The 72,089-nt window shown below is 38.5% G+C and overlaps 3 protein-coding genes across 3 annotated transcripts; 1 reads left to right on the top strand and 2 right to left on the bottom strand.

Annotated features, from left to right (window-relative positions):
• Positions 1-17,441: 17,441 nt before the first annotated feature.
• LOC122666916 (cytokinin dehydrogenase 7) lies at positions 17,442-21,216 on the bottom strand. The gene is made up of 4 exons (XM_043863029.1): positions 20,512-21,216; positions 20,167-20,445; positions 19,080-19,342; positions 17,442-17,838 (listed from the first exon to the last, which is right to left on the bottom strand). Exons 1-4 carry the CDS (start codon positions 21,214-21,216, stop codon positions 17,508-17,510), a joined length of 1,578 nt encoding a protein of 525 aa, XP_043718964.1. The 3' UTR covers positions 17,442-17,507.
• Positions 21,217-38,120: 16,904 nt separating this feature from the next.
• Positions 38,121-38,971, top strand: LOC122669446 (transcription factor MYB3-like; the record flags this gene model as incomplete). The annotated part of the gene is made up of 3 exons (XM_043866213.1): positions 38,121-38,274; positions 38,368-38,497; positions 38,602-38,971. Coding segments are annotated over 3 exons (612 nt in total), but the record flags the coding sequence as incomplete, so codon positions are not given.
• An 11,597-nt stretch (positions 38,972-50,568) lies between these two features.
• Positions 50,569-71,663, bottom strand: LOC122668778 (transcription factor MYB1-like). Its single transcript, XM_043865312.1, has 6 exons — positions 71,638-71,663; positions 62,125-62,135; positions 54,925-55,093; positions 54,691-54,820; positions 54,146-54,603; positions 50,569-50,618 (listed from the first exon to the last, which is right to left on the bottom strand). Exons 3-6 carry the CDS (start codon positions 55,055-55,057, stop codon positions 50,569-50,571), a joined length of 771 nt encoding a protein of 256 aa, XP_043721247.1. The 5' UTR covers positions 55,058-55,093; positions 62,125-62,135; positions 71,638-71,663.
• Between the last annotated feature and the right edge of the window lie 426 nt (positions 71,664-72,089).

Genomic DNA, 72,089 nt, shown 5'->3' with positions numbered 1-72,089 from the left:
TTGATATAAACCTCCTTTGACCCGAATTCTGATTTATATTCTGATCTGGAACTTTGCTTTAAGGGTTTTTCTTCTCTTTCGATATTGGGCAAATGGATACGCCAACGGTGAAGCTGGAGCATCAATTGCTGAGGCCTGAGGGGTGCCCTTCGAGCAATTCAAGAAATCTCAGTCCCTTCTCCCTATGCATAGTCTCCTCCTCCCGCACCCTTGTGCATCACCTCCTCCTCCCTGCCATTGCCCCTGCTTTTTTAATCCAATAACTTTCCTTGGGACACTTTTGCCCCTGCAAAGTTTTTGGGGTTTTGCAAGAGTGGTGCCCACAAAATGAGATTGGGGATTAGCCATTGACATGGGTGTGAAGAGCATGTTTAGCTTAGTATGTCTCTCTCTGCTCTAGTTTGGTCTGATTTTGATTTGTGATATTTATTTTGTGTATTCTTCGTTTTAATCATTCTTTTTACATTCTAGGAAGCATTAAAAATTAAAGATATGCAAGAAAATTTTAAAAAAGTGGGTACTCTTTAGGGCTGTAAACGGATCGGATTCGGCTCGAATAGTGCTATATCCGCATCCGCATCCGATTAGCTATCGGACGGATTCGGATAGTGCTAAACGGATACGGACACGGATACGGATTGGATATTTTATCCTTTTACATGTAAATATAGCTTTTCGGATAGCTATAGCCTATTTGTATCCGCATCCGTTTAGCTTTCGGACGGATTCGGATAGTGCTAAACGGATACGGACACGGATACAGAAACGGATTTCGACTATTCATTTACAACCCTACTACTCTTATCTAAGACTATAGACTTAAGAAGACCGAATCCATACAAAAGACTATAGTAAATGAAGCATGCCACACCTTTCCCATCGGCCTTAGCCATTGGTTTACTCAGTTTTTCTCCCACACTTCGAAAAGGAGAGAAGAAATGTACAAAGCAACTGACTGGCCAATGTATTCAATCGAATGTATTCCCGTACTCTCAAATGAAGGGATAGTAGTGTACTTTATACTATGCTTAAATTTTTAGAGTCAGTAGTCACTATCTTTCATTCTTAAATGATTTTGTATGTGTTTCCTATGTCTGCCTTTTCACTTTGGGCATAATGGTAATGTTGTAGGTGAAAACCGAAAAAAATAAAAAATAAAAAGTTTTTGTGCATTACATACTGTTTTAAGTTGTTTTAGAAAGTTTTGATGCGCATACATGCCTACCATGTGTCATGGCCATGCTTAAAAGTTACTTTCGCCCTTTGGGGGCACTTTGATAATTTATCAAGTGCAAAACCAAAATGACCTTTCAGCACTGAAATTTGGGTATGTTTAACCATTTTATGACACTTGTCTTTATCCCTAATGCCATATCTTGCACTTTTACCATTTTGCCTTTTGGGGGCATTTTGGTCATTTTGTGACTGAATCATGTTTAGGTCCCCGGAAAGGTTGTTGTCACTCTCCTTGCATTTTTTTAATTCTTCATTAGCATGTTTTAAGCATATGTCAATATTTTCTTGAATTTTCATGCATTTTTGCCCTTAGAGGCATTTTCGTAATTTTTTTACCACCTTTGCATCTCCAAAGAATTTTATGTACTTTTGATGGTCTAAATGTATGCTTTTTAATGTTGTTTAATCATATTTGATTATATTTTTCTTATTTACAACATTTAAATATGATTTCATATTTTTGTACACATTTTGGCCATACAGTGGCATTTTTGTAATTTTGGCTATCTTGGCCTATAAGCTGTTTTGCTTATCAATAATTGTCCTTCTCCATGATATAAGTAGACTTGGTTTTCATTTTATAGTCAACCATGTTTTTGACCATAGAGGTAAGCTTTTTGAATTAGCTTAATTAGGAGCATAATGTATATAATCATCTAACTTAGTAATAGTAATTAGGATTAAAATGTTTCTACCAAAAAAAAAAGTAATTAGTATTAAAATGTCAATCTTAATTAGTCTAATTAAGTGTATAAATTTCAACCAAGATAATTAAAAATCTTTAAAAAATTAGCTTAACTAGGTGCATGACATATATAACACAAATAATATACAATAGAGTTTGGTCTAGGGAGATTAGTCGTTGGCCGGGTGGTTGCTAAGTGCCTAACACCTTCCTAGCCCATAACTTGACACTTACTTAGAGATCTGGGGCAGACCATCCAATGAGGGGCATCATTCATGGGTCCTAAACCCCAAATCTAGATGGCGACTCCCATTTTCCATTTTTCTCCCTCGAGTGTTGAACCACAGAGCGACTTTTCATCCACTGCACCTACAGTGCAATTTCTTAGAAATTGGTAAAACAATCCTGTGGGATAGGATCCACCATGGAAGTTGAATTTATGACTTTGAAAAAGGTTGGTTTTGAAGTTGAACAGCTTAGGAATCTAGTAACGGATATACCATGATGGCCAAAGCCAGTGTCATCAATCTATCTACATTATGATAGTCAAGCGGCTATTGCTAAGACTAAAAGCCGAGTGTATAATGGAAAATGGTACCATTGTGGTAGACTTTGTTAAGTCGGAGGCAAATGTAGCAGATATGGTAACAAAGCCGCAAACCACCAAGATTATTTGTGAAACATCTAAAGAAATAAGTTTAAGGCCCGTGATTCACGAGTCAAAGTGATAGAAGCCCAAACTATGTGATAGGAGATCCCTAGAATTAGGTTCAAAGGGTAAAAACGAAGTCACTGTATGACTTGACTAGTATGATCATAATTTGCCTATTTTGGTTAGATGGTAAGGTTATACTCAACACGATGAATGGAAGAGCCCATGAAATGTCGGGGTATGTTAACCGTGGTGCATGCTAATGGACTGACCTTAGTGAATGTAGGGGGTGTGGTCACCTCCAATGAACGTTTAATGGGAGAACTTTCTAAACATTCATGAGTCAAGATGGGGACAAGGCCAAAATGTTCACTCAAAGAAAGGGTTTACTAAAGAGTCGAATGGTAGGACATGGCTGGTCGGTCAGTCGGCTACAACAATGATGAAAGGTTCAAGAAGTCTAACTTCACCCGTACTCTGTAGCGTGACTTATTAGAATTAGTGCAGATTGAAGTCCAAAAGACATTTGTAACGAAGTGTCTTACCATTCTAATGAGTATCAGACTATCATGAGTTTTACCATTATTTTGAAATTTGTGGGAGAATTGTTGTATTTTAAATGTTTTAAAATATAATTTTAAAAATAAACCTTATTTTGTTTTGGTTTTGTTGGGTATGTGGTTTAAGTGACTTGAACCCAAGACCTATTGGACTAGTAGTGCAACGATAGCTTTGTGCTTTAGTCCCACATGAAAAGTACGTGAGAGGAAACTTTTGCTCGCTTATATGTAGTTGCGGGAAATAGAGGGGATGAGCTTCTTGAAAGAAACTCTCCATTCTCCCATATATCTGGGTTGGGTCTAGGGTGCTTTTCACACACACACGTGTGCTAAGTCAAGTAGGTCGGCTGGTCGTGGCGTGGTGAAGTGAGGTGAGGTAGTGAAGACCAAAGATTCTTTTTGAGTCTGGACAGTGCTATTTATTTTTGGGCTTTATTTATGGTGGGCTTGGACTTGAGCCCATGTGCTATGTGTCTATAAGTAAATGGACACGTCTCCTTTAAGAGACATATCTATTTAAACAAGTGTGTTCCAATTGCTTAGATAGGAATCTTTCAATCTTGACCATTGGTCGAAGTGACACATCCCTACCACCTTTGATCGTGGGGGCACCTTGTAGGGGAGCATTCTCCTCTATAAATAGAGGTGATATGGACAGCCCAAGGAGGCCATTCGTGGTTTCTCTCTCCCTCTCTCCCCTATTTTCAAAATGATTTGTTTTTTACCAAAAGATTCTTTTTGGTTTTGGGCTAAGTAATTTATTTTTGGGCTTTATTTATGGTGGGCTTGGACTTGAGCCCATGTGCTATGTGTCTATAAGTAAATGGACACGTCTCCTTTAAGAGACATATCTATTTAAACAAGTGTGTTCCAATTGCTTAGATAGGAATCTTTCAATCTTGACCATTGGTCGAAGTGACACATCCCTACCACCTTTGACCGTGGGGGCACCTTGTAGGGGAGCATTCTCCTCTATAAATAGAGGTGATATGGACAGCCCAAGGAGGCCATTCGTGGTTTCTCTCTCCCTCTCTCCCCTATTTTCAAAATGATTTTTTTTGACCAAAAGATTCTTTTTGGTTTTGGGCTAAGTAATTTATTTTTGGGCTTTATTTATGGTGGGCTTGGACTTGAGCCCATGTGCTATGTGTCTGTAAGTAAATGGACATGTCTCCTTTAAGAGACATCCATTTAAACAAGTGTGTTCCAATTGCTTAGATAAGAATCTTTCAATCCTGACAATTGGTCGAAGTGACACATCCCTACCATCTTTAGACCGTGGGGCACCTTGTAGGGGTGCATTCCCCTCTATAAATAGAGGTGATATGGACAGCCCAAGGAGGCCATTCGTGGTTTCTCTCTCTCTCTCTCCCCTATTTTCAAAAAGATTATTTTGACCAAAAGATTCATTTTGGTTCTGGGACGGGCTATTTGTTTTTGGGCTTTATTTATGGTGGGCTTGGACTTGAGCCCATGTGCTATGGGTCTGTAAGTAAATGGACATGTCTCCTTTTAAGAGACATCCATTTAAACAAGTGTGTTCCAATTGCTTAGATAGGAATCTTTCAATCCTGACCGTTGGTCGAAGTGACACATCCCTACAACCTTAGACCATGGGGCACCTTGTAGGGGTGCATTCTCCTCTATAAATAGAGGTGATATGGACAGCCCAAGGAGGCCAATTGTGGTTTCTCTCTCTCTCTCTCTCTCCCCCCTATTTTCAAAAAGATTAGTTCTGCTTGCATTGCATAGTGTTGGTCTGAAACGCAACCTTGAAGTACTCGAAAGGATGCATCAGACTTGTGTGAGTTGGATGCCGGAAGCCATCGACTGTTATATATATCTTGAAACCATTATTTGTATTACTACCCGGTCGCACTAAAGGGGACAAATACTGTTTTCAGGACAATGTCTATAGACTGTTATCATCTTAGACGAGTTGTCCCTTCTTTATTTTCTACACGAATCAAATACTCAGCTTAAATGATAGACTTCCATTGTTTGTGGTGCACTCATGACATTATATTTGGAAGTTGCAAGGCATGTTTGCACCATAAAATCCAGCTAATCAGGGTAGGAACACAGGATTAAGGACACGAGAAAGCCCTATAATAAGAATGGCTTAACTCAACTCAACTTTATAAGGAAGGCTAGATTGATTGATGCTTGTCGAGTGTGAGATTGGAAATGGGTTCAATGCACCAGTTAGTGTCTCCATGAGTCGTACCAATTGGGTTTAGACCACCAGTTAGTGATCCTATTGTGAAGTCTTTGAACGTGTTCTCTCCTTTATCAATTTTATGGAGTAGGACTCTGGTTATCACCTTATATATATACTGCTAGCTTGATCATGAGTTCGTTTGATTTGGATCCGAATCAGATCTGTATTGGACAGGATTGGTGAGGAATCGCCCTGAATCAGCAAAAATATTCCCCCAACCCTATTAGATTTTGGAAGGGAATCGGCTGAGCTGGATTGACTAGAATCGGGATTGGTGTTGTCAGATTTCAATCGGAATTATCTAATTCGGTCGATCTGATTCCAATTCTTTAATCCATGTCTCCATCGCTTTTGGGAAAATTTTTTAGGGTGTGGGGTTTGGCCAATCGAGGATTTGGAACCCCTCCCGTCATGCTCTTAACCAAGGTTCTAAAACTCGGGTTTCGATCAGCCAGAAACCGAATCTATCTCGGTTTCGACCATATCTCGATCAAAACCTGGAATTTTCTCCAGGCTAACTCGAACCTTGATTTCGAGGTCCAAAAGTTATTTTTTTGCCTTGAGTCTTGTTGTGCTTCTTATTTTTGACATTTTAAATCCAATATCCATGCATTAGTTTCACATAGAGAAAACTAAAAATAATACTTGTGGTTTTGATCCAAATTTGATATTGTATATTGTTCTTGGACATTGAATCGAATAAGGTTTGACCGGAACATAACATCTTCAATATAAATTAAATTTAAGCAATCTTGGATTTGTTACAAAGCTTTGTTTTGTCAGTATGCTTTTAACAATTGCGACATGACAAGTTCTGTGCCTAGATTTGGTGGACATATTATCAATATCATCTATCCATTGTTAAATGTAAATTGAAAAGTTTAGAAGCTGATTTCAATCCGCGGAGCATGTACATACATTGAGCAGGCATATGGATATCAATCCTGTTGATACATCCAATATTCACAGGGCCAATCAACGACCGCCACGTGTCATAGACGACGCCAAGGGGAACGAACCGGAGTCCCAGCACCATTCGGGGGCGGCCACTACTTGGGGCGCGGCCACACATCCGGGGGCGGCCTCACCCAGGCGCGGCCTCCTCACCAGGGCGCGGCCTCCTCACAGCCTCACCCAGGCGCGGCCTCACCAGGCGCGGCCTCCTCACGGCCTATGAGGCGCGGCCTCACCCAGGCGCGGCCTCCTCACCAGGGCGCGGCCTCACCCAGGCGCAGCATCATGGGCACCGGAGGTGGGGGCCACCCATCTACGACCCCGATCGTATCGCTAAGACTCATGTCACTACCAGGACTCTAGACCCTTAGAGGTCACGTCATCCAGACGGATTCAAGCACCAAGGACGTTATCACCACACGCAGATATCTATCCACCAAGGATCCTGATACCACCAGGACACTCCCTCCCGCGGGAGATGGCCAATCGGGATAGAGCCCGTTACCAGGGCCTCTATCCACTCAACGGCACAATCGTCAATCAAACGGGGACTCTCCACACCGCCATATGCTACTATAAAAGGCAAAGGTACACAACCCCATAAGGGACATCAAAACTCATACTGAATAATCACTATTCATCTGTTTGCGCCAGGAGATCTAACTTTGGCATCGGAGAGCCCTAGGCCGGAACCACACCGGTTCTCTCTGTTGACCCCTTTGGTCCACTTCCAGGTGACGGCACTCGCAGGACCGCTCGACGATTTCTTGACGCAACACCTGTATTTCCTGCTCAACAATACCAAAACTCTTAAAAAACACTTATAGTCTTTACTTAAATCATCTACTCTAAGTGAAGAATTTTTGTTGATATATGATAATTACGAAGTGTATCTAAAAGATTATTACCGATCACTTATACTTATAGATCCAACTTTTGACGCAGGTTATGGTCACAGATGAAGGGCTTTTAAGCTAGAGTTTCATTGGGGCTGTAGCAATTTGGTCCATCTTTTATTGAGATCTAAGTTCATTGGCAAGCAAAAAAAGAATTTACTATTATCCGAACTCAGATCCTTGTTATTGGTGAAGTCTGATCTCAGTCTCGAAAGTTTTATGGTGATTTTTTGGCGGACCGTTTTGCCTTTGAAACACACCAGAATGGCCTAAAAGTGCATACATCAGTGCCGTAGGTCTGAACCATTTAGAGCTCGTTGAGATCTTCGATTTGATATGTATTTCAACATATGTTGGGTTCAAATCCAAACCAGACCGGGTAGGTCTCTTGGATCTGTAGGGGCAGTTCTGTACTTTTTGGATTAGGGTTTTCCTATAAAGTGTTCTTATCTCTTTGAGAGGGTGAGAGATTGAGGGTTTGTAATTTTTGCTTCAGAGAAGTAGTGAAACTGTTCTATCGCTCGGCAGTGGATGTAGTCTTCCTACTTGGGTATGAACCACGTAAAATCTTGTCTCGTGTGATTGTCTTCTCTTTCTCTTCGTTTTTCTTTTGCAAAATCGCCATTTTGGGCGTTGTTTTGCTAACAATCCTCTCCAGCGCTCATCAGGCGACTAGGTGGACCAACACGCATGATGCACCCCAAGGACAACTCCCAGCCATTCGATGCACGCTGGATGCACTAACACACTGGAAAGGATTTTCCCCTGATCAATGATGGTGCATTTAGTTTCAGACTGTAATAACCAATGGATTTGGAATGTTATATTTAGGGTAAGAGAATGCTACTTAGTTGCATGCGATGTGTGGCTCTTCGCCTGGACACAAGGCTGGGCGAAGTGATCACTGTGCTCTCAGGGAATTTTGCCTTTCCATAGGGGTACGACGGTCATATCGCATGGCCCTGTGTCCAGGCATAGGAGTCACACGTCATACACGACCAGATTGCGTTCTATTCCTCTTGTATTGAGTATAATTGGTAGTTTAGGGTGCAGCTTCAAATTAGGGGATGAACTAACTTAGCAGCTAGCTAGGATCATGGAGAGTACTTGAATGTTTTCTTGCTCCCTCCATATAGATTTAAGTTTTGAGATAGAGAAAGGAGTACTAAGCCTGGACCACACATAAAAAGGAGTTGGGAAGAAAAAGAATCAGAAAAAAAAAAATGAAGAAGAAGAAGAAGAAGAAAAAAGAATTAAAAGAAGCGGATTCTCTTTTTAAAACTTTGGCTTGATTCATTTGGATTTAAGTAGTACTTGATGAAGCAAACCTTTTAAGCTTTTGATGAAGAATTGGTTTTCTTTAAATATTTGTTTTTAGGTGAAAGCAAGTCTTTCTTAAGTGTTAGAGAGTTTAAGCTTTTAATACCTTGCTCGAAACAAACTTTAGCAGTACTTCTAAAGATTTTTTGATAGTATGCTTCTGAAGTTGAATCTTCTTGCTTTTCTATATCCATAAGAAACTGTTGGTTAGTGACCCATTAAAAAAGAAGAGAGCTTTTCTATATCCATAAGAAACTGTGGGTTAGTGACCCATTAAATAGGAAAAGAGAGAGAGAAGCAAGCGGCCCACTAGCTCATTCATTAATAAAATGGTGGGTAAAGCTTCCTAATTCTTCGGTTCTTCTAGGGGCTATGACATATGGTTCATATATTAGGTGGGTCACGGGTCACCAGGACATTATATAGTTTTTTCAAATTTTATAATGTTATATACTGTCTAGAATATAAACCATGCCATAGGAAATTATATTGCTTTCACATGATGGGTAGAGTCCAATCACATTTGGGTCTGTGGTCACCAAAAAATTTAAAAAGGGCGTACTAGTATACGAGGTTCTCACCACTGTGGGGGTTTTGGGGAGGGTCATAATGTATGCAGTCTTACCCTTGCTTTCGCAGAGAGGCTATTTCTAGACTCGAGCTTGTCACCAAGTAACGAAAAATTTAACACTACTTAAATTGAAAAAAAAAGGGGAGTAATCAAAGAAGGGAACTTGATTGACCCCTACATCCATTTTAAGTGCCAATAACTGCCAAAGTCCAGTTCCATTTCACGTAAGTGCACGTTACACGTACACTCAGCTAGTGTTAGACACATGTTCCATCCACTACTATCAAGAGTAGAAAAAGGGTATTCCTGAAAGTAGAAAGGACATGTGTCCAATGCTAAATGTACATCTAACGTGCACGTATATGCAGTGGAGCTAGCTTATCTGACAAATTAGACGAGGCACAAATTTTGTGAATAAGTGAACCCCTAGATCCCTTGCTCACTTTTTTGCTAATGGTCAGCAAGGTTTGTATTAATAAAAAGAAAATATGATACAATTAAGAACCCTCTAGCTGGGCTCGCCTTTCATTACATTCACAAAAGACTAGTTCCACAGCTAGCCAACCGTTGAAGGTGATAAACCTCTAGGTGAATCTGTAGTAAGGACGACTCATCGCTTCCCACGCTATTCTACTTGCAATGAAAGAGGGGGTGTCGCTCCACTTGTCTGTTCTCTTTTTCTTCGCTGCGTGGTTGGCTAATGCATCCGCAACCGAGTTTCCTTCCCGATAGCAGTGTGTGATCCGCCAGTGAATGGTGTCGAGGTATTTCAATGTTGCCCACCATTGTTGTCGAAAAATCCACGGCGTATTTCCTGTGAGTACTGCGTTTACTACAGCTGTAGAGTCCGACTCAATCCATAATTCCTGTATTTGCAGCTCTTGAGCTTCCTGAAGGCTTGTGAATAACGCAGATAATTCTGCAAAGTAATTTGTTCCTACACCCTCATATGATGCGTAACACCTTACCGCAGCTCCGAGATGGTTTCGGATGACTCCACCTGCGCCAGAATGTCCAGGATTTCCCAACGATGAGCCATTGATGTTGAGCTTCCACCATTCTGGTGGTGGTTTTCTCCATTAAACTTCCAATATTCTTTGTACTGGGGGTGGTCTGGTGTTAATCTGGAATCTTCTCGCCAACATGAGATCATTGATCCTCTTCACCTGGGCACCCTTTGAGTTGGAGCAGCTCCTGACTTCTTTGATGCAAAGCATTAGTATTTGCGCCGTCGTTTTGCTCGAGTTATCAAATCGCCGTCAGTTACGTTCCAGCCATAGCTACTGGCGGGCAATTACCAACAGGTCTTTCTATATATTCGACAAATTTACCACCTTGATTTTCCTTCTCCACCATGAGAATAGAAGCTCCATCGTTGGGAAACCGCACCACCTTGTGTTGAAATGGAAAACTATCTCTCGCCAAACCTATGCTGAGAAATTGCATTCAAAATACATATGAGCTCTGGATTCACACGCTGCCCGGCAAAGCTCACATCTGGATACCAATAGTACTGCCCTACGTTTCACCTTCTCGTCTGTGGGTAGCGCATCGTGAGCTAGTCGCCACCCAAAAACTGAAGTTCTTGGGTGCAGTGTTGGAGACCAAACTGACCAGAACCACTCGGTTGTATTGGCTTTAGCTCTTATGGCGTTCCTGATAGAATAAAACTCATGCGGAACATTCATGGAGATCAATGAGCATACAAAATAAATCCAGAGGTGTTCTTGGCGTACCTAGATCCATGGTTGTGGAAGCCGAACTCTTGACGATCCCTATCGCACACGGATTGTGTTGGTCTGGTCTGCCCTCTTTCACTCAACTTTAGGTTTTCTCATTAGTTAGTCACTTAATGGGTCAGTGACAACTATTTATAGTGGTGAGGGCAGGGACCAACCCTGCATAGAAACTAGGGTTTTCTTCCCATTAAGGAAACAACACTTTAGGTCCACACATAGTAACTGGACTCATACCATTAAGGCAGCTCCCATCAACACAACTAAATCGGTTTTATTAAAAACAAAAGTGGGACTATGCCAGCCCACCTTATGGAAATCTTACAGTTCCAAGCAGATTCTACTGTGAAAGTTCCTGACGTTGTGTGTGACCATATGTAGTAGTCCGGTCTGCTTGATGTGGTTATCTCCATACTCTGTATCTTGGCAAAAACTCCCTGTAAAGCTGGTTCGTCTACCTCAGGCAGCACCCAACCTTCCTCAGTTAGAAACTCAGCCACTGTCGCTGATAGCATGCGAGGGATTCGGTTCGACAGAAGCATTTCATCAATACTATCACCACCTACCCATTTATCATACCAGAACTTAATAGATTCCCCATTCCCAATCACCCACCGTTCTGCAGAGCTCACTAAATTCCATACCCTTCTTAGTCCCTGTAGAATAGTCGAACCCCCTACACCACTTTTTAATGTTCCATCCCTCTTTACAAATTTTCCATGCAGAAATACTGCCAGAGATGATTTTCCTGTTTTAATAGACCATGCCAATTTTGCAATTAGAGCCAAATTTAGCTCCCCTAATCTCCTGATTCCAAGTCCCCCTTCCTCCTTGGGCTTGCAGAGCTTATTCCAGGCTACTGTGATCCCCTTTGCTTTATCAGCCTTGTTAGCCCATATAAAGTTACGAATGCATCTCTCCATAACATCTGTAGCTGATTTCGGCCAGAGGTATGTCAAAAAATTGTGCACTGGCATGCTCCCCATCACCGATCTAACAAGCTCAATCTGACTCGCCATAGAAAGCATGCGTCCCTTCCAGGCTACCAGTCTCTTTTTAAATTGATCGACCAACAACAGAGTCAATTCTCTCTTCACCCTTCCCTTTATCAGTTCCACCCCTAGATATCTAGTAGGGAAGGAGCAAACCGGAATTTGCAAAGTGGCTTCTAACCTGCTTCTTCGTGCTGTTGTAATTTGCCCCAAGAAAACTTTACTCTTAGTGAGGTTTATCACCTGGCCTGAGTAATCACCATATGCCTCCAGAAACTGCTTTATCCTCCTCACACTTCGTAGATCTGCTTTCATAAATATGAAGAGGTCATCAGCATAGAGCAGGTGTGTAGGAGTAGATACCTGGCGAGGCCCAGGGAGAGGATGATTCCAGCCCAAATTATATCAAGTCTTAGACATGCTAGATTTTTTCACATGACAAAACAAAGCTTTGAAAATCTAAGGCTATGAGAGAGTGCACAATACCGATTGGAGTGCATGAAAATACTATGGGATGTATGCCAAAACATAAGAGGGTATTTTATTGAATTAGGTTGTAACATTTGACAAATGGCTAATCTAGACTATGACCTCTCTATCGAACGGTTAGAAATAATCATATCATGTGTGCATGTAGATAAAGTTCAAACTATGAGCATGTAGGAATCACTTTTCTAGCCTACATGTACAAGTACGTTTCACTTAAGGTTAGGTGATGACATGTGTATTTTTGCTTTCATAAATACCCCCTACAGACACTCTTAATGGCAATATGCATGAAAATGGCATTTATGCAAACAAAAAGACACATGCTACCACCTAATTGTACGGTGTACTCGCATCCTAAAGGTGATCCGAATTCAAGAATTAAGAACAAATATAATTAGATGTACATATATAGGTAGGGGTGCAAGCTTGGCCTTGTCGACCCCAACCCGCCCTGAGTCTGAACAGGGCCTGGGTTGAGATACTTGGCCCTGAGGGCGGGTCAGGGCTAGAAATTTTCGACTTTGAGTCAAGGTTGGGTCAGGCCAGGGTTGACGCCTCAGGCTCAGCCTAGCCCGACCTTGTTTTAAGCTATACTATAAAATATATATTGATATACTACATATATTATAATCTTTAAATGTCACACATATTTTGTTATATAATATATTATATATGAAGATAATAAGTGATAATATATGTTGTTATAATGTTATTTTATGTAAAATTGATAATTTTCTTCTCGATCTAGCCTAACTTAGTTCAGTCCATGCATCTTTCTCTTCCCCCACTCCATGATCAGGGCCCATCAGGGTCAACCCGGCCCAACCCTGAGGGCGGGTCAGGATTGGATTTTCCAGGCCCTGAGTCAGGGTCAACCCGACCCGACCCAACCCTGAGGGCAGGTCAATATTGAAATTTTTAGACCTTGAGTCAGGATCGATCTAGGCCAGAGCCGAGATAAGGAGACTCAGGGTTGGGCTGGGGTTTTAAAAAGTCTGGCGCAACCCAACCCTGTTGCAGCCCTATATATAGGATTATAGGATGCAAGGGTAGGTTGAAGTTTAAGCTTTTCTTTTCACTTTTCCCAATAGATTAGCTTATGTTCTTCAAGGCTAAACATGTATGATGTACGATTTATACATAAACTGAATATTGAATTGGGTATAAACCCATGTGGTGGAACTTTTGTAGAAGAAGAATCTCAAACACGAACCCCAACTCTTCTCTCCCATAAACTAATATATAGAAGAATGGAAAAGAAGAACATGCAATAGCCTATAATAAGTTGATCATGAAAATCTAAAGATGAATAATAATATCTCGTAAAAGTAGTTCCAAATGTGTTTTTGATTGTGGAAGCAAATAAAAAAGATCTGATTCCAAATGCTTTTTATTATATTCTTCTTCTTCATCATCTTCCTCACACAAAAAGATCATCTCTCTTTTGCCCTTTATTCACATAGTGCTGCGTGTGCACAGACAGACAGACACACAGAGAGAGAGAGAGAGAGAGAACGTCGTTGCATGGGAACTTCAGTTCCACCTCGAACCTCTACCATTGAGAATTATTTGAACTTAGCTTTCACTTTTGGTGATGCTTACAAGAAATCATGATCTTATAATTGACTCTTTGAGATTATTGAGAGATTGCCTTCCAGCCAATCTATCTTTGTTTTTTTTTAATCTTACCTAAATGGATCTCCAACAAGTCTCTACTTTTGAGAGAAGAGGAGATTTTAAGGATATAACCCATAATCAAATAAAAGAGAAAAAGCAGATTTTTTTTTTCCCAAAAAGAAGGATGTTGGGGAAGGTAAAGAAGATTTGATTTAGTAATTCATGAGAGAGAATCTGATTCTTCCACCTCTGTGTTCCCCATAATTTCAACTTGAGCCGGAAAGGATAAAAACAAAAAAGTAGATTATTGAGGAAGGAAAGCTTTTGATCCAAAAATATTTGACCAATAGAATGAAAGGTCAACTTGGAACAAAAACCAAAAGCTTTCACTTCTCTTAGATCCGACAGTTGGGATTAGATTCGATTTGGTAAGATTATATTGATTACTAAACAGTAGACTGGTTTGTTACTATTTAAACAACCTCCCCAAACAAAAAGCTGAAAAGAAATAATAGAGTAGACTGGTGTACTTTAGCAACACTAAAAGGGGGAAAAAAATTTAAAGGGCTTAGCTCAATTTCCATAAATCATTTTTAGGATTACGGTTCCCTAGCATGGTTTTAAGTATCGGTATCGTATCGTCCATATCGAGTGATACATATCGATTTTGCTAGTCGCCGATATCGATATCGTATCGATACCGTATCGGTAGCATGGTACGGACAAAGGGTAAAATGGTTAAAAAATTCAAGGGTATTTTTATCTGATACAATCGATTCAGGCTAATACCATATCAGTTTTGCGGGTTGTCGATACCCGTTCCGATACCGTGCACTAAAACCATATTCCATAGAATCTCACTGATTCCGGCTGATCAAGAGTGGTTGATCCATAATCCATTTCTAGGGTTTGGCCGGGTAGAATCTAGCCAATTCCAGCAAATTCCTGATCAATTTTAGCCGATCTGAATCAGAATCAGTTTGGTTTGGTTAGAATTGATCCAGACCCCGATTCCGGTCAATTCTTTACCAATTTTGACCGACCCTACCAGATCAGATTGGAATTGGCTACAGCTGATCTAGATCCCAATCCCGAGTTTTGAATCCTTGATATTATTCTCAAGTGGCATTAATAAAACTCGGCCTTGAATCATCATGTGTGAAGTTTCAGCCTAATTGCATAGAGCCATGTGCAAACATATATAGTAATATAGAAAATTTTCAAAATGTTGACCTGTTGTACAACCTATCTTTCTAATCAATTAACCTTCCAAGTGATTAAAATCCATAGCCTCTTGGATTCTATCCAAGACTTGAGAAGTGAAGATACATTTTATTGTCAAGAAGACGAGCTTCACCTGTAATTTTAAGAGAATATCAAGGCTGGGTTTGGTATGTATTCTAGGTAAATTATTTTTAGGAAAAATTACAAAAAACCCCCTATAATTTGAAAAAATTACATCAATCCCTCTTAAAATTACATTCACCTCCCTTTTGGAGGAGGAAGGCATAATTTTGAGGGGAATTGGTGTAATTTTTTTAAACTATAGGAATGGTAAATGTAATTTTCTATTATTTTTATCATTAGGAATGTGAAATTGGCCTAAAATACATTCTAAGAATACATACCAAACACAGCCTAAATGTTCATGGAATGATGCAGTATATTGAGGGTTAACCACTTGTGTTCATTGTGAAGCTTCAGCCTTTAGTGGCATCCACAATGGGTTAGTTTTTGAATCAATCTCACAAACTTCTTTATCCGAAAAAAAAAAACTTTTGGAGACATTGATTTTGCTTTTTAAGTGGCTCCTCAGTCTTATGACTCTTATCTTGCTATTTTGATATTTGATCAGGGACTGACTTTTTCTTTTTCTTCCTGCATGATGAAGAGATTCTATTCTCACTCGAGGTGAAGGAAAACTTTCAGTTTTTATTAGATATGATACTTTTTGGATATTGGACCACACTTCAGGTTTGTAATTTATATCAACTGTAAATTTTGATTTATCATAGTCTCTTCCACTATTCCTCTTACTATCCCTTTAGTTAGCTAGTAATAGGGGTGTCAATCGGTTGGTTCGGGCCAGTTTCGATATGGGAATTGAATGGTGAATCCAAAACCAACCCAATAAAGAAAGTTCGGTTTTGGTTTGGTTTGATTTCGGATTATATCGATTTCTTGTATTGGTTTGTTATAGGGATTGGTTTTGGTTTCATCCCAAATTGGGTTCGGTTTAACATACATATTTATACAAACCTATAGAAAAATTGGATTTTCTTTAATGATTTTAGGATTGTTATTGGTTTCTTATCAGAGTAGATCAGTCTGGTTTCGATTTTGGTTTGGGTTTTGAGCCGATTTTAGTGTCAGGTTATTTCGTTTTTCGATGTGGTTCGATTTAGGGTCGTAATACCCTAATCCAAAACACGTCCAATAAGACATCGATGCGATTTAGACCTATTTACCTGATTCGTTCTCAATTTTGACACTCCTAACTAGCCAGTAAGTACAATGAGTGAGAGTGAAAAAGCATAATTTTTACTACGGGGTAGTCTTCATATTGGTGTGCAATGGGTAAAAGAAAGCATCTTTTAACCTTCAATGGGAGAGCTCGTGTTGTCATACATGGAATATGGATTATTATTGCTGCACAAGAACCCAATGGGGGGCAAGAATGGTTTGAAATTCCTCACTACTACAAAGTAAGGAGAAATGTTCTTTGAATAGGGCCCACATTTCCTCCATGATATACCTTCCCCCCTCTCTCTTGTCTGGAAGGGTGTTTGGGAGGTAGGATAAGGTAATGATTTGGATTTTCCCATGCGTTATAATTTAAAAGGGAAAAGTTTCCCCCAGCTGATAGAGTATTATCGCCGTTTTCCATAGTTTCCTATTGTTTCTCTTTCCAATTCTGATCATGTGGGTCCTATGTAAATGATATCAATTTTGATGTTATTATCTCCCATGGCCAATGTGAAGGATTTTCTTTCTAATTTAAAAACCAATTAAATTTAATATTATATCAATAGTATATTAGCTGTATCGACTGATACGTTAGTATCAATCATCAACATATGATAAAAAAAAAAAATCGATTTGATACGAGCCAATACCACCAATACATATCAGTATTGATGGTGATCGATACATGTTCCAATACCATGAAGTCATGAACCAAAACCATGCTCTCTCTCTCTATCTCTATATTGTGTGGAGGTGTGTTTGGGAGGTAGGATTGGGTAATGACATGGATTTTCCCACTTGTTATACTTTAAAAAAATCTCTCTTTTTCTACAAATTATAAGTAGAAGTAGTAGAGTGAGAAAGGGAAATACACAAAATTTTGATGATTGTTTTTTTGGTAAAAAACTTTGATAATTGCTTTACAGCGTGAATTTAGGGACCGATGCATTGAGAAAGGCAATAATTGTAACTTGCAATTTCCTATTCCCAATTCCCTCTTTTCTCTTTTTCACACTTCTTTTCTATATCTAGGGGTATTTTTGTAAATACATATTTTAAAGAAGGAGAAATAATTAAAATTACTAAAACACCCCTAGACACTTTTTCTGCTACTACCCTAGTGATCGAGTGGTCCTGGAGAAAATGGACTGGCCAGGAGATAGGAGGGCCAGAGGATCGAAACGGGCCTTCCTCTCAACGAACCGGGTCCACTTCTTTCCAAAGTGTCGCTTCCATTGCTCTTGGGTTCGGTAATGAGGCAGGTATTGCTTGTAATCCAAGCCTTTGTCTCTGCACCACTTCACTATCACCTCGTTCTGTCCTACCTGTTCTTCCACCGTCAATGCTCCTCCACATCTAGGGTTGAACCTTAGCAGTGCTATCAGATAGAATATTTCTTCTCCCCGTCCTTCCGGCAATACTTCTGATGTCCTACTATCCCACCTGGTAAAAAATAGAAAATAAATAAATAAAAATTATTGATCGCAACAAATAAATAAATAAATAACTAAATAAAAATATTTCTTACCCAACATTCATTTTTAGGGTAATTTGGGTATTTTACTCACATAGGTTTGCCACTGTGGCTAGTCCCTCTGTGCTGGATTGGGGAATATTGGAATAATTTTCCCGTGTCCCCATTATGGGTGCGATGTGACGTGGCAAACTGCTCCCCCAACAATCCCGTCAGCCCAATAATATCATTTTCTTATATTTTTCACCCAAACTGACGAAAACATCCTTCACAGTCCCATCTCTCAAGTCTCATCTGTCTGAACTCTGACGTAAACGGTAAATTCCGTTACGTGCAGAAAACGACGTTGCTTTTACTATCCAATCAGTTCGGTCCCCACTTATAATACAAACTCAAAAGCTTTGAGAGGTCTCGGGGGTGGGGCCCACCCCATCTTTGCCCCACACAATCTTTCCATGTTTGCTTCTGCCACTGAGACAGCTAACATTTGACAGAACGTAACCCATACTTAAAAACAAAAGGGCATTTGATTGAGAAGGTGACAGTGATATGCCAGTCTGTACTCCAGACGCCTTGTCGATCGTCCGATTCGAATACAAGTACTCCACAAGTCAGAGATGCTCTGATAGGTGTAGGATCATACATGCAAGAGGATAATTTTCCCATACATGCATCCCCTATTTTTGGATGCCTTGGTGGGTCGAAGAATGGGGTCCATAATGACCACATTATGTGGGTCCCACGTAAAAGACCATTCTTTGTTTGTTGAAATAAAGTCAAAATATTTACTATCTGATCATCTGACCAATGACATATGTGTATGTCATTGAGTATAATAATAATATCGTTCGCCCCCATTCTCTTATGCCAAGAATCAAGAATGGCCGTTGGATCTCCTATCAGTTATGGAGTATAGATACGCTCCATTGACCAGGACACTGGTCCCCTGGTCGCTTCCGACCAGGACTGGCCTGCCTTTGCAATGCATTCAATGTCAAATCAAACTCAAAATCAAAATCAGAGAATCTTTTAGGGCACGCAGGGTTTAAAAACATTGACTTGGGACCTCTATCGATCCGGATTGAACAAGTCGGATCAGGATTGACCTCTTTGGATATCCATCCGGATCGGCAAATTCGATCCGATTCCTGAAACCTGGGGCACCTAGGACATGTGGTTGGGCAAGCTTCTGGGATTGGGGGTTACTTACTTGCTTCTACGCAGAGGGTAGACGAGCATGGGCCCACCAATGCCATGCCTGAGGATGTTCTTGAAGACCGCACGATCAAAGTCGACGATGTCTCGTTTGGAGACGAAGAGGTTTAACCAAGGGTGTGGAGCATCCCAGATGCCGCTAGCCTTGGCAGCTTGCTCCGCCTGCTTCACACGCAGTAGAAACTCCATGAAACCAACGCTCACCTCGAACCTCAGATTCCCACAGTAACGCAACTGTCGTATCATCTGTCCAACCACCTGTCAACAGATCCTCCACTGATGATGAGTGATGAAATACCCAAAATCCTCATCTTTTTTAAATGTGATAAAGGAGTAACAGGGGCTTTATGGTCAAATAAAGAATGATGGGTAATTTGACATTTTGAAGAAACAGTCTTTGTGGTGGGGGTCCACAAATCCACCAAATCTGAATCTGATCATCATCGGGGACAGCAAAGAAGGATCTCCTCGATTACTGTTTTACCCCTAGTTTAAAGGTAAATGGCAACTCTGCTTCGGTAAGTCCGAGGCAATATTGAGAGGGCGGAGAAGATTTTGTTCCCCTCCCCTCGTGTCTGGAATCTGGATTCCCTTTCCTTTTTTTTTTTGTTTTTTGTTTTTTGGTTAAAAACCTGGATTCCCTTCTCGTGCTACGTATTTGAGGAGCATCTGTAAATCGAGAATTTTGAACACTTCACATAACATTAGTAGAGGGAACCAAAACAAGTGAAGATATGATTCTATATTCCTATCTCTCTCCCTACTGGTGCTGTACAGATAATTAAACTCCAGACAAAATGGATATTATTGAGGTCCCACTTATGCATAGAATAAGAATATCCCACTTGAGGTGGCCCATGGGTCAAAACTGACGGTCATAACTCATACTAACCCATCAATCTACTCCAAAGTCCAATTCCATTGTTGACCCACTACAAGAAATTTTTATTTTATTATTATTATATTTCCACATGTCGCTCAGCCATTGGAGGATCACCAAATGGAAGGGTATCTAAATTATTATTAGTAAATTAAATAATCTAGACTAAGAGATGAAGTGTTTTTCTTTGGAGTTAAGTCACCTTATCAAGAGTAGTGGACTGGTCATGGCTACTGTGGTGCAAGGCTAATTCAAGGCAGTAGAGTACGGGCCCAGCGGTTGTCGGTATCCGGGTCGGGTCAAATGGTTGGCCAGGATGTAATGGAACCAACGGCCATCCGTTGACTGGGTCATCACTGTTGACGAAAGCGAACCCTTCCACGTAATCGAACGATTCCCCTCTCCCTTCCTGACTCACCAACCACTCAGCATCTCTCGTGAACTCCTCAAACTCGGCGTACACTACTCTTATCCACCTAACCTGAAACAATAACCATTATTAGCGACTGAAGAACTAAAAAAGAAGATTAAAAAAAAAAAAACTCACCATATCTGGAGCTTTCTGCAACAAAACCCTAGCCCTGGTGATAATCCCGAACTGACCCAAACCACCAAGAACCCCAAAGAACAGTTCTGAGTTCTGGGTATGTGAGCAAACCATCGTTTCTCCCTTACCGGTCACCACCTCTAACTCAGTCACGTTCGACGTTTGTGGACCATAACGGAAAGCTTGACCACTTATGCCGGCGTTAGACAAGGTTCCACCGACGGTTAAGCCGAGATAATCGGTCCAGGAACGAGGAGCAAGACCGAAACTAAGCACACAGTATCTGAGTACATCTTCCCATAATACCCCTCCACCGACGTCCACGTAAGCAGAGCCATCAACAGTGAAGCTCACCACATGAATTAGATCATCCATAGCTCTCATGTCTATCACGAGACCTCTGTCAGACATGGCTTGGCCATTAATGGAGTGACCATTACCCCTAGCAGCTACCGTCAGATTGGAAGAAAGAGAAGCAACCTTAACCACTCGAACCACATCTTCTGGTCCAGCCGGCCTTATGACTGCAAGTGGTGTGGTCGAGTAAAGACCACCGAAATCCTTGCCGGCGGTGGCGGTACAAGTGAAATCAAGATTGCCTTGAAGCTCAAGGCTCAGACATAAGCTTAAATTAGTTGATTCTTCATCTTCTGGGTTTGTATCGGTTTCATTCTCAGAGACGAATCGCTCAAGGAAGGCTATCATTCTTTGATCTCTCTCTTTGTTTGTGGTTCTGTGTGTGTGTGTGTGTGAGAGAAAGAAAGAGAGAGAGAGAGAGAGAGAGGGAGAGTTAAAATGTTAAATAGGGGTTTGGATTGGGGGAATACTACGTAGTAGAAGAAGAAGAGAAGAAACTGGATTTTGGTTTTATTAATGACGTCAAAGCTACTTTAAAATGCCTAGTTGACGCTTTGATCCGATCGACAGCCTCTGTCTCCCAGTTTTACATTTCTAATTTCACTTCTTTCATTTTCAGAATTTTATTTGACTGACGCAGTGACGTATCGCCTTGTAATAAAAGCAAATAAAGGAACAAATCAAAACCATACGTAAGTATTTAACTTTCTTTCCCGTTTTTCTTTTACTCTTTTAGACTTTTACCTTTTTCCTCCTCTTAAACTCCATTTGGTTGCAAAAAAAAAATACAAATATTTTGGAAAAATGAAGCCCACACCATGCTTTTAATGTGTAGATTCTGTATGGCTTATCATATTCCACCAATGAACCTCACACTCTCCTTCCTCATTAAAAAGCTCTCATTGGACAATTCAATTACCCACTTCTTCATTGATGAAAAATTGCACTCTCATAGACGCAGATCCTGTTCTTGTACAAGTACTGTCCAAGGTCCTTCAGGGCCACTCACATGGATTCCATGTGACTGGCCTTGAAGGACCTTGGATGGTATTGGTACAAAGACATGATCCACGCTCACGATATCAGAGATCAGATCGGATATTATAGTGATCACTCTTCCACATAATTTTTTCTTTCTATAAAATAAAAAAAGAGTGTTTGTTTATAAGGAAAATATAAAATATACTTTATAGAAAAACAAATATTTGGCTTCATGTCCCTTTTTCTATTTTCCTTGCAATTATTCGAAACTCTAATTTGTAATGAACTGTATATCAAAAGGAGGACGATTCTGATTCGTCTAAGAATGACAAAATCAATTATTCTCTTCAGACAAAGAATCCCTCATCGGTCCGCGGTCCAAAAAAAGAAGAAGGATAAAAAGAGAGACTTGCATGGATGTAAAATATAACATAAGGTAGAGAAAAATAAAATAAAAATCAAGCTATGTTTAGCTAAAGTTTGGATTATCTATCCATACGTGTTTTGCATGCTTTACGTATGATTAAGTGATGACATGTGGCCATCAACTATCATTAAAAGTGCATGAAGAGGTCTTTATAGGAAAACATCTCCACTGCATGCACATAAGTTCAACATTGGATACACATCCTTTTTACTTCTAAAAATAACCTTTTGTGTCCAAGGGGTTTGGACATGTGTTCAATGCTGAACAAACATGCAGCGTGCACGTACGTGCATCAGACTTCAAGTATAAAAGTAAAAAAGGTAAATTACACGTCATCCCTAATTTTCAAACGAAACTCAGATCACCCATTGGTTTTTGAAAAAACTCAAATCACCCCCTGGTTTAGACCCTAATATGATAAAATTAGTTACTATCGTTAGTTTTATGCTGTTAAGTGATGATGTCAACCAGTTAAATAAATTTAAATCCTTAAACTACCCTTGACCAAAATTGAAGATGAAGGAAGGGTCGCATTGTAAATTTAATTCTAATGTTTTAGTACAAGGGTAAATAGCCCTTTCACACCAATAACTAACAGTAGACTAACACTGTTACTGTAGAGAAGGTGATTTGAGTTTTTTCAAAAATCAGGGGGTGATCTAAGTTTCGCTTGAAAATTAGGGGATGACGTGTAATTTACCCAAGTAAAAAACACCAAATGTCATCACTATGTCATCACCGCCTTAATATGAATAGGTCTATTCCTGACTCGCTTGGCTCCCAAAATCCAAGTCCAAGTCCAAGTCCAAGTCAAAGCTCATAACACATCATAAGACTCACTTAGTCACTAAAAAGTCAGGACTCATAACTCACGATGAGTTCAAAGTCTTCTTTCTTTAATTCTTTTTGTTAAATGCCAAACTGAGATTCCAATCTACAGGTAATAATACGAAGCAGATGCATGGCTAGTCATATTTCCTTATAGAGGCTTCCAAATGGTCATCGATCATTACCTTACTGATAATTTACAATGAAGCGAAAGTTCTTACACCACATATGAAGCTATTAGTATAAGCCATGAAAATGGAATCTTCAGATATATTCAGTTGAATTGTTTTTAGGATAAATTACAGATCAACCCCTAGTTTTCAATCGAAACTCAGATCACCCCCTAGTTTTTAAAAAAACTCAAATGTCCCCCTCTATAGTAACGGTGTTAGTTTGCTGTTAGTTATTGGGGTGAAAAGACTATTTTACCCTTATACTAAAACATTAGAATTAAATTTACAATACTACCCTTCCTTCATCTTCAACATTGATCAAGGGTAGTTTAGGGATTTAAATTTATTTAACTGGCTGACATCATCACTTAACAGCATAAAACTAACGTTAGGGACTAATTTGTTATTTTGGGGTCTAAACTAGGGGTGATTTGAATTTTTTCATAAATCAGGGGGTGATCTGTAATTTACTCTTGTTTTCATTATACAAACAAAACAAAAAAAATTTCTTCTTTCTTTTTATTTTTCAAGCGCAGATGCCAGCTCAAAAGGATTAACCAACCTTTCAAGCCGCAGAGTGTAAATGATTTCCACCTTCCCCTTCAACCGCCAAGATTCCTTCATCAATTTTCGCAGTGTAGACATGGAGACCATTTGGAGCTGTAATAACTATAGAAGCATAAAACTAATGAGTCATACTATAAAACTGTGGGAGCGAGAAGGTTATTGAAACTTGTCTGAGAAGAAGAACCAATTTGGTTTTATGATAGGTAGATCCACAACATAAGCTATCTACTTGCTGAGGAGGCTCATGTAAAGATGTAGAGCTAGCAAGAAGGATCTCCATATGATTTTTATTGACTCGGAGAAAGCCCATGACAGAGTCCCTAGAGATTTAATCCGACATGTTGTTGTGAAGAGAGGGATGCCGAGTAAATATATAGATGTAATTAAAGTTATGTATGAGGGCGTGGTGACTAGTGTGAGATTTATGGGAGGTCAGACAAGGAATTCCCAATTATGATTGGGTTACATCAGGGATCAACCCTATGACCTTATTTGTTTGCGCTTATCAAGGATGAATTAACCAAGAGCATTTAAGACGAGGTCCATGGTGTATGCTCTTTGCCAATGATATCATTTTGGTGGATGAGACAAAAGCATGGATTAACGCTGAGTTAGAGATGTGGAGATCAACTCTGGAAACAAGCGGCTTTAAGATCAGTAGATCAAAGATGAAGTATATGATGTTTAACTTTAGTCACATTATGATGGATAATGACACGATGAAGATTGAGGAGAGAGAGAGATTGCCAAGTGACTATTTTAGATATCTGAGGTGAACCATAAATAAAGAAGGTGACATAGATGATGATGTTTCACAGAGAATTAAAGTGGGATGGATGAAGTGGAGAGGTGCGACCAAAGTACTGTGTGACCGACATATTCCTTTAAAGCTTAAAGAAAAGTTTTATAAAACTGTTGTTCGACTGGCTATGATGTATAGGGCGGAATGTTGGGCATTTAAGAAGTGTCATATATATAGTGAAGTTATGTGTGGCAGAGATGAGGATGTTAAGATGGATGTATGACAAAACTAGGAAAGATAAAATAAGGAATGAATGTATTAGAGCTGAGTTGGGACTTGCCCTGATTAGTGACAAGCTCCAAAAATGTCGTTTGAGGTGGTATGTCCATTTTCAACGGAGGCCTGAGGATGCCCCAATAAGGAGGAATGATCTGATTCCGATTGAAGGAGCTAAAAGAGCTAGGGGCACGGGCACGCCTAAAATGACTATATGAGAAATTGTGAGGAATGGCATGCATAGTCTGGGCCTTGTGTCAAGTATGACCTCAAGCAGAGCCTATTGGAGGGCAAGGATCCATATTGTTAACCCCATTTAACTGATATTATGATTTCCTAGGTTATACCTCTTTCCTTTTACTTTCATTATTTCCCATTTCTTCATTTTTATTCTTCATCCCTCTTACTTTCTTTTCCCTTTGTGTGGACCTCAATTTTCCCTACTTTGTTTTGCAAGGATCCATGTAGTCAACCCCATTTAGTTGAGATAAGGGTGAGTACTTCTTGTTGTATATATCGAGACAATATGCAAATTCAGCCTCCAATAAGAACAAATCAGAATTTAGAGATCTGATCCTCATATGATATTTGAGGAATAAACACTCATCAGGTTTCCTAATTTCTTGGATCAGATCAGGTAACCCATCAAAGTTAGGCCACCCCCCCTTAACATCGTTGAATAACTTTTGTTAGAGGAGGGTTTACCCACCACCTTGGCAATAGGCATCTTTGGAGCAGAATTGCCATTAAACATCCTTCTGGAATTGAATCAGACTCATGCATTCGAGTTAGAAAACTTAGTTTTCCAATATTGACACAAATTTAAACTAGACTAGGGTTAAAAACAGAAAAACAAAACAAAGAATACTTTGTAGGGAAGTACTTTTCTGTCTTTCCTCCTTAAAACAAGGGGGCATAGGTGTCTTTTCATATGAGGAGGAGAGAGATAGGCTTATGGGAGTGTTGGCATAGGCCACACTCCCAGACAGAGTTTGTATTCCCTAATTTGTGTTAGGGAAGAGATTTACTACTAGGCATCCAATAAGTTGCGCCACAGGCATTATTAACCCATGTGAGAGGGTGCGCCTGCGCCACCGTGAGGCCAATAAGTTGCGTCACAGGCATCCAAAGGAAGGGGCGGGGTGGTCATTTCACTGCCCTATGTGAGAGGGTGCAGGAGGAAGCTGCCGAGCAGTTATTTTCCCCTTGGTATTATTAACCCATAGATTCACCCTTTAGGAGTAAGATTTACTGAAATATCCCCAACAGAATTGTTGAAGGCTGGGATTGTTTCTTATATTACAAAAGTACCTTTAATGTGATGCTTCATTAAATTACAATGCTTAGAATCAAGTGGCATTTGTATTAATTTTTGTCACTTTGGTCTCGTTTGAAGTTTAGTTTTATTTTTTAGTTTGGGATTGAAATTTGAGCAAATGAGATAAAGAGATAGAAGTGTTGTAATGGATTATTATCCTCTCCAATTTCTGAAGTGTAGCAGTGCGGCAGTGCTAGGTGGAGATGTTGATACCTGGCAGCAGCCGCATCCAACGGTCCGAGCTCATTGGTATGGACGGTTGGATGTGATAGCTGCCAGGTGTCGACATCGTCCACCAACTCTTGTTTGCCATGTGGCAAAAATTTTTGAGTCGGTGATGGTCTTAAGTGTCACCAACAAGGGTGGCAATAGAAATTGTGACATGGTGTGAACGACCTTGGCCTTTTTGAATCTGATGGTAAGTGGGCCTTGGCCTTTTGGACTCACTACCCTGTATTCTTTTTCTTTTGCAACAGAAACGCTTTCTTTGATTCCAAAACAAAAGTCTTTGGAGAACCTATTCCAAGGGCAGTCCCCTTCAGTATTTGTCCTTTTGGGGTACTGTAATGGATTTCGGCATTAGTAAATATTGATACCGATACGGATCGGGGTCAATGGTATCACTAGAGGGTAAAATGGTTCAAAATGGGTGGGGGGGGGGGGGAAGAGGTTGAAATGGACCGATCCCGCCTGATACAGCTGATTTGTATCAGTAATGATATCGGCCGAGACTGATACGATCACCGATACTGTATGCTAAAACCTTAAGTACTTTAGAAAATGGATTTGGACAGCGAACCTCTTAACGTTCTGAGCTATACGTTGACAGTCTGGAAGAGTTTTGGGCCTTCATGGCTTTTAGTACCTGTCAGTGAGCCCACAGTTCTGGGCCTTTGGGCTTTTGTACCTTGTCCTCTTAAAGCAATGCAATCTATCATGTGAGAGAAGATTAACTTCTACAAATGGTGATAAGATTGAGCTCTCACCGATGTTTGACTTGATGTGACCATAAGATTACAATTCATATGATTCTATTTTAAGGGTCAAGAAGGTCCCCCCTCTTCCTCTTGACCAAAGATAACTACGAGCAGAGACAAAAGGGAGAGTGAAAGGAGGTGGATGATGATGTGATATGCACCAGTGTTTCATTCAATCATTCTTCTTTTGGTTTCTCAATTTAAAAAGTTGATTTATTAGTAAGAAAAAAAAAAAAAAAAAACCATTTAATCACATCTCTAATCAAATAAAAGAGAAAATTGTAATAGGGGAATTGGTTTTTGTGCTGGGGGCTGGGGCGTAGGCTGTGCCCAGACACATGGGGGTGGGCAAAATGATCACCCTACCCCCATGAATGGTGAAAATGCCGCCCCCATGCGTTTGGGCGTAGCCAGCACTGCGGCACAGAGAACATCGACCCAGTTTAATAGTACGTACTTCCTCGTCCTACCATACTATCCAACATAACTATGTTATAGGGGTTCCTTGATGGCTTTCAAATGCTCGAAATTTCTCGAGTTTCTGTCATTAATAATGGTTATTCCACATAATTTTACCGGTAATTCTCTCTGGCATATAGATTGATGGAATTCTGATCTTATTAATTTCTTGCAAAGCTAGGACCCTTTCTTTCTTTCTTTCTTTCTTCTTCTTCTTTGAGTGAGTGACATGATAATTTGAGCTACATCAACCAACAAAGATATCTAAAGATTTCAGTTTTTTGGTTTCCACCGACAGTTTCATATCTGGTAGAATAACTTCAGTGGCAATTTACCAAAAAAATAAAAAGAATAACTTCCATTGCATGGTATATTTATTTCAGGAGAAAAGGGTGAACCAGGTATGAATGCTCCTTAATCTTCATTTTTAACATTTTTTTTAAAATTTTTTCCCTTTTCTATTTGTCGTTAAAATGACAAATCAATGAAACTTACCTCTTGTAGCTAGATGTACAAAACTTTTAAATAAAAGATTCCAAAAAACTAAAGATATATGACATTCTTTGCTTCGTCTTCCCGATTCTATTTTCTAGGGTATCGTCCAATTCCCAACATATTCTGATTCAATTTGAATAATAATGATCCTGTGTCTAGTTTCTGGTTTTAAAACCTCGATCGGAAGCTATTCCCATACTACCAATTATTTTTTACAAACGTAATATTGAATTGGATTGAGAATCAGATGAAATGATGACATGGATAACATATCCAAAAAATTTTTTGTGCCAACATACATCATCATGTGTCATATTTGTGATGGAATAGAGATGATGGGAGCATTTGATCTGTCAAAATCTAACCGTCAAGGAGCCGTTGACGGGTCCAGTGGATCAGTTGGACCGTCCACATAAGCCCAGGTTTATTGTAACAGAAAGAAGCAACTCAATCAAATGGGCTGGAGTGGAATCTTGGACCGAAATATTGAACTGTTCTGTTGGGCTTGAACAGATTTGGGTTCTACGGATCTTCTGTAGGTTTGCAAGGCCCAATACAAACACAAGACCCAATTCTGATTAGAATCTCAACTTAATTAATCTAAGATGAGTCATATTCCTAAAGCTAACTAATTAGTTTCTAGGGATGTCAACCGTTTGGTTTGGTCTGGTTTCAGTTGGATTGATCCAGTTTTGTGCTGGTAATAGGTCAAACCGAAACCAAACCAGTTTTGTGCTCCTCGGTTATTTCAGAATTTCTATTTCATTTGATTTCTATTCACTGAAATAAGGTGTAAATTCAATTCAAACCAAACAATTTTCGAAATAGAAATCATCCCATTAAATTAAAATATAAATCATACCAAATCAGGCCTAAGTATCTATAGTGTTGGTATTTATAACCATCGCAATTTGTTTCATTTTATAATGACGATTTTTGGAACCACAGTTAAGTTTCCTGCGTAGTACAATCGGTGGCTGTACTTTATAATTGCTGCTGTAAACTTACATGTTGCGGTGGTTCTATCATAAACCTTCCCCAAAGTGCCCTCATTAAGCACTTTTCTTGTAATGATTTTCCTAAAATTTTGGAAGAAAGTTCTCTCTGGGGGAACGTACCGTCCATGCCTAGACAAAAGAGGTGAAATGATTGTCCTGCCCTCATAAAAGATGGAAATCCCAACCCATGATACCAACATGTACGCTCTCATTAGCCCCTGCATGTGCACAGGTGCCACGCTTCCCCACAGATAACACCGATCCTTAATCATAGTGCTCGAATTGTTTAGGGAGGTCAGACCAGACTAAGCCTGATATACCTCAACCCTAATGCAGCTCAGCCCACCTTGAGCCTCGAGCTTGGATTCCTCAACCTTAGCCGAGCAAGCTCAATAACTGAGAATTTGGTTTAGAGAGAGACCCCACAAGGTTACCCTACATCCACCCTACATCCCTTTCTGTCAACCCCCACAAACAGAAAAAAGTGCCATGCAACCTAGCTAGCCATGACCGTGACGCTCAAAGCTCCAAGAAGGAATTAAAATAGATTCAATCATGCACAATAAAGGCATTAGATTTAGGTAATCAAGATTGTTGTTTTGCCTTAATTAATTGTCATGCCCTTGACCCTGCTATGGAGTTGGAGGGTCTTGTCCTACCTGAGATATATATAATTATCTTTTCTCCTCTTAGTGGAAGGTTTTCAAAATATTAAAAGGTATCCTTTCTACTTTTATAATAATAATAATAATAATAATATTATTATTATTATTATTATTATTATTATTATTATTATTATTATTATTATTATTAAAGGGGAAGATAACAAGAGTCGACAGTCCATGTTGAATGATGTGGGTCCTCATTGCCTAAACAAAATTAGAATTAATGACTTATAAAACTATACAAGTTGGGTATAAAGCAAAATTTTCTATCCTTCTTACATGTATTTGATCAAAAAATTAGAACGAAAATGGATGAAAGAATTTTAATCGAGTGGCCACTGCATCAGCAAGGGACCAATGAGGGAACGCACAAGGGTATCCAACAAGAGGGGTGGGGCAGTCATTTCGCATCCCTTATATGTAGGTGCAAAGGAATGCAACCAGACAACATTCTTTTTCCCTAATTTTGTAATAGAAAATTGTATTAGCTAACCAAATGTTATTAGTGTTATCCCGTGATCTAAATTGTTAGATTCTGAATTTCTGATGCTCACGTGATCCCAATTAACATGATCTAATGGTTTATATATATTACTTCCATATATTCTTAATCAATCATATCTTCCCTTCCAGAATTTTGTTAAATAGTACGTTGTGGGATAATGTTGTATGTCCTAGAGGCCAGAGCAGAGGGTACGCTAACAACTCCCACTCGTTGCCTCTCTCCTCTTCACATGAAAAGATCTCTTTGCTGAGAGAGAGAGAGAGAGAGAGAGAGAGAGAGAGAGAGAGAGAGAGAGAGAGAGAGAGAGAGAGAGGAGGAGGAGGAGGAGGAGCTTGCGCGTCTTCCGCTTCTGGACAAAGAACACTTGCCCTAAAGTTATATAAAAGAATGTAATGTGAGGGTCCACCCTCTACACAGGCACAAATATACAACGTTGCACATTTACATGGCTGAATTTTTGTGAACATGTGAAACCCTATGGTCTCGTGTTCATACATCAAGTTTCAATTTAATTTGCTTGGGTAAGTTGGTCTCGAGTTGGAGACTCCTCCCCAATCGTCTGTAGTAAGTCAGGTCTTTTCTGGAATAAGTGTTGGTTCTTTGTGAGCCACTCCTGAACCTTTGTGGGTTTGTTGTCCTGGGCCTCTAGCCCTTTCATGGGCCTGTCCCTAGTGGGCCACTGGGCCCCTTGTGGGCTAAATTCTAGAACCTCAAAAAAATAAAAAACCAAGTTGTAAAAGAGATCGACCACCAGGAGACCTAAAAGACAAATCATTGATTAATTGTCAAAACCAACCGTTCCTTGTAAAACTTTATTGGATTAAGTTTTCCTTCACCTAGGATGTAAAGAGAATCTCCCACCCCCTATTGTTTATCATCACCATGGGTGGAATGAAACTCGTCCTACTTCATTAAATTTGGAAAGTTATTGAATTAGACCATCAATGTTAATAATGATTACAAAAGTTTTTATTTGGGCCGCTATAGTATGATACACTAGCATTTTTGTGTCTATCTCTCTCCTAGTATGAAATGACATTGCTATCCTCTTATGTTTGATATTGTTTGTCTGTTTTACAACATCTCATTGATTGGTTGCCTAATGCTGCTTGTTCAGAGAACCCTCTCCGTAGAAGATCACTGCCAAGCTGCATGGCCCCTGCACAAGCATGGGCCAATAAGAGCGTTCACAAGGGCATCAATAGGGTTTATTTTTTTCATTTCATCAGGGAGCTAGGCAGTTATCGCGGGGTCCTGTGTTTGGGCTCATGCTGCACACAATCTGGTAGAGATCTTTTTACCATTTTTTAAGGAGCATGCTCGCTAAGTAATGCAACCTCGTTGGCAGTTACGGATCGCGAGAGTTAAAAACACACTCTACCAGATGTGTAACTGTGTAACACAAACATAAGAACAAATAGTAATCACGAGGAAAGCTACAATTCTTCTACACTATAATGAAACTCTCTGTGGTTTGAAGGAGTATATGATTATTCAAGAACAAGGAAAAATTGCACCTCCTCAAGAATACAATGTAACTTTTCAAGATTGTAGATGTAGAATACTTTGAGATTCAAAAATACTCAAATGAGTAAATTTTCACTAATCAATTATTCACTATTCTTAATGAAGCGAAAAAAAGGGGCTCAAAATTCGTGAGCAAGGATCTCTTTGAGGTGATCGCATACATAATTAGAAAAGAAAGAGGGTAGACTACAAAATCGTTCATCATTCTCTCTCTTAAAGATCCCTTAGGCTAGGTGTCCTCCTTTGTGCCTTTGAAATATATCAAGGGAGATAAAGGAGGAGAGATCAGGTTGAACATTCCTCGCAAAATCGCAACTCCTTGGATAACTCTTCAAATCCTAAAATTTAGGAAGAGAAAGATACAACACTCCCATAATCTTTCAATATTGTACAATCTGCTAAGATCAATATTGCAAAAATAAAATCTTTTTTTGGTAAAATTGTAAAAAAAAGAAAAAAGAAAAGAAAAGAAAAGCAATATCTCCACACTCTGATATGAGCTCTTCATGGTTTTAGTGCACGATATTGGATTGGTTATCGGTCACCTTCAAAATCGATAAATTATTGGCATAGATCTACCATATGGGACAATTTTACCTTTGGTTTTCTTTAAAAAAAGGAATTTTTGACTATTTTATCCCTTGTCCGCACCATTTCACCAATACAGTATCAATCAGGTACTAATCTCGATTACCTTTAAAACCATGCAATATCAACCGTATGGCCTCAAATCATGGTTCTCTTTACACTCACTTGAAGCTTCTAGAAGGTTAAATCAGACTTCACCTGATGGATCTTTATCCTCTCAATTTTACCTTTGGTTTTCCTTAAAAAATGAAATTTTTGACTATTTTATCCCTTGTCCGCACCGTTTGACCAATACAGTATCAATCAGGTACTGATCTCAATCACCTTTAAAACCATGCAATATCAACCATATGGCCTCAAATCATGGTTCTCTTTACACTCACTTGAAGCTTCTAGAAGGTCAAATCAGACTTCACTTGACGGATCTTTATCCTCTCAATTACACTACCCGTACTTGACTCAAGTACATCTAACAGAGGAGGCATAAATGACTATCCTACCCCCTGCCCGAACACACTGTCCGAGGTGGGGTCCACCTCCTTCTGTTAGATGTACTTCACGGTCAAGTACGGGCAGTGTAATTGAGAGGATAAAAATTCTCACTTGACGCATGAAGAAGGTGCAGGTCTGGCCTGCATCTTTTTTGTTTTTTGGAAGGGCATCACTAAACAAGCAACATGGAGGTGCAATGTCATTTCACGTGATTAGACATGAAATGAATGCTATCTAGTGGCGTGCAGCTGTGTACAGACATAGTCCCCTCAAATGACCTGCTTGTTGAAAACGAATCCTAACACGATGTAGAGAAGAATGGAAATCGACATAGTCCCTCAAATGACTTGCCCGTTAAAAACGAATCCTAATACGATGTAGGTAAACAACAATCACACAATGAACACAAGGATTTATATGGTTCGACAAGATTGCCTATGCCTACAGTGAGATGAGATGTGGAGAATAGGGTTACAACTGCTTGTTCTCACACCTCTCTCAGATTTCGTTCCAAAAAAAATACCCTCACTATATATTTATAGTGAAACCCTATACAAGAATTTTACCGAAACACCCACATTCAGAATCAATAAACCAATCCATAGGCAGACAACTATCACACAATTAACACAAGGATTTACACTCGCTCGTCCTCACATCTCTCTCAGATCCTAACAATACTTGTTAGGGACTTGGGTAAAACTCATTCTCAAAGACTAACCATTAAGGAGAGGATACCCAAGTACCTATAAACTCTCCATATTTTCCATTCATATGGGATATATAATTATTTTTTATGTCTTCTACAAAATATAAAATCCCCTCGTAGACATTGGGAGCCGTGCTGGTGCAGGGCCACCCGATAAGGCAGCATTCTTCTTCCCGTAATTTTATTTCACTTCCCTTTATTTCACCTTTAATTAGATGGAGCGAGAGGATTCAGGAATCGTGATGTCATTTTCCTTGCTTATACCTTTCAAACTGAGAAATGGTGTGCCCCACGGATCTTTATCATCTCCATTTATCTGCCTCTTCATTTCCTCCATTACATCTTATAAGGGGGTGGAAATGACCACCCTACCCCTTACCCGAACACAGTATCTGGGTGAGGTCCACTCCCCCTTATTATATGTAATGGAGAAAATGAAGGGACAGATAAATGGAAACGATAATTTTCCACCTCTCAGAGGCCTCTGCGGTTCCTGTCGACACAAGAGTGCATTCTTCATCACTTCAAAGGAGGGAGGGACTGAGGGAGAGAGAGTGCGGGGTGGGGTGGAGGAGAAGCAATCGAATTCGAATATTGGGATACTCCGACGAACAAAACAGGAAATTAAATGCTCTTCCAAAGTATGTGGGTCCACATATATGCGATTCATCGAATCCAAACACATTCAAGTCAGATGTGTTTCCTGTTCTTGTTCCTGTTCCAGTTGCTAACATCCGTTGTTCTATACCTAACTCATAAACAAAACCCAAAAATTTAACCTAATCTTCTCTTTATTAAAGCTTCCAAGCCTCATTTATTTCTATCCGCTTGTCTCTGTTTAGTCAGCTGCATAGGAAACACGCGGTCTGTATTTATGTATTTATTTAAGAGAGAGAGAGACAGCGACAGACAGAGAGACAGAAAGAAACAAAAACTCAGACAACGACCACCACAAACCCCTCCCCGTGATATCTACCCTGTGAGGAATATGGACCCAACTACTAAATGAAACAACCAATGAAAATTATTAAACTATTTTGTTCCTTCTTATATCCGGGGATTCTTGGTTTTTCTCTAGTACAACCTTTTTTTTAAAAATAATATAATCAATGTGTTATGTACCTAATGGAGCTCGATTTATTATATGAGCGTTAGATTGGGTTAGCCTAATATTAAATAAATTAAAAAAATTTGATTTAATGTGTTCCATCAACTCTGGAGCTTTTAATATATCGGTCAAGTACCTAACACTTGGTATCAAAGCTGGGCACCATGTCACAAGTTCAAATTATAGAAAAGGCGACCTAGGAGATGACTACTTGGTGTAGAGTGAAAGACATCAAGAAAGGGTTACCTGCCGCCAAGCAAAAACCCTAGAGCAGAATGGAGCCGCTTGAAAAAGGCTACCTACTACTAGAGTGAGAACTGCCAGAGTGAAAGCCGTTGAGGACGATGACTGTAGAAGTGTAGTGGTCTATTATGTGTCTAATGTGGCTCGATCTAATATATGGGAGTTAGATTAGGTCAACCTAATATAAGATAGGTTAAAGGGCTTGATTTAATGCATTCCATCAACTTTGGAGTTATTGATATATCGGTCAAGTACCTAGCACTTTGTTGATGTTTAACAAAAAAAAAAAAATAAAAAATAAAATAAAAAATGTCTTTATCCTAGAGAGATCCTACCATTCCTTGGGCTTCCTTTATGTTTTTTGAGTCGGGGTTCTTTATAGGAGAGCGTGGCTCCAACACATGTACGGGGCCAATTAGAGCGCACACGTTGGCATCATGGGGGTGAGATTTTCACCTTTCATGGCAAGTGGGGTGATCATTTCTCTCTCCTCTTTGTCTGAGCATGGACGATACACTCCCTCACAGAGAACTATTTTTTTTTTTTTTTTTTTTTTTTCCTTTCAATTTCTCAAGAACATTACAAATGAGTTTTTAAGGAGAATGTTCTCTGTGCCGCAACGCAGCCTGTGCCCAGGCACATGGGCAGCCTGTGCAGGGGGCAGGGTGGTCATTGTGCCCATCTCCATGTGCTTGGGCCTAGGCTATGCTGCGGCACAGAGAATAGCGCCCCTATTATTTAATTCATATATATTTTTCTTTGTTTTTTGGAACTAATGTATGTTTGATTCATTTTAGACTTCTCTTCTTAATTGTTTCGGGAGTTTGTTCCCTTCTTGTCGTCATACCATTTATTAAAACAAGTGGTGTATAGATATGATATTGCCTTTATTACCCATTTCATATTATTATAAACATGCTTAAATGCTTAACCTTTTCTGGTTTACTTTATATTTTTCTACGTAGGGTTCTTCTATGTATACGTACGAATCTGTGTATTAATTTGAGAAGTACTGATGGAAGCTTACTATTGGCCACATTAATGCTACATATTCTAAGCTTCGTATTCTTCTCCATACATGAAAAATTACCATCTGCGGAGACCACACAAATCACAACCACCTTTTAATTTCATATCATGTACTGATGTGGACCAGATACAGAGGCAACAGGGGCAATAATGACCCTTTAGTACAAACGGGTACATGGTCATTTGAATCTGGGTAACCTGTACGTACGCGTAGAGTAACCATTTCATTTCTCTCTTTCTCTTGAAACTAAACTGATAAGGAAGAAGATTTGGTCCTTATTTCTTTCTCCATTTCTCTACCCGCCGTAACATTTTTTTTTTTTTAATTTTTTGATAACGAGTGGTATCCGCACACATTAGCCAGACTAATCCCCTGGCAATAGGGCAGCCACCTTGTCTACACACTAAACCTCTGTCATAACGGCCAACTGGCTTGAGATTGAGTGATGGTTGATCCAAGGAGGTGAGGGCAGTGGGATTCAAACTTAGGATGTCTGAGTTTATGACTCACCCCAGCTCGCCACTGCGCCAACAGCCCTTGGTTCGCTGGAGCATTTTTTTGAGTCACCTAAAACCATGTATCTAGATGATGAAAGCTAAGCTTAACCATGAAATTTGAAATCGTGTAACCCTAACCATGAGATCTGAAACCGTGCAATCTTAATAGTGAACCTGAAATTTTAGCCCTACCCAAAAGGATGAACCGAACCCTACCATAATCCCAAATTCTAAAACTTAAATGAAATTCAGGAATCTTAATTAAAAATAGAAGAAGAACTTGTCACCGGAAAGGCAATAATGAGATCATAATTGATGTAATGAATGCGTTCCATAATCTAGAATAGAGGATGGGTTTCGTCCTACATCTGTCAGATAGTATGGGACTATCTGAACTTATGACCCTTACAGACTTGGAGGCCAGGAGTTTGGAACTGCTACCCACATGGGGACGGGTGGGAACAGATCGGAACCCTCTATGGGGTGTGAGACCCACCTCTAGGGTGCGGGATCCACTACCCATGGAGGGTTCAGATCTATCCCCATCCGTCCCCATGTGGGTAGCTGATCCGGATTCCCAATCATGTTGGGGGAGGGGGCATGACTAAAACTAGGGGTGCAAGTTTGGCCCTGTCGGCCCAAACCCGCCCTGAGCCCGAACAGGGTCTGGGCTGGAAATTTCTGACCCTGAGTTAGGGTCGGGTCGGGTCGGGTTAGGGTTGAGGTCTCGAGCTAAGCTTGGCCCGGCCCGGCCCGACCTTGATTTCAGTTATACTATAAAATATATATTGATATAATTTATACACTATAAACTTTAAATTTCACCCACATTTTTTTATATAATATATTATATATGAAGACAATAAGTGTTATAATATAATTTATTATATTGTTATTTTATGTAAAATTAATAATGTTCTTCCTAGCCCATTCCAACCCATGCATTTCTTTCCCCCTCCCCATGATCAGGGCCAATCAGGGTCGGCCCGGCACGGCCCTAAGGGCGGGTTAGGGTTGCATTTTTCTGGCCCTAAGTCAGGGTTGGGTCGGGCCTGGACCCAGCTAAGGGGACTTAGGGTTGGGTTAGGGTTTCATAAAGCCCGGCCCAACCCGACCCTATTGCAGCCCTAACTAAAACCTTTGGTGAATGCGGGCAAGAGTGGGGAGGGGTAAATATGAGTTTAGTTTCTGTGCATGTACGTACAAAGTGAAGAGTGATATTTATGAAAACAAAAGAGACAAATGGTTACCTCTCAGATGTACATTCACCAACACATATGTGCAATGATCCATTCTCAGTAAATATGCATTAAGGGAGTGGGAGAGGACAGGTGGCAGTTACCATCAGGGTACGTATAAAGTAATGTAGGTGCAGGTGATATGGAGGAGATTTGCAGCTTTAAATAGTTTACAAAATTTTGCAGCCTTCGCAGTTCTCAGTATAAACTATTAAAGGAAAACGACGAGTTTTTAGTACCTTTTGTGCTATAGACTAAACTTTTAGCTTCTGTCATTGCTTAATCATCATTCCCCAAAGCTCTTTTAAAGGACTTGAAACTCGAGTCTCACTCACACAGTCTATGAGTAATATTCCACTTCTTCTTCTTCTTCAAATAACAAACAAAATCTCTCTCTCTCTCTCTCTCTCTCTCTCATATGGGAAGGAACAAAAGGGCAATGGATGGAACCAAGAATAAGGAAGCCAAGAGAGGAGCATGGGCAGCTGAAGAAGATGAGAGACTAGCTCAAGTTGTTGAAATCCATGGCCCAAAGAAGTGGCAATCTATTGCTGCTAAAGCAGGTGGGTTTTATTCTAATAAGCATTAATATTAATGAAAGTCTTACTTAAGCTTAATTGATTATATTGGACTTAATTAATATCTCTCTCTAGCAGGTCTCAATAGGTGTGGAAAGAGTTGCAGGTTGAGATGGATGAATTACTTAAGACCCAACATCAAGAGAGGCAATATCTCAGATCAAGAAGAGGATTTGATACTTAGGCTTCATAAACTCTTAGGGAACAGGTTTGTAACTTCAGAATCTTTACACACAAATTTCTAATTAATTAATTAATTGCAAATTCTGTTTCAGTATAATTTGATTCCTGCTCTGTAATTCTGTGATTTAGGTGGTCTTTGATTGCTGGACGGCTACCGGGTCGAACGGATAACGAGATTAAGAACTACTGGAACTGTCATCTGAGCAGAAAACTAGGACAGAAGCAGAAGCCCAAAACAATATCAGAAGCAGAGAGATCTGAGCTCCAGAAAGCAAAGGTTTTGGAGAAGGAACTTGAAGATGGAAGCGAAGAGGGCACCTCTAGTGGAGGTGATGGAGAATCAGACATTGGTTTTAATGTGGATGAATTGCTTGATTTCTCCACTGAGGATTCTCTCAATATGCAGTGGGTAACCAAATTCCTTGAATTCGATGAAGATTTTTGTGGATTTTCATGAAAATTTCAAGTTAGAACATTTGTTGCTACTTCATCAAATAATAATAATAATAATAAAAGATTTGTGGCAGTGCTGTCTTTACTTGGAGTTCGGTTTCGCTGCACGTTCCAACAGGTGAACGTACATGGTGAGAGTCAACCACTTGTCCTATTTTTGTCATTTACAAGAGAACGAGGGGTTTTTATGAAAACAAAATTAAAATGTGATTCCCTCTCACTTACACATTCACCTATTGGTACGTGCAACGTAGATGACATTGTTCATGCAATTTTATTTATTTTTTAATTACAATTTAAAATTTATATGAGACCTTGAGAATTGATGCGCCCAAACTCCAGACCAATGAGAAAGGTCACAATACAGTTTCTCCAGGTTACTTGAGAGAACTCACCATTAGATATGAGTAACTCGATGTGAAAGCTTATAAAGACTTGGTAACCTATTCTTAATGGCTAGCTTTTAAAGGTGATTCATACTTGTCATATTTGAGACCCGACACTTCTGAATCAATTCTCTAGGTTTGGTATACTCGTATGTTAGTTAAATGTTTGATCCATAGCTTGCACTTATGGCCATCTTATGTACCAACTGAACCCCTGTAACATCGTCAGTCCCAGGGGGTCTATAAGTAAGGTTTTAAAAACGAGGGGGTGTACTTACTCATATGAAAAACATACGTAACAATACTAAACAATCAATTAGTTGCATGTAAATTGGGCTCAGGCTAATCCAGGCTAAGTAAGGCCGATGCCTCAACACTATCCTAGCCCAACCCAACCCATCAAATCTCAGCCCAATCAAGTCCCCTTCACCAACCCATCCCCTCCTCCAAAAAAAAGAAAAAAAGGGGGCAGATCTAGATTGGGTTTGGGTTTTGCAGGCCCAAGCCACACTACTACTCCTCAATCCCATATTCATAGTAGTATTGTCATTGAGGGATAGGCCCAATCCCAAGTTTAATACAGGCCTAACCCATTGATGAATCCAGGGCAGAAGCCCCCACTTGGCCCTTAACGAAAGCCATATGAAGTCAGGCCCAACCAATAAGTCTAGAGGAAGCTTTGGATCCAAGTTGAATGACAAAGCTAGTCGTCAGTCCACCAGCCGTAGAAGAGCTAAATTCTTCCACCAAAAAAAAGAAGAGCTAAATTCACCCACCATCTAAGGGTCTTAATTAATCTAGCCTATTGTACGGGATTGAAAATATCCCTCTCATCCTAAGGCGCTAACACCCATCGGTGAAGGAATTCCGTCTTTGTTGTGGTGAAGGGAAACTCGGTCCGACAATATATAGATAGGGAAGGCAATTTTTTGACACCTTAATTTTCATAACAAATCAAAATATTTGTCTTTGTGTAGAAGGTTTTTTTTATCACTCGGTTTATCCCCATGATGTGATCCTATGATTGAACTCTTAGGTAGGTGAGTTTCATTATTAATCCAGAACACCTTTCCTTAATCCAATCCGAAGATCAAATATCGTGGTTTAAGATGTTCTCTCTTCACCGTGATTGAAGGGAAACTCGATCCTATCTTTTTAAGTATTTTTGTTTGCTTCATTTTTATAGGACCTACATTCTGTTTTAAAGTGAACCCAAACTGGGCATTTGTTCCTTCTCGCCCCTACTTCCTCCAAGATTATGTTATAATTTACGAATAAGAGTGGCAACTGGGTGGTTAAGCCATTGGATCTTGGGCTTTATGCTCTGCAGAGAACTAGGGGGAAGGGGTAAGCACTCACCCCATTTATTATTCACTATTGGGAGGATTAAGGCATCTTCTTACTAATTAAAATCTATAATATATAGTTTATTGTTATAGATAATGCATATAATAGTTGAGCAATTGTTTAGACTGGGATTAAGGGCTTAAACAGGCCATTGGACCTAGGGTGTTGTACTGCCTAGTATTTTTCTTGGAGATGTAGCTCATCCCATTAATTAGGATATTTCTAGAACTTGATAACCACATTTTCTTAAATTTATTAGGCAAGTGAGCTTGTGGAACAGTATTGAGAATTGCCATCCCTAGTGTAGCTTTCTTCTTTTAGGTGAATAGTTTCTCTTGTTAGCGACTCTCTGTCTCTGTCTCTGTCTCTCTCTCTCTCCACCGCCGGGGACCAGCTTAGCAACGTTAATCAAGATGAAGCTCAGCACTCTAGGCGGTTAGGAGATAGAAATCAAGATAAGAATCTTTGATGTCATGTATATATATCCTGATAAGAAATCAAGAGGCATTGTTAATCAGGTCTCCCTGATTAGAGGCTTAGTTCATCCAACCACTAAACTATCCTCTTATATTAAGTAGTGTAATCTCTTCAAAACATAATAGTGAAAACTCACCCTTGTGGTGGATGTAGGTTGATCTCACCCAAACCACGTAAATCTTTCTCTTTCTATTCTTCTTCCTTTAGCTGTTCTCAACATGGCATCAGAGAACCATGTTACATCCAATGCTCTGCTGACCTCCATGTGCCCTATCATCTTCTTTACCCAACCCTCCTACGTCGTTTCTCTCCTCGAACAATTTTCTCTCTATAAAGTTATCCGACTCCAACTATCTCTTTTAGAGATCACAACTTATTCTTGTAGACACTGAATTTTGTCACCCCTCTGGTGATGATGACAATATGACATAGACAGACATCGATATCTCTCTCAAGAAGGACTCTTGCCCCTACATCTGAGTCAAATCATCCTGACATCCCTAAAAATGACTTATAAGACCCTTTTACCAAATGCTGAAAGAGGTACTACTCACCTTCCCCGATCACGGTGCCGTGAGAAGGCATTCCACAGCACTGTGGAAAAGGATAGATGTCACCAAAGTGACGTCATCCACGGCACCGTGGAGAACCCTTCCACGGCGCCGTGATTTGTGGGGCTCCTCTATAAATAGGAGGGTCCTCATGGAGAAAGAGGGTGAGGGAGATTTTCTCAATTTGTTTTCTCAATCTTTTTGCCTTTTTTTAGGCCACTTTGAGTGATTTTGAGTAGTTTTTTTAGGCTATGTGTAGATCCATCGATTACCCCAATTGAGTGATCAGTGCTCCCGTTATAGTTAAGCCGTTATTCTATCTGCATATGGATAACGAAAACCCCTTATACAGCTGTTGCTCTGCCCGAAGTCTGAGTAACGAAACTCTTCTCATATAGCCCTTACTCTGTCCGACAAGAGAGAGGCAAGCAGATCATCAATCTCCACCTGAGCTGTGGGACATCGCATATTTCTCATTTGGTATATTTCTCTTTATTCTTTTTATTTCTTGACAGGTATTTGTTTCTTTCTTTTTTATTTTGGCATGATGTAGACTATTAAAGTAACTCGGTTTAATGTACATGGTAGATGATTTTTCCTTTTCTTTATCATGTTTAGTGCATCATAATCTAGTCTTGCATGTTGATATAGGACATATTATTAAGGGAGAATTTTCAAAATCTTACATCTAGTAGAAAGACTGGTTTAACCGGGCGAGATGGGGTGCTAATACCTTCCCACGCTCATAACCTGATCACTTACCCATAATCTCTGACCAGACCATATAGAATCAAGTAGCCGTTTTCGCTAATCCCGGATGGGGCTACATCCATTAGGTCCTAGGCCCTAATCCTAGGTGGCGACTCCATTTCTATGAAGCATGATCCCAATCCCCCATAATGATGTATCGAAATGATACGCGAAAATCCTTGAAAGGCAAATCCTGTAGCCATAAGGCCGAGGTAACCCCCCTCACGAGGACCGCGGTACTTACAATAATGTTTGTACAAGAATCCCTCAAAAACTCCCTAAAAAGTCAATTTTTAGTCTACCAGTCAAAGCTATCGGTCGACCAGAACTTATAATCGCATGATCGCACTCACACTAGCTCTGTCGGTCAGCATCTGGTTGACTAGGGCTCGACCTGCATGGTCTAATCAAACTTGCTCTGCCGATCAACTAGTTCTTAGGTTTTAGCCTAGGTTTGATCTCCAAATCAGCCTTTGTTTCAAGAGGGTTTGCATGGTTCTAACCCTTATTGTTTAGCACTTCAAATAATGTTTATAACCCGTTAAATGCACTTGAAAACCCCTAATTAAATAATTTTTATTTATATACTGATTTGGATATATGATAGCACACGAATGCTTAATGATGCATGATATGTAACGATGTATGAAATACTGAAATGCAAAGTATGTTTGAATGAGATTTGATATCTTAATGTATGATACAATGAACTCCATGGATGGGCAATCCATCCGGTTCTGGTATGATAGATGGATAGGCAACCAAAGCATTGAAGAACTATTCCAGCTAGGGAGAATCCCAAATAATCTTTCAACTAAGATTTCTGATTTGTTAGAAGATAATAAATGGGAACTTCCACAGGTGGAAAGCAGGGCTCTTCAAAGCGTTTTTAATAAAATTCAAAATATGGATATAATGCCTACCAGCAAGGAGGATGCACGCTTTTGGGCGCATACTCAAACGGGCAGTTTCTCAGTGCGCTCAGCTTGGGAGATTTTGAGGAAAAAAGCAATCAAGCCTGAGTGGAATTAGGCGGTTTGGAATCAGAACCTACACCCCCAAGTCTGAATGTCCGGGTGGAAGCTAGCTCACAAGGCCCTTCCCACTGATGCTAACATCCATCGCCGAGCTGTTCCAATTGTATCAGGGTGCGACCTCTGTTGGGCGGAAGAAGACTCAGCGAGCCATATGATCCTCAACTACAGCTTCTCCGCCCAGGTATGGGAGGAAATCTTAAGCCATTTCAGTGAAAGCTGGAATGGCTTTTCGGCTATAGAGCTCTTATTCTCGTGGTGGAAGAGGAAGTATAAAATAGTAATACTGGCTGACATTTGGAAAGCGCTTCTGATCATAGTTTGCCAACAGCTATGGAATGAGAGGAACAAACGCCGATTCGAAGGATAGAAATGCCTGCCAAGGATAGTTGTTCAAAAATGCATCAATGCGGTTTCAGACTGTTCCCACATTAAAGGAATAAAATTTAGCTCAGTGCAAGAGCTAATGGTTGCAAGAATATTTAGGGTGATCACAGTAGCTCCATATATGAGAAGAATAGTGGAGGTGAGATGGAAACTGCCACCACTGGGGTGGTGGAAATTAAACATTGATGGCTGCTCCCTTGGCAACCCAGGAAACTCAGGCGCTGGGGCATTTTTCGAAATCACTTGGGCATTGTTCGACGTGGATTCTCTAGTTTTGAAGGAATTCACACCAACTATCAAGCTGAAATGGTAGCGTTTTTTATAAGCCTAAAAGAAGCGAAAGACCTACAAGTGGAGTGCCTATGGGTGGAAAGTGATTCGGCCTCAGTGGTCTATGGCATTTTAGCATCAAACATACCTTGGGATTTTCTGCAACAGTGGCGGAGTGCGGAGACTTATCTCTTTACCATCCAGTGGTGTATCACTCACTGCTACAGAGAAGGCAACGCCCCTGCAGATACAATAGCAGAAAGGGTGGCAGAAAAAAAAAAATGTCTGAAAGGTGGGACGATACCCCAAACTTAATTTGTTGCCAGATCGGTTAGTTGGGAAGCTTCTAGTAGACCATACTACCGGTTCTGTTAGTTCTTTGCTTTACATGCTTTTGAGTTGAGATTCTTCTACTCAACTTTTGATTTGTATACTGTAACTCATTTCTATATCTAATATACTTGCTGACCTTTAGCGAAAAAAACTCCATGGAAATGATACTTTATATAATGATGAATGAAAATGAGAAAGAGATGTTGAATGGAAGAGAATGAAAGAAATAAAAGTGAAGGGATGAAAGAAAGGACAATGTGTTATAATTATAATTATTGGTAATGCACATAAGAGACATCTTGTGATTACCGTCCCTTTCTAGTAGGGGGTTATGTACTAGATGAGGGACTAACGAGAGTAGGACTATGTCCATCCTAGTGCTCTGGTGTCTAGATACATATAGTAGACAAGTGGTTTAGTGAGATATTAATGACAAATGTTGATTCCTACCTAATGCCTACGATGGAGTAGAGCGCACCTTGATAGGTGTTGGTCCTCCTTGGGTGATTGGATACATAATGGGTTGACTTGAACCATGACTCGGTTCTCTAACTGTACCCATAACCCAACCATATGACAGAAAGCACAAAAATTTTTTCAACTCTCTCTTATCCGCAGAACACAAAAGAGAACAAAGGAAAGCAATTAACTCCATTCGTGATTAAACTTGAGTGATAATTAAAAGAGACAAGAGAATAGGAGAGATTCTTTTGCGTAGCAGGTTTAATTGAATAGTTGATTGATCAGGATTTCCCCTTTTTCCGGTTCAAATTAACTTTACTTTTTAGGTTTGATTGCAGCTTTTTTTTATATATTATATTATTATATCATGTGCGTCGAAGGGGGTAATCGATCAGCTGCTGTTCTAGACTAGAAACTGCAATGTAAAAGACAAAAGAGCGGGCCGCAAAATTCTCATTTTCTAATTTTTCGTCCGATCTTCAAACTATCGCATGCACTCGTTTACTATCTCCAAGGGACAAAGGTCTGGTAGCCCCATTCACAGCTTTTTCAATGATCGGAGTGGGTAGAGAGACTAAAGAGTTTAATAATTCATAGAAAAGAACAAAAGTGCTGGGGACATGGTGCATGCCTTTGGTTTGGTACCGAGAAAGAGAGAGAGAGAGAGAGAGATCCATACATATATGGTGTCATGTGAGCAGGTTACTATTTAGTGTTTGGCTGCTTCTCTTTTGCATCCTTAAAGGAAGGAAACCAAGGATGAAGGTTGATCAAGTTGGGAATTTCCATTATTGGATTCTTGTTTGTCTCTTCCAATCTTATTGGGATTTTATAATTCTCCCGGATATATATTATACTAATATTTATATATATACGCATGCATAATAGAATACTGAGATTTGGGGAAAAAGATGGGCACATCTTCGGTCTATCGTGTTTCTAGTTCTCTCTCTTTCCCTTTTTGAAATGATCTTTTCGTCTTTCCTGTATGATGCTCCGTCCCGTATCCCCATTGATACTGTCTGTTAGCTTACCGCAAACAGGTGGTGTGTCTATCCCTCTCCCAAGAATTTTGTACGTCTTTGTGCCCTGACTCAGAAGTATATCAAAAGAGCTGGTGTTTTTTGCCATATGAAAGGGTGATCTTTTAAAATGATGTAGATTGGTTACGTGTTAAATTTCAAACTGAGATTCAATTTATCCTCTTATATATAGGTTAACCCTCTAACATATGTTCATGCACCCCTTTGTAGTCCTTGGTTTTTTCAATATATATTATTATGCCATTCTATAAACTCGAATTGGATTGAAATTTGACACATGAGTAGGGGATGTTAGGATCCGTCTATACACAAAATCTCAATCACATTTGAATTGCCCAATGCCAATTATTGAAGGAATGTGTCTAACCTCTGTTCCCAATAAATTAAATTTATATTTTTATACTTAATAGTCATTCTTATTAGAGAAATGCTAGCTTCCGAACAAGTAATTTTATATATACCCTCCCAATCCTTCTCACTTACCACATGGTGCCTTAACATTTTTTACTTTTTATTTTGATATTTTAACTCCCACATGTAAATTTAAAGGGTAGTTCATAGAGATCATAACCGCACATGCCGCAGGGTAGTTTTTTAATTTCATAACCCTATTCGGCGGTAGTGGTGATTCTATTTCTTTTGTGAGTAGACGTTTGTCGATTGCTGCTGTTATTCTTTGTGGTAGAAAAGTCAAAACTGCATTATTCCTTCTTTCCAATTCTTATGCTTTTGGTCATTCCTATCATTTTTAAATAGGGCAAAACAGATTTCAACATGTTTTCAGTGCATATGGCTCTCTTCAAGCCGTGGCGGGAGCTGGAGGATTCAACCTAACAAAAATCGGGGTATGTGGTCATTTTACAAGCGGTCTCCTAATGAAATGATCACAATCCCCATGTTTTTGTTGGGTTAGATCGTCCAGCTCCCGTCATGGCTGGAGGAGAGCTAGGTCCATTTTCAGTCAAAAGTATACCAACATGTCCTATGTTTTTTTTGCAAAGTCGACAAGTTATCTAGAAATTATGATTATTGAATGTTTAGGAAATGATATAGATTTATCGCATTTCAAATTTTACATCGAGATTTAGTGTATCCTCTACTGTTTAGGTATACCCTCTCATGTATGTCTATGCACCTCTACTGTAGTTCTTTGATAGTATTTCTTATTTTTTCTATAACTTGTGTAATCATCTAACATTCTTGATTATATTAAAATTTGTCAAGTGGGCAGAGGACTTTGAAGTCCATCTATATAAAAATTTTGATTTCACCTGAATTGCCATGTGACAGTTATTGAAAGATGTGTTATTTACCTTACGAGAGACCCTACTCCCTTATAAATGTACAAGTTAGGTGCCTTCGTGGTCTTTGCAAGTCCTTATCAAGCTTCAAATTATGATTTGCTTACCGAAAGGAATTTCATCAATTCTTCTAGTGCTTATTAAATATTGGTGCTTATTGGCTGGATTGACTACAAACTCCTTCACGAGTGGTCTACACCAATGCTTCCATGTGTCTATCTCTCTCTTCCCCTATGAAATGACATCTTTACCTCTATTAAGGGAGGGGAGATCGATCAAGTTAGACACAAAGATTGCTGGAATAGGCCACGCTCCCAAACATAGAACATTTTCCCTTCATTTTTTTTTTTTTATTCTCACTCATAAAATACAAAACCTCGCAGAAATCTTACACTAGACTTCTAGTAGATTGATTACTGATCTTTTTTGGTAAGTAGACTATGATGTGGAGAAGGTGAAGTGTTCATGTAAGCAAGTATGCAAATAGCAAGGAGTTTTTGAAAAAAAAGACCACTTACTTAAAAACTACTTTGTTTCAAGAATAATTTGAAAACCACAAGTGAGGAAAAAAAGGATGAGGAAGATTTTCAACCACTTAAAAAGACTATAATTTTAGTTATGAAACCCCCCCCCCCTTCCTCCCAAGGAAAAAAAAAAGAACAAATTTGAGGGTAAAAAAATTTAAAGGCACAATGCTGGTTTCTCCGATCCCATTTTCCTTTCTTGGTATGATCTAGAAGGGAATTGGCTTTAGTGTTATAAGTCAAAAAGTAGATGATTCCTAAGGCTTGAAAAGCTGCAAGTTCCATCTAGTTGCAAGAAAAATAAAGAGAAGTGAAGCGAAACTAAATGAAATTTTTTGTAATAATTATCTAACATGATTGTGTAGTTAATTCCAAACATATCAAGTCCCGTTATGAAATTTTACTACACTTTACAATCAAATTCCTTTGATTCAAGAAAAATTTTCATTTGAAAAGATTGATTACCATATATAGTAGAGTGTAAGATAGAGAAAAATGATATACACATTGCGGGTTGTATACGTCCTCTTAGACTCTCTACTCCATGATCAAGTGGACCCTCTTGTATATAAATGATGAGACGTTCCCTTCCGTGTGTCCATTGGTTTGGTGTGAGAGATACAAATACAATGGAAAATCACTGTAGAACACCACATGGTATAAGATATTCTCCCCTAACATTTGATTTTCTTCATCTGATTTGTCTTTTTGTCTTTTTGTGACCCTTAAGGAAATCAAGAGTTGGAGACATTATTGGAGTAGGCAAAATCAGAATTGAAATTGGTCTCCCTTAATTTCAATTCTGATTCAGCTGGAATTGACTTAAACCTTTGAAATCCAATATGAATCAACCAAAATTAGAAGATAGTGATTTGGGTCCTATGATGGGTCTTATTATTATAACTATTGAAAAAGAATTCGATTATGAATCAGATTTTGATTTAACCTAAAAAAAACCCCAAGGATAATTTGACAATTACCTCACCATATATGGATTCCTGGTAGATCCGAATTGGGATAAAGTCTAAAGTCTTTACGATGAACAGAAACAATAAAGAGAGAAAATCATGGTGGATAGTAATAAGTACTTTAAACTATAAAGCCATGGATTGTGGAGTCAACTCAGATGATTACAGCTGGGTGGTGTCACCATTAAAAGGTATCAAAAGCTATGAAACAATTTCTGCACTTCACGTCAACCACAAACCAAACAAAGATTTTGGGTCCCACGTTTCTTTGCCAGCCGTGGTTACTAAACAGCCATTTAGGCCCACTACCCATTACTCACGCATTTAAGGGTAGAGAGGATCGATGGCAACTAAACAAACCTTTTTATATATGCTTTCCTTTTTTCTACCAAAAGGGGAAAAAAAGACACAAAGGTTGTTACGTGCGCGCCTGGAAACGTTTGGATGTGCCTTTGTAGAGCAAGTCATGTGAGGAAGTTATGTGAAATTAGGGGTTTAAGTAGTGATGTGAAATTAAAGAATTTCTATGTGTCTGAAGTAGTAAATTAGTAGTTGTGTATACGTGGGAATGGTGGATGTTGTGTAGTTATCTAATTGTAATACTCATTCTAAAATTAATTATCTGTTGAGATTATCTTGAGAAGATGATTGGTAACCTCCAAATTAGATCGAGACGCCTGACTTTGCCTGTAAAATCAATCTTATATTTCTTTATTTGATCTCTTATCTTCTATTTCCGGATTTTAATCTTCTCCGGCGTCCTCATCTGCCATTGAGGTGCAGTGAGAGCTTGGTAGCTCGACAAGTGAAAGGTGCGACATCCAATGGTGTCGAGTTCGATTGGCCCAGTTTTTTTTTTTTTTTTTTTGAGTTTGGCACCATTGGATGTCACGAGTTCTCAGGTCCTCACTACACCTCATTGACAGATGAGGGTGTGTCAAGATCCTCTCTGGCCAAGGACATTTAACCACCAGAGTTGGTATCCCACCATCCATGGGGTGTGGTGGTGGTTAAATGTCAATGGATAGGATTTATTTTCTTTTTCTCAACCCATATTTTCTTCTTTTCTTTGCAAGATATTTGTATACGTAATAAAGGACTTCTTCATTCTCAAGTTTAACGTTTCCTCCAGGTAACAAGGAACCCTTGATCCCCTCCCCCTACTAGACCCCATTGTCCCTAAAGAAAATAATCTTCTTCAATTCCTTAAAATGTGCAGTGCAGTAATTCAGGGTGGAGATATCAACACCTGATAGCTCGGTGCTGAACTTGAGAAGAAGAAGAAAAAAAAACTGAAATCAATGAGCTCAGACCCTTGGATGTCCAAGTTGCCAGATGTTGACATCTCCACACTAAACCACCGCACTGCATACTTTTAGGGAATTGGAGAAGATTAAAATCCTAGTTAATAATGGACTATTAACTGTGTGTCTTCCGTACCAAGCAAAAAAACCAAATCAGGCACTTAAAAATTCCATCCAAAACCTAATCACATTCCTAAGCTACTAACCTAATAGATTCCTACCAAAAAAAAAAAAAAAACAAATAGATTAATAGATTAATAATCCATATATATATATGGGGCGCTGTTCTTTGTACCGTAGTGCAGCCTGTGCCTAAGCACATGGGGATGGGTGCAATGATCATCCTGCCCCCTTGTACAGGCTGCCCATGTATCTGGGCACAGGCTGCGTTGCGGCACAGAGAACATTCTCCATATATATATGACAATAAGAAAAATAAGCTGACGCCATACCATTCACCGACTTTAGTGATGTTGATTACTGGGTCTGGCTACTTGGGAATCACTTCACTTCACATTTATATGTTGTCTCACTTTCCATTCTTTTCTTCCTTTCCCTTCCCTTCTAAAACTATAACGATAAAATAATTAATACCAAAGAGAGAGAGAAAAAGAAAGGTAGTCTCTATCGTTCACTTATAACCGTGAATTTAGATTCAGCTTGAACGTTATATGCAACCCAAGTGGGGCCAGCTCTTGCTTGACCTAAACCGCCAAGACAGCATTGTCATTTGTCAATGTCTACAACGACTCCCACAAAAACAAAACAATAAAATCCTCTCTCTCTCTCTCTTGATCTAGACACAAATAATTGTAAACTCTGGACGGACAAAAAGAAAAGGAAAGGGGAAAAATAATCACGGGTGATCGCATATTCCTCAATTTAATGCGGGGTGCATTTAAAGGGGAAGTAATTATATAATATGAAAGGGATAAAATTCTTTGCAACGGGGCGCAGGATACATTCAGACACATTGGGGGTGGGTAAAATGATCGATCCACCCCTCCTAATGCCCGAAATCTCGCTCATGTCCTGCCTCATGTGTCTAGGCATAGGAATGTGTGTCCAATATAAAATTATGAATAAAGAGAAAAAAAAAATAAAAATAACAAAATATTGTTAGAGGGAAATACGTATTCTCCATAAATGGACAATTGTTGTAGTCCTGTAGATACGATGTAACTAACACATATAGGGCCCTAATGTGACAGTGTTAGTACTAAAGTGAATCTTTCAGGGTTTTGCTTAAATGAAAATGAAAATGAAGCAAACTTATGATCAAAACTTCAATTATCGTCTCTAATTAAAGTGAATTTTTAAGGGTTTTGCTTACCAATTGTAAGTAAATTCTCTAACCCCAATAGATAATTCTAATTTGTAGTAATAAATATATTTTTCTCCCCTCCCCTACTACTATAGTTGTTTTAATAGATTTTAAGAATACCTTAAGGAAAAGTAATTAATGTGATCAAGGCCTATATCCAATTCATCCTTGTTACCATGTATAGGAATTTTTTTGGGTTAGAAATATTATGTGTTAGATTCATACCTTAGTAATGATACTTGTTGAAGTTTCAAAGTTCAACTTAAAATGATCCCTGACCTATATTTTCTTTTGCCACTTGGAGAGGGGTTATTTGGTAAAATATTGTTTGATGTTAACCTTATCCATTTACCACATCTACTATCATGGTAATATTCATGGATTTTTTCACATTCATTTTAAAATTTTATATTAGGAAAATTGTGAATAATCAAGATATTTTAGAAAGTAATTGAGTCATTGTCAAACTTTATTATGAGAATTAAATGTCAATATTTGTTTAATATTTAGATCCATTTGGGTTACAAGTGAATTGAAGGAAAGTGGAAAAAAAATTTCATTAGTGAAGTGAAGTCAAATCCAATTAAAATAAATTAAAAAAAGAAATAATTCAAAGCAGGTTTTTTTAATATAAACCAAATTTATTAGAAAGGGAAGAAAAGAAATATATACAATCAAAAGGAGGCTAATGCGCGCATACGATAAACATACAAAAACAAAATCAAAACTACCAACGTCGAAGGCTATGCACGCGAGTGGGTCCATGAGGGAATACTTAGAAGCCACAAGGAAAACGTTCCTAGGAGAATTTTTTTTAAACTTCACTTCTAATGAAATGGACCTTTACATATACAATTAAGAAGTGTTTAAGTGTTAAGATAAATTTGATTTTTTTTTCAAAAGCCATAATTTTTTATGTATGAATATTTGTCAAAATTAGAAAAAAAAAATTTACCAAAAACAAAAAGAAGGAAAAAAAAAAATAAAAAAGAGACAAGAAGCCCCTAACTATGTATTTGATCCAATTGAATTATATGAAAAATAAAAGGCAATTCAAAGAAAAGAATTACATAAGCACAATTTCTCCTATTACTATTTTTAATTATAGGGGCACGAACGCGGCAACTCGAGGATTAGGATGTTTGTTTTGTCTTAGTGCGCGACAAATTTAAATTACAACATCTAAAAGAAAAAGAAAATTTTCTAAATTTTTGCATGGAAAACGTCGAAAATATTTAACCATTTCACGTACATAAATCGATTGATAACGTATTTATTTTTTTAAATGAAAAAAATATATTAAGACCCAATAGAAAAAAGGAGAATTACATCAAGAACCATGAAAATGACAGACAAAAAAAAAAAAAAAAAAGGCTTAACAAAGAAAAATTATATGAATGGATCACATATTTTCCATGGGTAAAACAAAGGAAAATTACAATGATAGAAATATCAAGACTAGTACTTCTCTTATGTAACTATAAATTTCAATTAAATTTACACTTAAAACCCATGATAAAAATAAGGAAACCCATGCAATGCCAATGGTCAACATCAAACCCTTGATATAGAGTCTCTAAAAAATATCTTTTTTCTTTAGCTAAACTTGGGTTGGGTTGAATGGAAAACGTAAGAGTAGTTGATGAACATTCATGTCATTAGCTAAAAATAATGTATTCTCTGCTATCAAACTTATCAATTGAGATAGTGACCAAATTAAATTGTCACAAAGATTTCATTTGGTTTTACTTTCCAACTCCATTGAGGTCATATTAGTCAAAGTCTTTATACAATATTAATTATGGAGCCACTTAGTTATGTTATGTTATGGTATATTAATGTTTTGTTTGTCTCTTCTCCTCCAAAAAGAATATCCATATTTACTTTTTGTTAACGAGGTATCTGTCACTCTTGTCTATCTATGGCTTCATCATTAAAGTTACACTGGAAAAAAGAAGATTGAAAATTAAAAGAAATATGAGAGACCATTAAAGAAAAAGGAAAACCCTTTTAGGCACTTGGTAAGGACTTACTACTATTATTATGTCTCCTTGAAGATTGATTAGCCATGCTAACTATGGTCCTCATCATCCAATTGGCCGGGCCCATTTTTTTTTCCAACCCCCATTACCCACTTTCCCAAATCCCTTGTGGGGGTTGAGGGTTGAGAGTTGAGAGAGAGAGAGAGAGAGAGAGAGAGAGAGCGAGAGAGAGAGAGAGAGAGAGAGAGAGAGAGAGCTGAGTGAAAGAGAAATATCATACTAAAAAGTTAAAATGGTTCTCCATGCTTAAGTAAGATAATTAAGGGATTGACTGTTACTTTATTGATATTATACACAAGATTAAAAGCCAAATATGATCTTGTAAGTAGAATTATACAAGCAAGACTCAAAGATTAAGACACAGATCTAAACTAAACACTAGTTTTAGGGTTGGGCTAGCTTGGGTAGTTGAAGGAAGTGTGTAATTAATTAAGTTACTAATCAAGACTACTACTAATAAAGATCTAATAAACTTCTCAGTCTTAATTTTGTCATTAGTTAATTATTCTCCTAACCAATCCTCATCTGCATCAAGAAAAGAAGCCAAAGACTTGAGATCAGAGACACAATCGTTTCCTGTCCAACCTTCCACTCCCATTTCTTCTGGGTATAGCAGATTTTCTTCAGAAGATGAAGAAACATGAAGATCCTTCTTGCTGTTGTCTCCATTGTCTCCATTGTTGTTTTTTAGGTTTCCATTAATGTCATTACCACAACAACCCTCATCATTGAAATGACAGAACTGAGAGAATTCAGATGAGTCAAGGAGAAGATCGGCAAAGCAGAATTCTCCCACATTTAAGTCCATCATTAAATCTGAAGATATAGAAGATGATGACTTATCTTCTTCTCCACATTGAATTCCTCCTACTTGATTGTGGTTTTGGGGTTGATGATGATCATCAGGTGTTAAGAAAACCTTCTTTGTACATCTCAATGCTTTGGTCCGAACCACACGTGAAGTAGAAGAAGAAGGTGGTGGTGATGATCTCTCCACTACAGTTGCCTTCTTCTTCATCATCTTCTTCTCTTTAGAGTTGCAATTTTCCTTAGAAGACAAAATGGTTGATGAGAGGGGGTGACCCTGTTGTACCTTCTTTCCTAAATTAGTATTCCAGTAATTCTTGATTTCATTGTCTGTTCGCCCTGGAAGCCTTCCGGCTATAAGTGACCATCTGCAAGAATAGAATTAAAAATCAAATTAAGAAACCAAAAGAGAAGAAGAAGAAGAAGAAGAAGAAGAAGAAGGAGAAGAAAAAAACCTGTTTCCCAAGAGCTTGTGGAGTCTGACAATGAGTTCTTCTTCATCATGAGTTATATTTCCTCTCTTGATATCTGGTCTTAAATAATTTAACCAACGAAGTCTGCAACTCTTTCCGCATCTCTTGAGACCTGCAGCATCAACAGTTTTAATTTCAGTGTCAGTGTATCTGAAATTAATTCACTTTCTGCAGTTTCAGTACTTGACAGAAAAAAGATTAATTTCTCAACTTTACCTGCTTTCTTGGGAAGGTTTCTCCATTTCCCTTCACCATGGATTTTAATGTAATCCGCCAAGATTTTATCTTCAAGAGCAGTCCAAGCTCCTCTGTTCAGACCCTCCTTAGCACAGCAAGGGCTTCTCCCCATTTGATAGAGAGAGAAAGAGATTGATTTTGCAAAACCAATTTCTCTTTCTTTCTTTCTCTCTCTCTCTCTCTCTCTCTCTCTCTCTCTGTGTTTCAAAGGGGGTGTGAGTGTATTGTGAGTGATTCTTCTTCTATTTAAGTTCACAAAGAGTGAGTGAGAGTCGTCAGTGATTTTTATACTGGGGCTGCTCCATATTTCTTATTATTTATTATTATTCTTTTGGTCATAACAAAGGTACAGAAATATTTATGGAATTTATTTATAAACAGTGTAAGCTTGGAGAGAGAATAGTTTTTGTGAGATCTAATCTAAGGCGGCCGGCCCCATTTAATTTCATAAGCATCAACGTGTTGGAATTAAAACCCGTTAAATTTTAAAACTGGGTTTTGGTTGCTTTGCTGAGGTCATGAGGAAGGGAATATATATTTCTATTTATTTACAAACAAATTGGTGTTTGATTTATTATTTTTAAAATATAGAAGGTGCTAAGGTCTCCTTTGATGTTTACATTAATTAAGAACCCAACACAGACAGCTCTTTACAGGGGCACACATTCATCTGCCATTCCTAATTATTGCTTCGATTCAAACTAACTTTCTGCCGCACTCTTGAAAGTTGGTTGAAGCCCCCACCCCCCACCCCCCACCTCTCTCTCATTTTTTTCTTAGCCTCCATTTCTCACTCCGTATGATTGGGAGCAAAACAAAAGGTTTGAAAAAGATAGAAAGGGGTTTAAAATGGATTCTAGAAGGGCCTCGTGGCATTGGTTAAGGCCTTTTTTACTGTTTTTCTTTTTCAGAAGGGCCTTGTCGCAAAAATTTGAAGTATTTCAAAGATTTCAATGATTTCATAGGAGCCAAACGAAACAACAACAGAAACAACGTTTGGCTCGAATGAAATCATGAGAACCTTTGAAATATTTCAAATTCTTGCCAATCAGCTATGGAAAGCTAAGCTACTTTCCTATGCGGGCAGTAGTTTTGGTCCGGTTAGTGTTGTAGTCCTCATATATTTTTTGATCACGAGCTTTTATTCTTTCATCTCCCAAAGCTAAGCTATTTTCTTATGCGTGATTTTTTGAATATCAAATTTATTCAACAAAGCACCAAGGAATACAAAACACATAGAAGGCAAGGACGGGGGAGGGAGGAGAAGATTTGGGAGTTAAATTGATCTAAAATAATAATGAGATTTCCATTTTCTTTCTGGAATTGTCTGAAAAGAGATGGGGGGGGGTGTTCTCTCTCTCTCTCTCTCTCTCTCTAGAGAGAGAGAGAGAGAGAGAGAGAGGAAGGGAGGTCTTACTGCTATCCCCGGCCATGTTTATCAAAAAAATAAATAAATAAAACCCTTTCACAACAATTTTAAATTATTAACTTAAATAGATATTTGGCTAGGATGAATCATGTGAGAATTTTAAATTATACATAAAATTTTTATGATGCAGCAGTTTGTGGTTGTTTTACATAACATGTTTGTTATTGAATCTTACAAAGTAGATATCCAGACTCTCTAAAATTGAAGATTCTCCTACATATTATGCAATGCTCACTAATGCTTCAATTCAAACTATTCAATCACAATTAATTCAGATAAGCCAATATAGGAGTTTTGATTGTAACATAATGTACGTGATCAATTGCATTTTATCATTAGCCTCATCCTTATGAAGTGTTGAGATGTTGGGAGTTATAGAATTATAGTCTTACATCATTATTTTAAGATCCTTAATTGGTGTATTTATATGTTTGAGGAGCTCTCTCTATCTAATGCCTTTGGTTTGGATTCTCCAATATAGCTTCAGAGTTTATGTCATTTTCTATGAATATAATTTATTGCAAAGAACCAGACAAAGAGAAGGGGGGGGAGGGGAGAGGAGAATATACAACAAGGCAGAGACCTAAGGAGGACCTAACCAACACCCTAACCACAAAAGATGTGGAACAAAGCCCGTAAACATATGAGTTGAATCTTTACATAGGAGAAAATAACCAAATATTTTTATTCTATAAATTAGATCAATTTGATTTCATTGATTACAATTTAAAAAAGTTAAACATGATTATAAAACATTTGCTGAATTTTTTAAGTAATCTATTTGAGCAATCCCCCAACCATATTTTATTAATACTTCAATACAAAAACTTTTTGTAGTGTATGGTTGTAAGACAAAATGCAATGCAAAAACTTAGAAAACACTTTTCAATCTATATTTGTATTTTTTTAAGGAAAATTTGATAGTATCTTGGTCAATTAGTCTATGTGGGTGGATTCTTTTACTCAATCAACCATTTTAAATAATGGTCCATTATCATATACAATAGTTTTTGAAAATTTATAAAAGGATAAGGAATTTTAACAAAATAGCCAAACAAAATAAATTTGTAAAAATATCATCTGGATTAATTGGTCATGATATGGTAGTAAACTAATAACTATTCTATTTTCATTCTTTAAGTCTGCATTTAGGACTCATCCAATTTAGGTCACTATACTCTTGCCTAGGTAACTAGTAGGTAATGTCAAAGTGCAAATTCCCTTTTTTGTGTGTTTTTGTTAAGAATCAGAATGAATATATTAATAGAAAAAAATTACAAAGACTTAATTTGAGCATACCCAGAGGATACAAGAACAAAAAAGGGAAAGGTTGGCCCTACCTTCGGCAATGCCATCAACAAGACCGGCCAACCCCAAAAAATTGAACTAGATAAAACAATATTTGGGAATTCCTAGGATATCCTTCCTGATCTCATTTTGAATGTGGAAAGGGAAAATAGTAACTAATCCAAATGATTCTGAAGTTGCAGCTTCCATAAAACACGGGATCTACACTGAGATTCTCTCTCTTCCCACAAAATATGGAGACACTTTGCTGGATGAATTCTTATGTATACCACCCTCTTATTGGTAGGATTACCCACTCTGGCATCGTAGGAAACCTCTATTATATATGGGGAGGGGATGGCATTTTTCACATTAAAATATGAAGAAAAAAAAAAGAAAAAGAAAAAGGAAGTGGTAAGGACTAATTAAAGAATAGAAAAAGGACCGCAGATCATGGTTCTAAGTATTGGTATTGTATCGCCTGTATTGGGCAATATGTATCGATTACGTCAATCATCGATACCGATACCGTGCTGATACCATATCAATAGTACGGTACGGACAAATGGTAAAATGGTCAAAAAATTTATTTTTAAAGGAATTTTAAGGGTAATTTTGTCCATTATAGTCAACCTAGGCCGATATTATATCGGTATCATATCGATTTTGTGTGTTATCGATACCTATTCCGATACCGTGCACTAAAACCATGCCGCAGATAGTCCAGCAGATTTTTTTTTTTTTTTTTTTTTGTTTTTCTAGATAAAGAGAGAGTCCAGAAGATGCGTATTGATGTATATTTGTTCTCCACTTCTCCACACCTTTTGTCGACTTCTGAGAGGTGTGGAGAACAAGTGTGTTACTTTTCGTTCGCTAAACATTTTTAACTTTGACTTTGAAATGTATGAGTCCGGTAAAGTAACAAAACAAGTGGAACAATAGACACCTGAGACTTGGAATCTCTGTGTATCGGTAGACATAAGGTGAGACAAAGTACACGGTGGTGTCACTATCGGGGACAGCCCGTTTTATCAAAATACCCTTATCAGGTATGTGTTCCCTGGTGCTGGCAAATTAGGGTTTCAAAAATTGGAATTGGTCCATTATTATCCTTACGTGCAGCGTAGTCGATCTCCATTTAATTTTTATTTTTTATTTTTTTATGTTTTTTTTATTATACTACTCAATGGTCTATATGCCAACTATAAGCTAAGAGAGAAGACTACGGCAAGCCAACAATCTACAATTAGTGGTTGTTTGCATTTAATTTAGGGTAAATTACACGTCATCCCTTGGTTTTTGAAAAAACTCAAATCACTCTTTGATTTAGACCCTAATATGAAACATTAGTCCCTATCATTACTTTTATGCTATTAAGTGATGATGTCAACCAGTTAAATTTAAATTCCTAAGCTACCCTTGACCAATATTAAAGATGAAGGAAGGGTAGTATTATAAATTTAATTCTAATGTTTCAGTACAAGGGTAAAATAGTCATTTCACACTAATAACTAACAGCAGACTACCACCGTTACTGTAGAGAGGGTGATTTGAGTTTTTTTTCAAAAACCAGGGGGTGACGTGTAATTTTACCCTAGAATTTATTTCAAGATTGCATATCGAAACCATTTAATTCATTATCACTGATTTCAGTAAGAAGTAAAAACCAGCTTTCGCTACCCATGTTATGCTAAGAATTATATATTTTGGGCTCCACTTAATTGGTATGCATTCTCATAATAGATTTTGAGAAACTAGAGAAGAATCATGTTTCAGAATGCGTCTAGCTAGACTAAGACTTCAACAAGTAAGAGTTACATTATTTCATAGATGAGTAATACTAGTCTTAATTTGATTTGAGACGTACGTGGATCATTAATGATATTGAATTTTTAACCATAGGATGATAGTATTAATCAACAGTTTTGACCACCCTCACCCCTAAAATCTTTAAATCTAATCCAACATCAAATCATATGAATGAAAGGGAAAATGCCCTCCCTTGCACGGCGCTATAATAAAGGAAATGGTTCTAATTTTGTCATCCACCCTCTAATTGCGTTATTTGTGGTATACTCTTTAAGTTAGCTTCCTGCGTTACAGAATATTCTTTCATCTTTGTTCTTAGGGAGATTAACAACATAGCTCACTTCTTGACAAAAAGGTACCATCAATGACTAGTAAGATTGTATATATATATGGATCCAATCCATTCCATGGCAGCACAAACTACTCATAAGCTTTGGACTCTTCATGATCTAATTATAGCAATAAATCTTTTTCTCATAACCTTCACGTTTCTCCCTGATGAAAGAGCATGTACTAACCCCGATTTGATGGCCGACGCTTCCCCCTGTAAGGATATTATTAAACTCCATTAATTGTCTTCGGTAGGACGAAGATCTGGTCACCTAGATGTTCACGAGCGATAACTCCAAACCAACCCAACCCAAATCTGAGTTCGGTGGAAAAGCAACATCACAATTGTACTTTGGATAGTTTATCAAATTACCCACACAATCTTTCGTTTAATTAAGCAAATTATCCAAGAATAAAAATGTGTATTATTGAAATACCCTAAATCCTCATCCGTGTACATTTTTAAATTGCGGGAAAAATATTTGAAGGAGCTGTTAATCGTGTGCACCACATCCATGCTATAATTATCTTTTTCTCCCTTGGACTTGTTATTGTCGTCTGTTGCACCCGTTCTTACGCGATTAATTATGTCTAACATATTTAGCAATGGTTGGAAGCAAAAATGTCAAAAAATGTACATCATAGAGATGGTAGAACAGACACGGTAATATGTATTTTAATAATTCATAATCTTTATCTTACTCAATCTAATTAAACGAACAATTGGGTTAGTTTTCTAATGTCTCATTCCATTTTGAGATTTAGATTTCCTGCACTCTTAGGCAAACATGAAATTAATACCTACATGGTATAGAAACAATTAACGTGTGGTGCAGACTTAATACATAAAAGGAAAGAAAAAGATGGGAACCTGAAATTTTGACTTAAAAGGCTGGTTTAAACGTTTAAGTTGTAATTAAGGCTGGTTTTCCAATTGTAATGATTTTATGGATGGATCCATTTTCGGTGAAGACCAAGAAAAACCCAATTGGAGCTCACCACCATGCTTAGGTTCAATAATAGCAATTAGTGACTTTATTACATTTACTTAAACATATCATTATTGAGTTGACATTATTAACTTACGTTTGCTCCCTTTATAGCCTACAATAAAGGCTAAAGTAATTAATTTACAAAGGAAAGTACATAAGAAATCCATATTAATTACCTTTATAAAAAAAATGTAAGTTTCTTTTCATGTTACACAAGAAGCAATAATTCTTATAGAAAGATAATTATGCTTAGTAATGAATAGTTTATAATGGAATCTTTGGACAATGTGATCTGTTCATATATTAAGTTCATTCTTATGATAGGGTAGATTCGAACACTTGCAAGTACAATAAGGTGTAAATGTGTTTAAATGGCGACAATGCTTTGATTTTATCTGATGGACTTGAAATTGCAAGCACAACAACTACCACGATCGACGTGTGGTTATAAGACTATTGGGTTTATTCTAGAAACTGACTTAAGAGGCCTTACTATAGGGAAATTTTGTGTGTCATGGTCACTAATTTTGTGATTCATTTAGTTTTTTCAGGGTAGGTGATTTATCTCTATCATTTTGATTGATCCCCTTAATGACAATCTATGGTGTTTACTTTGCATTTAGTTTATATTATTTTAATTCACTTTGAGTTGGTCAAATGATAAAAATAAAGCTTTGGAAATTAGTGCAAATAAGATTTACATTATTAAGAGAATAGTCTCACATCGGATATTCTAGAATCTTTTATCTCCTCATATACGAATCATTTCACCCGATATATGCCTCGAGCTTTTGGATTGAACATTAATTTACATGGTATTAAAATTAGACTAGGTTTTCTCCCTATTATTGAACTGCATCTGAATTGGCAAATGGGCTATCGAAACTATTTCTTAAACATCTAACAATGAAATTACCATTATCATTTTTCAAAGTAACATAACTTATTGGGCATTCCATAGATTCTCAAATGGACAAATCACACAAAAAGGCAGCCAATGTAAAACTAACACCACTAGGTTCTTTTTTACCTTTTAATATTCTATTATGTTTCGATTTCTTATAATTCTGTTTGAGAGAGAGCGATTTTGATTGATTGATTGATTGATTAATTGATTGATTTTGTTATTTTTAGTGATGGGCCCAGATTGTATTGAAGAAATTTTAAACTTTCAATGGCGCCAATTGGCAAATTCAGATGTGACCAAAGCTGATTTTGAAAGATGATGAGAATGGTGGAGTGGTGGGGTTTTCGTCGAGACTCACATTAAATGGGGTCTACTAATTGAAATATGCGGGACATATCACATACGTAATGCATCAAACATATTGACAACTGTCAGTGCTGATAGACGAAAAATAGGATTGTTTCTATTTGTAGGGAGATGAGTTTCTCACTTTCTCTTTCTTTTTCTTTTGGTGGATATCTGGTGTCGCACATATCTCGGTGCATATTTAGGGATGTGTGCAATACAGTCCAATGGTTGATAGTATTTTGGACGTATTGGGCTCCTTGGAGATGAGCTAAATTCTATTTCTAAGGATTGGGCTCTTCTCCAGGATGCCCAACACACCCAAGGAGCATCCAATCGTTGGGTTGTGTTGCACACATCCGTAGGTATGCACCGAGATGTGTGCGGCACAGCCCAACCCTTGGATACTTCTTGGATACACCCAGGACGTTGGCCTCCCTAGAGAGGAGCCGGATTGTAATGAGATTTTTTTATTTTTCATGAGAGAGAGTTCTCAGAGCAAGCTACATAGCTAGGGGAATCGTTATCCCCTCCAATTCGCTGCCCGCTCAAAATTCCTCCAATTCCTCACATAGAAGCGGAAATGACCACTATATCCCAGCCCAAACACACTGCCCAAGATGGGGTAGAGTGATCATTTCCGCTCCTATGTGAGGAATTGGAGGAAATTGAAGCGCACGGCGAATTGAAGGTGATAATTATTCCAGCTAGGGAGTGCATAAATAAAGAATAATGAAACAGTTTTAAATATAAGGACTAGAGAGTCATTTCATATAAAGATGAAAGAGGGAAAGATATTTCATATGGAAAATTTCTCATTGTTTTAGGAAAGTGAATTCTGCTGCAGATTATCTTGATAAGCTAATTGTAAAAAGAAGAGAGTCTTATCAGTTGGTTTGTAGCTTCCCCCAATATGTTAGAGAATGCTTATCGAATGATTTTATGAAACGGGTGAGATATCAATTCAGTTAGTATGAATTGTTCCCTACGTGGGTCAGTGTAACTTCTTCTATAATCGGCTCAAGAATTTGTTTTTTCTTTTTCATATACCACTGTGGTTACTGAATTCTAATAATAGACATGTCCATGTTCATGATTTCAAATGTTCAAATTCATATCTACTTTCCAAGACTAAACTTAAGATTCATGCCTTCTATTCTACCCCCAAAATAAAATTTTCATTATTTCTATTCTTTTATAAAGCTCCTCTTTTCTAAGATATCAAAACTATTCTTTTAATATGGCCTACATATGTGGAAAAGAAATTATTTGACTTATGATGTGTTGGTGCTTTTGGACTTAAATTTGACATGATGTCATGACCAATTGGGATGTGCCAAAAAGATGCCACTTGGAAGATTTGGTGCCGACTAAAACTTGGTGTCTATATTTATATGTAGAGGGGTGAGGGGGTATTTCCTGTTTGCTCCATTTCCGCAAGTTCTTCTAATAGATAGGAGTTTGGTTCCCTTATACGTACCAACAGGTGAATGTACATGTGAGAGTCAATCACATTTTAATTTGGTTTCTTTAAAAACCCCTTCTCCCTTTGTAAATGAAAAAAATAGGACAAGTGATTGGCTCTCACATGTATGTTCACCTGTTGCCTGTTGCTACGTCTAGATGATCCATATTCAATAAAGAGGGGAGGGGGGACCCCACTATTAGAGCAGGGGTAGGGTGGTCATTTCCGCACCCCCTTATTAGAGGACCTTGGGGAGTCAAATTCCGGGTGAGGGGTGAGGGGTGAGGACTACTACCTTTCATTAAATTGAAAGTTAAGTAGAGACTGCAGAGAGTTGTTGGGTAAGCAATAGTTTTAGTTTCTAGAAAGGAGTCATAATCATGGGGTTAGGGTTAATTCTAGCTGGTGCGTAGATAATCAATGACTGTTCAGACTTGGAGAGGCAATACCCAAAGCAAATAGACATTTATAATTGACATTTTCAAACATTTGTTTCGTAGGAACAGGAATTTGGTTAAGCCAACTCAGTTTAATTTTTTCCATTTGTAGTGTAGTCTTTTTCAATTACTTGAAGGATCTGCAATTGAAATTAGACTCGGACCCATTAAGACTATTGGAGTAAAAAGTAGAGACTTTGATCAATAACTTAAAAGGTTCTACATGCTTTGGTGACCACGCCAGTGGGTATTTTATGTAAACTTAGAGAAAGGGTTCTTTGAACAAGTGGTATTGAGGAGCGCATCAATGAGGTATGACAAAATGATATTGTATATAAGAGGGTAATGAAGTCATTTCATGTGAGAAGGAAAGTAATTGTTGGAATATGTAATCCAGAATAACATGAGGGGTATTCTGGTCTTTTTGGGATAATTTTATTCTTCTTATATTATTAAGTTTATGTCAGCTATGTGGGTTTTAGTCCCACATCGCCTAGTTTAGTCTTTTTATAATTTCTCCTTTATTATAAATAGAGGGGCTTACCTATCAATTAAATAAGGAAAAATATCATCCCCCTCCCCTCTAAGTTTGCCTAATATCAATCCAGTACCCAAGTTTTGAAAAATATCTTCCCCCTCTTCCTACTTTATAAAGATTATATCAACCATACCTTAACCGTTAAAAAACTCCATTAAGTGATATCTAATTTTTCTAAAACCCCAGATTACCCTTAGTAATTTTATTCCAATTTTACCTTCTTCAACCCAAAACCCCATTTCCTCTTCTTCCTCTCTACGTTTGTTCTTCTTCTTCTGCCAACACCACCATCATCGTCACCGCTGCCGCCACAAATCCTCTTCCACCACCACCACCACCACCGTCGAACCCCATTTCCATCTTTTAACCCAGCTCCTCCATCCTTCTCTTGGACTGGATATTACCCATCTCTTTCTCCACACGAAACTGAAACTCAAGCCCACATCTCCATCTCCAATCTTCTTCCCGCCTTTCTTCTTCTTCTTCTTCTCCAAACACCCTAACCGAACCCATCTCTCTTTTCCTTCAATTAACCAAATTTATCATCACACCGTGACCCACTTCCTTTCCAAAACCCAAAAAAACGATACCCAAAATTCTGGAATCCAAAATTTGCAGGTTTCGGGTGATTTCAGATAGCAGCCAAGATATTGTTCTGATGCCCACCAAACTAAGGTCGAAGGTTACCTAGGAGATGCTCTTTGATGTCCCAAAAGTTGGGGCTGAACATGTTACAAAATCAGATTTAAGTAACAAATCAAACCACGCTGAAATAAATAGAAAAACAGAGAATCCGTTGGTTTGTTAAAACTGAAATTAAGCTTTGGAGATTTGATTTCTGTTATCTTTTATCATTCAACCATCCACAATCACCCCAACTTCCGCCTTTCACCTTCCACCCTCCACCCAACTTCTATTTGGCTTCTCATTTCCATCTCCTTACCTTATCTCTTCCCTACCTTCTTCCTTATTTTCTTTCAACCCGGACCCTTGTACATATCGATATGTCACTTTAACAGAATTAGAATTTGAACTCAGGATTCAAGAGATTTACTTTAACACACTCAAAGAGACATGGATGAGCTTAAGAATCCCATCGAGTGGAGATAATACAACAAGGGATAAATTCTGAAAATTTCAAGTTAAACAGATGAATATATTCTAAGATATGCCAATTCTTGATATAGGGATCAGATGTAGAGATATATCAGCATAGACCAAACCTAATCTCAGACCAGCCTTCAACTATTGTCGAGTAGCCCTTCTAGTTTGATCTCCAAAATTGCAGCAACAGTTATCATTCACCCATGATTTTGGAGGCTGCCGGCCCTCCTTTTGGCCACCACAAGGGGCGGCGGTGGGTGAATTGAAACCCTAATAGGGTTTTTTCCCTGTATGTCGATTTGGGGAAGACGATGGGGAATATTCTTCGCCTGATTCCCTCAATATAATTAAAAGAAAAAGGTTTTCTTTAAGTTAAGTAATTGGAATTTACTAACGTGCACTGCTGAGAAGGTGCTAATGTGTGCCAGGGTCGGGTTGGTGGATCGACCCATTAACTCTAATTTAAAAGGGTAATATTGACTTTTCATATGCTATTTTAACAGAGTTAGTCATTTAGGGTACGGTTGATAGTAACTTTATAAAGTAGGGGCGGGGGAAGATATTTTTCAAAACTTGAGTACTGGATTGATATTAGGCAAACTTAGAGGGGAGGGGGATGATATTTTCCCATTAAATAATTCAAATATTACAATTTCTATCTTCTATTCTCTCTTTTCTCCTCTCTAAAGTTACTGGTTACAGGTCCTAGGTTTTCTACATGGTATCAAAGCAAGGCAACCAGTGACTGATTCTCTCTAAGATTGTCGGTTTGGGAGTCGTTTCAAGATTCTTCGATTTATGGAGAAACCCTAGTTCATAAAAGAAGGAGAACTAAGGTTTCGTTTTGGTTTCATATTGGTTTCTTCTTCTGGTTGTTTTAGCACCGTAGACTATCATTCTTGGTCTGCATCTGTTGCTACTGCTATCGACATGCTATTAGGGAATATTGTCGATTGAACTAGTTTTTTTTGGAGCTTCGAATCTGCTATCGTTTTCTGCTGCTGCTGCTATGTTCGACTTCTCCATGGGTATTGCAAACTGTTGCTCGAGTTTACTTCTGAGTCAAAGATTATTGATTTGATTCACTACTTCCGATCATATTTGCAGACGATAGTTGAGGAATATCGATTTCCTTCGATTGTACTGATAGGGCTGTGGTTCTGCTGAATTGAAGATTGGTGTTATCTCTTCGATTTGCTGATTGCTACCTCAAGTCGATGCTTTTGCCGCTGTCGATTCTTTGAATCCACCTCCTTTTCGCCTCTGACTGCCGCTGCTATGGCTCTGGTATTAACTGGATCGAAGGATTGGTCGATGGTTGCATCGATTCTGCCCAGATTTTTGAATCAATTCTGTCCAGCAACTGGGAGATTGTAGATTGGAATTTCTACTAGTTCTTCCTTTTTGAAGATCGATCAAGTCTCTTTTTTTTCTGGAAATCACAGCTTGATTCTTTTGAATGGCCATGAAGTTCCTGCTTTGTTCTTCGAATCTCAGGATTCCTTTTCCACTGGATTTGTTGGTTCTGTTGAGTCGTAAGGAAGAAGATAGCATTCTTCATCAATGGGTCCTGGTTACCGCCTCCTCTCTCTGGCTCTCGGTTGCACTGTTGCAATAGCCATGGTTTTCTTCTTCTTGTGTGAAGGTCTCAAACTCCCTGGTTTTCACTCCAGGTGGTGTCGTGAGGAAGAAGACTTCCTCTACAAAATGCTAGAATTGCTGGAATACGATGATTGCTTTCCATATTCCTATCCTTTATTTCCTTCTTTGAGTTTTCCATTTATGACCCTCTCATTAGCACCAAGTCACTCATGTCCTTATTTTACTTCTTATTTCAAGATTACCCTTTTGCCTTGGGTGGTATTTGTAATTAGATTTCATCTAAATTACAACTATGCCATCCCTTTTTTAATTGTGTTATTTACAATTCTGCCATTCCCCTTGTAAAATTCTGGTTATTTACGAAACTGCCATTATTTTTTGATACATTCCCCTATTTGACTACCCAATTGACCCTTAAAAATTTTGGTTTATTATCAGTGTGCCCTTTGGCTTGGATTGTATTTAAAAGTGAATTTTCACCAAATTACAGCCATGCCATCTTTTTTTTCAACACCTTTCTCTTTCAATAATTCTAATTTCCTTCATATCCCATACCTTTGGTATTTATCCATAACATCTTTGGAAACTTCTGGTAAATTATAATTTTGCCATTCCTTTCTTTTTACTTACCCATGGTACCTTTGGAAAATTCTGGAATATTATGTTTTTGCCCTATTTCTTACATCATCTCTATTATGTCCACGTGTACTACACGTGAGGAGGGGGGATTATGTACAATACACCTGCAGACATTGCAGAATGCAAAACTTGCAGGAACATTGGTGCAAAACATAGAAGACCAGTTTTCTCCACCATTGCCATTGGATATCTTTCGTTATTGGGTTGAGTTTGCCGTAAGGGGGAGATTGAAGTATTGAAGAGTACTGAAGATATTTGGTTGTTGCCTATTTGAGGACTTTCAGTTGGATTGATACAGTATTTTTTCCATTGACTGATTCAGTTTGTTTTCGCTGCTTGCTGCTCTAGTTATTTCACTTCAAGATTCTAAATCACTATGACAATCTGAGATTCATCACTGGATAGCTATTGAAGATCGTTGAAAGCTGCCTTTTTTGGAAGACATTCCAGTCCCAGTTTGCTGATCATGTCTGCCTAAGTTTTGAAGATCTATTTTTTCAAATTCTTGAAGGTTTATTTGGGAGCTGCATTCATATTTCAAGCTGGATTCTGCTGCAATTTAATTTTTTTCCATTTTGTTCAAGTTGGGTATTAGTACCTTGTATGCGCCAACTTGAAGGGGAGTGTTAGCATTATTATGGAGTTCTTTTTTTATTTAGTTCAAACTGGATTTTTCTTCTTCTCTTATTGGTATAATCCAACTTGAGGGGGAGTGTTGGAATATGTAATCTAGAATACCATGGAGGTATTCTGATCTTTTTGGGGTAATTTTATTCTTCTTATATTATTAAGTTTATGTAGGCTATGTGGGTTTTAGTCCCACATCGCCTAGTTTAGTCTCTTTGTAATTTTTCCTCTATTATAAATAGAGGGGTTTACCTATCAATTAAATAATTCAAGTATTACAACTTGTATCTTCTATTCTCTCTTTTCTCCTCTCTAAAGTTACTGGTTACAGGTTCTAGGTTTTCTACAGTAACAAGTATTACCCTTGGGGCTCAGAGAACCTTTCTCTTAAATTTATTTCTATTCTATTTGAATTCAATCGGAATATTTTTTTGATTCAAAGAAAAGACAGGAAGTTCTCCCTTTTGAGTCTCATTATATTATTTTTATCTTTATTAATTAATAAAATTTTGATACTAATCTCTTTTCTTGGCCATTATCTCCTTCCTTTAGTTACCAAAATAGTAGAGAGTGACGGAAACTAATTTATTGTACCTAGATCTACAAGATTGCTGAGTAAAAAACACAAAAAAAAGAATTGAAGATATGAGAAAAACTTTATCCCTTTTTTAGAATCCTTTTTTTTAGCCTTTTTAGTTGATTCTTTTATTTCCAGTCAATCGGGATTGGAATTACATCGGAATCCATGGAGGCCGACCTTATTCTTGATTCTGATTTTTAAAACCTTGTTCGGTAATGATCTTTTACCTTTTTTTTTGTCTTTTCTTTTTTAATAATAGAAAAAAGCACATGCATAATGCAAGCCAAAGAAAGATACAATATACTACTATATTCAAAAGCCTAAGTGGGTAATCTAGGGAAATTTATCCTTTCAAGTGCGGTCCAATACACCACACTTAAGAATTCAACCGTCCACCCAACACTTGAGAGAAAGAAAATCCATAATCTATTACCAATGCTTACAACATCTTGGAGGCAAACTCCGGAAAGAACCCAAAAAAAAAAAAAAAAAAAAAAGCTTTCAATATAATATTTTGAATTCTCCTTTATATATAATAATATTGAATTGAGGTTGACGTGCAATATAACACCGAAAAAGGGGAATTATTGACTCAATTATTTGCTAAGAAAGTGAAATGATTTTCAAACATAACACATGAGTGATTTTCCTCCCCCCCATTCTTTGTTGCTTTTTGGGGATCCCATAATTAGCTTTCATTGGATGCTTTATTTACTTAACCATAGAAGCCTCCTTAGTGTCTTAGGTTTGAAATTTGGGTCTCGAGATGATGTTTTTAATTTTTTATCAAGGTTAAATTACACGTCATCCCTTGATTTTTTTAAATGAAATTCAAATTACCCCCTGTATTAAACCCCAATATGACAAATTAGTCTCTACGTAAAGTTTGTTCTATGATGTTAAGTGATGATGTCAGCTAATTAAATAAAATTAAATCCTTAAACTATTCTTGACATTCAAATATAGATTTTGAAGAATAGTATTATAAATTTAATTCTAATGTTTTAGAACAAGGGTAAAATAATCCTTTCACACCAATAACTAACATCAGACTAACACCGTTACTGTAAAAGAGGACGGATGAGTATTTTCAAAAATCAATAAATAACTTGAGTTTCGTTTGAAAACCAGAGGGTGACATGTAATTTACCCTTTGATCAATTGGTGAAACATGAATCTTCTAGATATCGCATATTCTTTAGCTTCTTCTTCTTCAATTCCCTTGGCATTAAACCACATACATGAACCTATGTAGTGGGGTGGGGTCTAGGGTGTATCTTAATTTGTCAAAGCTCATGAACGTGTCACAATCTCAAGTAAGTGACAGAAATCGATCCACGTGGCATAGATGACACATGAGATAGTGTGCGCCATGTCAGAGAGGCTTTGATTGCTTCCTAATGTATAAGGCTCAATAATGAAGGCTGAGACTTCAATGTATCTCTAATTTGTCATTTAAATTTTTTTGGAGTTCTTGGGACTATAAGTGCATTCAAATAATTGATGTAGATCAGTAGATTTTGGTAATTAATAGGTTCAGCTCCGCGTGATATATATAGTCTATAGAAGAAGAAGTAAGAGCCCCTCTTTGCTAGCTCGTGAATACGATGCCGCCCGTATCTCTGTCCCTGTCTCCCTTTCCATGTCAATCCAAAGTGTTGAAAAGTCAAAATTTTGGGTTGTGGCCTTGTGGGGATGGGAGGATCTCTGAGTTGGTGATATAAGCCCGATACATCCAAGATTCATTGGATTAATCGGCGGCCGCCACATGTCACAGGGTGACCCGCTCCAGAACCAAGGGGAACGAACCAGGGTCCCACCACCCGATCGCGGCCAGCACCCAGGTGCGGCCTCACCCAGGCGCGGCCTGCACCCAGCGGCCACCACTCAGGCGCGGCCTCACCTAGGCGCGGCCACACCCAAGCGGCCTCTCACCCAGGCACAACCCCACCCAAGCGCGGCCACACCCAGGCGCGGCCTCACCCAGGCACGGCCACCACTCAGGCGCAGCCTCACCTAGGCGTGGCCACACCTAGGCGCAGCCTCTCACCCAGGCGCAGCCTGCACCCAGGCACGGCATCGTGGACACAGACGTGAGGTGCACGGACATCGGGACTACTCATCTATGACCCGATCATATCACTACAGACTCATGTCACCACCAGGACTCTAGGCCACCGTTTAGAAGTCATGTCACCCAGACGGATTCAAGCACCAATGACGTTATCACCACACACGGGTATCTATCCACCAAGGATCTTGATACCACCAGGACACCCCCTCCCGCGGGGAGATGGCCAATCAGGATAGAGCCCCGTTACCCAGGGCATCTATTCACTCAACGGCACAATCGCCATCAAACTGGGACTCTCCACACTGCCATACACTACTATAAAAGGCAAGGTACACAACCCCATCAAAGGACATCTAAACTCATACTGAATAATCACTATTCATCTATTTGCTCAGGAGATCTAACTTTGGCATCGGAGAGCCCTAGGCCAGAACCACACCGGTTCTCTCTGTTGACCCCTTGGTCCACTTGCAAGTGACGGCACTCGCAGGACCGCTCGACGATTTCTTGACGCAACAAAGCCAAAGCTCTCTCTCTCTCTCTCTCTCTCTCTCTCTCTCTCTTCGCCCCCTATTGACGAACCGGGTGTCTTCTTTATTGGCCGCCTCTCCACCTCATCTGCTCAAAGAACACTCTCCATCTTACACGAGTGATGTTTGCACGCACAAGTATCGCCTTGGGTGGAATTTGCGCTTTTCCATGGGAGCAATGCGATACTTTCACACACTTCTGTGTCTAGACACAAAAGCCACGCAAGCCATGTGGCAATGAAATAAGTCTTTTAGAGGGTTTTTTAAGGGGGCATAAAACTCATAAATTTTAAACATCAGATCAGACAGGATAGTTAGAGTTCAATCTAACCATAGAACTACCTAGGATTAATATCACATCATATTGTTTGGTTTCAAAGAACTGTTTGAATAAATTAAATTATTTTCTTCATTTTATGTGTTTAGTTTTTTTTTTTTATTACTATGGA

Source organism: Telopea speciosissima, chromosome 7 (genome assembly GCF_018873765.1).
Source record: "Telopea speciosissima isolate NSW1024214 ecotype Mountain lineage chromosome 7, Tspe_v1, whole genome shotgun sequence".
Classification (NCBI taxonomy): Eukaryota; Viridiplantae; Streptophyta; class Magnoliopsida; order Proteales; family Proteaceae; genus Telopea; species Telopea speciosissima.
This window is presented reverse-complemented; position numbering and strand designations above follow the sequence as displayed.

What these genes read in the sequence shown, in the direction of transcription:
- LOC122666916 (XM_043863029.1), bottom strand. Translation starts at nt 21,216, where the DNA reads ATGATAGCCTTCCTTGAGCGATTCGTCTCTGAGAATGAAACCGATACA. An exon ending in AGTCCACTACTCTTGATAAG is followed by an intron (nt 19,343 to 20,166) that starts GTGACTTAACTC and finishes ATCTGTTGACAG; the next exon opens with GTGGTTGGACAGATGATACG. An exon ending in TACCCTCTGCGTAGAAGCAA is followed by an intron (nt 17,839 to 19,079) that starts GTAAGTAACCCC and finishes ATTTTTTACCAG; the next exon opens with GTGGGATAGTAGGACATCAG.
- LOC122668778 (XM_043865312.1), bottom strand. Translation starts at nt 55,057, where the DNA reads ATGGGGAGAAGCCCTTGCTGTGCTAAGGAGGGTCTGAACAGAGGAGCT. An exon ending in AAACCTTCCCAAGAAAGCAG is followed by an intron (nt 54,821 to 54,924) that starts GTAAAGTTGAGA and finishes TTGATGCTGCAG; the next exon opens with GTCTCAAGAGATGCGGAAAG. An exon ending in CACAAGCTCTTGGGAAACAG is followed by an intron (nt 54,604 to 54,690) that starts GTTTTTTTCTTC and finishes CTATTCTTGCAG; the next exon opens with ATGGTCACTTATAGCCGGAA.